General features: G+C 44.2%; 1 protein-coding gene across 3 annotated transcripts; it reads right to left on the bottom strand.

The window, feature by feature from the left end:
- Positions 1-18,856: 18,856 nt before the first annotated feature.
- zswim8 (zinc finger, SWIM-type containing 8) lies at positions 18,857-70,079 on the bottom strand. Of its 3 annotated transcripts, none has more exons than XM_029127199.3 (27): positions 69,162-70,079; positions 68,529-68,769; positions 57,946-58,099; positions 51,685-51,779; positions 50,050-50,222; positions 49,544-49,651; positions 49,341-49,422; positions 48,544-48,664; positions 48,101-48,302; positions 47,442-47,617; positions 46,034-47,342; positions 45,257-45,388; positions 38,591-38,770; positions 38,276-38,459; positions 37,398-37,496; positions 37,177-37,301; positions 36,729-37,050; positions 36,359-36,505; positions 35,965-36,187; positions 35,463-35,752; positions 35,150-35,373; positions 33,556-34,053; positions 33,291-33,468; positions 33,045-33,218; positions 32,840-32,959; positions 20,649-20,827; positions 18,857-19,322 (listed from the first exon to the last, which is right to left on the bottom strand). In XM_029127199.3, the coding sequence occupies exons 2-27, from the start codon at positions 68,704-68,706 to the stop codon at positions 19,119-19,121; spliced, it is 5,877 nt and encodes a 1,958-aa protein (XP_028983032.1). In that variant the 5' UTR covers positions 68,707-68,769; positions 69,162-70,079; the 3' UTR covers positions 18,857-19,118. The 3 variants fall into 3 exon arrangements, with proteins under 3 accessions (XP_028983032.1, XP_055358716.1, XP_055358717.1); XM_055502741.1 differs by having other exon boundaries at positions 36,341-36,505; positions 37,398-37,506; positions 38,277-38,459; XM_055502742.1 differs by having other exon boundaries at positions 37,398-37,506; positions 38,277-38,459.
- Between the last annotated feature and the right edge of the window lie 2,010 nt (positions 70,080-72,089).

The following is a 72,089-nucleotide window of genomic DNA, read 5'->3' as shown; positions in this document are numbered from 1 at the left end:
TGTTCGTTTGGTCGGCGGCCGCGAGGGAGCCTTTGAGCTGCGCAAGTCTCGGTTTACGTCCACGCCCATCCTCTTTCTCCCCAATCCTCAGAGGCAGTTCATAGTGGAGACGGATGCTTCCAGTCCCGGAGTGGGGGCAGTTCTGTCACAACACAGCGAACAAGATAATAAGGTGCATCCGTGTGCGTTCTTTTCCCGGAAATTGAACTGTGCAGATAGGAACTATGATGTGGGCAATCGGGAGCTGCTGGCAGTTAAGTTGGCGTTGGAGGAGTGAAGACATTGGTTGGAGGGGGCAGAACAACCTTTTATGGTTTGAACGGACCACAGGAACCTGGAATATATCAAGACGGCCAGGCGGCTGAATGCGAGACAGTCCAGGTGGGCCTTGTTCTTAGCTCGTTTCAATTTTACCCTGTCATATAGGCCCGGCTCCCAAAACGGGAAGCCAGATGAAGTTTGAGGAGGCCACAGAGGAGGAGCCAAGGGCAGAGGACGACCGTATCCTACCCTATCCCGCTGACAGTGGCCGCGATTACCGGGGACCTAGAGATGAGAGTGAGAGCATACAAACACTCGGTGCCTATTCCTGTTGGTTGTCCTTCTCGTTGCTTGTTTGTCCCGTCGCTTCTGCGCACCCAGGTTCTACGCTGGGGAAATGATTCGCGGCTGGCATGTCATCCGGGGGGGTCCCGGACGCTGGCGCTGATCCTGCAGCGCTACTGGTGGCCCTCAGTTAAACTGGACGTTCGACGTTATGTGGCAGCGTGCGGCGTGTGCGCAAGGAACACAACGCCACATCGCGCACCCGCGGGTGCACAGTACCGTGCCGAACATGGTTGCACATGTCCATTGACTTTGTGTCAGGTTTGCCGCCGTCGGAAGGTAAGACTGTCATACTTATCATTGTGGGTCGTTTCTCCAAGCTTATCTACTTGGTTCCTCTGACCAAGCTGCCCACGGCCAAGGAGACGGTGGAGCTACTGATTGTCGATGTGTTCCGCGTGCATGGCATTCCTGAGGACATTTTCTGATCGTGGTCTGCAGTTTGTCACGGCAGTTCGGAGGTATTTTTGTGCAGCGCTGGGTGTCTCTGCCAGCTTGTCTTTGTCAGGAACGGCAGAGAAAGGACCCAAATGCGAAGTGCGAGGTAGGTGGTAAAAATCCATGAATCGTGGTACAAGGCGGTCCAGGTCATTCACAGAAAATCTCAGTATTGCAGGTACAAGGGAGCAGGCGGGATCAGGTCCAGGAGCAGGCAATGGTTCATTAGCAGAATCAACAAGATTACGGTACCGGCAGGGAGTAGGCAGGAGTCGGTGGTCAGGAAAACAGAATCAATACACGATAATCCAGACGGAGACAATTGCTGGAAGGTGGCGACTGGTATTCACAACGATCTGGCGGTTTGCTTGGGTGAATACTGGTGCCTAAATACTGAGGACTGATTACTAAATGACGGGCAGGTGCATGTAATGACAACCGGAAGTAAAGTTAGCGCTAACAGAATGATGCAACAAAACCGGAACTACTGCGCTAAAACAGGAAACCAAAACATAAGTGAAACCAGAGTCCTTCAGAATAAAACAAGAAACAAAAACCCAGATCGTGACAGTCTTCCATCCTCAAACTAATGGACAGACAGAGCACAAGAATCAGATCGGAGTATCGAGTCGGGGACAAGGTCTGGCTTTCTCTTCTTATGTTGTGCTCCAAACACAACACTTGGTCCATAGTTCCTCTTCCCCTCCTAAAACCACTTTGACTCCTTTTTATCAGATTTTGTTTCTCTAAAAGGTATGTCAATCTCTCATTTACCATTCTTTCCATGGTTTTACAAATGTTATAGGCCTATAACTGCCCGGACTACTCAGATCCTCCCCTGGTTTCCTAATTGGAAGAATAATGGTTTTCTTCCATCCTTCTGGTACCTTTCTCATTTCCCATACTCTTTTATACACGGACAACAGCTTAATATTAATATAATAGATTATTTGGATTTTCAAGAAATTTATATTTCAATACCGCCAAAACCATGTGACCTACTGGTCCAAGACCTGCTCCAAAATCTGTGTCTACATCTCACCATCTCAGTCTGGACTCTCAGACTCTCGCTTATACATGCTGTCCCTCTGATGAGCTTGTTCCTGATTCTGTCCAATCTTGTCACTTCTAACCTCAGCATTTTCATCTCCGCTACCTCTATCTCTATCTCTGCCTCTTGTCTTTTTCTCACTGCTATTGTCTTCAACCCACAGAGCAGAGCTGGTCTCACCACTGTCTTGAAAACCTTTCTTTTGAGTCTTGCTGACACTCTTCTGTCACACAACACTCCTGACACTTTCCCCCATCTGCTCTAACCCGCCTGCACTCTCCTTTTCACCTCTTTTCAACACTCCCCATCACACTGAACTGTTGACCCCAAATACTTGAATTCCTGCACTTTCTTGACCTCATGGCATCAGTGGTGCTCTTATGGGGCATCAAACCATACTTAACACCAGAATGCTTCTCCTCCATTCTTCAGGCATCTTCTCATCTTCTCACTCTCAAACAAACTGGTGTGAAACTACACCGCTGTCTCTTCTGGACACTTTCACACCTCTAAAGGTACGTCGTCAACCAACCAACAGCGTTTTTACTCTTCATCCTTCTCAGAGCTTTTCTCACCTCGTCTGTTTCTGTTATTTCCTGCTCCACAACTTCCACATCTTCCACCCTTCTTTTCCTGTCATTCTCCTCATTCATCAGCTCCTCTGAATCCTCCTTTCATCTTCTCTGTACACTCTCCTGGGTTGTTAGCACCTTTCCATCACTGTCTTTAATCACCCTTATCTGTTGCACATCCTTCCCATCTCTATATCTCTGTTTGGCTAGCCTGTACAAGTCCTAGTGTCCAAGTGTCTAACCTGTCATACAGCTCATCGTAAGCTTTCTGTTTGGCCTTTGCCACCTTCCTCTTCACTCTGCACACTCTCTCTTCCTTGTACTCCTGTCTGCTTTCCTAGTTTTTTTTTCTACATCCCACTTCCTTTTAGCCAACCTCTTTCTCTGGATGCAGTCCTGTACTTCCTCATTCCACCACCAAGTCTTTATTTTCTTTCATCCATCCAGATTACACACCAGCACTTTCCTACCTGTTTACCTGATAACCTCTGCTGTAGTTTCCCAGTCAGCTGGAAGCGCTTCCTGACCAGCCAGAGCCTGCCTCAACTTCTGCCTCAATTCACAGGTTTTCCAGAAGTAAGTGTTGACTACAGTCATTTCCATCCTCTTAGCAAAGTCCACCACCATCTGTCCTTCTAGGTTCCTTTCCTTTACACCAAACCTGCCCATCTCCTCCTAATCATCTCTGTTCCCCTCACCAACATGTCCCTTAAAGTCTGCTCCAACCACTACCCTCTGTCCTCTGGGTATACTCTCTATGACCTTATCAAACTCACTCCAGAATCTCTCCTTTTCTTCCAACTCACAGCTACTTGTGGAGTGTACCAACTGACTAAATTCACCATCAACCCCTTCGACTTCTAGCTTTAGGCTCATGACCCTGTCTGAGACTCTTTTCAACTCTAGAACGCTGTTCACAAACTCCCCCTTCAGGATCACTCCTACTCCGTTTCTCTTCGTATCTACACCATGGTAGAACACACCACTTTCCCTGTCATTGCGCCAACGTTAAGAGTCCCTATTCTCAGATCTAGGCCCTGGCTTTCCTATTCTCTCTCTGTCCACAAACCCTTCTGCCTGTTCTCCTTCATTTTTTTCTTCTTCCCCCATGGTTGTGCCTTAACAAGGAGATATAGACACACATTTTGAAGCAGGTTTTGAACTAGTAGGGCGGTATTGAAGTATTACAGCAATATATATACTAAAATATTATAGAAAAATATGCAACATGAATATGTCCTCATATAATTGGTTGTGCCTTGCGAAGGAGATGTAGACACACGTTTTGGAGCAAGCTTTGAACCAGTAGGTCATATGGTGTGGATGGTATTGAAATATTACTGTAATATTTATACTAAAATAATATAGAAAAATATGCTATATGACTATTTTCTCATAACAATGGTTGTGCCCTAACAAGGAGATATAGACACAGATTTTGGAGCAGGTTTTGAACCAGTAGGTCATATGGTTTGGACGGTATTGAAATATTAGAGTATTATTTATACTAAAATATTATAGACAAATATGCAGCATGACTATTTCCTCATAACAATGGTTGTGCCTTGTGAAGGAGATGTAGACACACATTTTGGAGCAGATTTTGAACTAGTAGTTCACATAGTTTGGACGGTATTGAAATATTACTGTAATATTTATACTAAAATATTATAGAAAAATATGCATGTAGTGTTTTCAATTGTGTTGAAACACAGAGTTTACCCATCAAACGAAGAGCCTAAAGTATTTGTTTGCAGATTTAATTCATTTCATGATATGGTGAAAACTGTAAAACAAATATATACTCTTAATACATTAATGGTTGTCCAAAGGAAAATAAAGCATATCGAATTTCACAACAACAAAACACAAATCAATATTGAGACAAGTGCCTTAAGGGCAACACACTCCCCGTCTGGCCTCTGTGAGGTCACTACACTTAACTATGGCTCGAAATTTAACCTTCAGCCAGAAGAAGAATAACTTCTGTGACTGGTCGCATAAAGGTCTTTATATTGCCTTGGTCACTTGTTTTCACCTTGACCTTCCTCACCCCCTGGTTTTCCTGGAAATGTGGCAGTAACCTTGGGCGTAGGCCAACTGTTGCGATGGATTTGCTTGTCGTTGAGCAAAACCAGGTCACCAACCTGGAGGTTTTGGTGTGGTAATGTCCATTTTTGTGTCTTTTGCAGAGTTGGCAAATACACTCTCCTCCAATGTGTCCAAAACTGGTTTGCAAGGGCCTGGACCTGTCTCCATTTCCTGGTGCATAGATCTTTATCCAAAAAGTCGCCGGGTGGGGGCAAGAGGCCAGATTTCTGGGTAAGAAGCATTGAAAGGGAGAGAGTGAAAGGATTCTCCGGATCTGAAGAAACTGGAAGGAGTGGTCTGGCGTTTATGATTGCTATTACTTCGTCCATGAATGTGCATACCACCTCATGCGTTAGATGGATCTTGTTTTGCAGCAGCATGGAGTCCAGGATTCTAAGAGCGATGCTGATGATACGTTCCCACCAACCGCCCATGTGAGAAGCATGTGGCGGATTGAATACCCATGTACAGTCTTGATCACTGAGGTAACGATGCACTGCTTTGTCCATTCCTAACTCATTGGATGCTCCAACAAAGTTAGTGCCGCGATCCGATAACAGCTGTTTGGCGGGACCTCTTGAAGCAAAGAAGCGACGGAGGGCGTTTATACAGCCAGATGTATCTAAAGACTCTATTATCTCTATATGTGCAGCTCTTTAGCTCATGCAACTGAACATAATGGCCCACCGTTTGCTTTCTGCTTGGCCTCTGCGTGTACGCCTGGTTGTTACTGTCCACGGCCCAAAACCATCAAGGCCGACATAAGTGAAGGGTGGACAGTCCTTGAGGCATTCGTATGGAATTCTGCCATACGTTGTTCCTCTTGCTTTCCGCGCAGTTTACGACAGATAACACATTTATTAATTACTGAGTTTAATAGTCTTTTGTCGCCCAAAAGCCACGATCCTGCAGCTCTAATAGCGCCTTCTGTCAGGTGGCGTCCTTGGTGCTTCACCTGCTCGTGGTGATGGCGAGTGAGCAGGAGAGAAATGTGACTGTCCCTGGGTAGAACTATAGGGTTCTTTTCAGTCTCTTCCATTTCTGAGTGTTTGAGCCTGCCTCCAACACACAAAAGTCCGTTTTTCACTACTGGGCTGAGTTTTCGTAAGGGGCTCCGCTCCGGGACAGGTTTTTCACTTTTTAGGGCAGACAGTTCTTTTTCAAAGTTGGCCTCTTGTGTCTCTTTGAGAATGATATTTTTTGCCTGAGTCATTTCAGCTGGCGTCCGTGGTAAGTGACATTTGTGCCAGCTGTGATGGTGACAACGACCTTGATGCATGGTCTGCCGGGTTTTCCTCCGTCCGCACTGCACCGCAATGCACTGTACTCTGTTGTGGACATATGTGTAGAATCTTTTTGACTCATTGCAGATGTAGCCAAGTACCACCTTGCTGTCTGTGTGAAAACACACTGCGTCAAAATGTATATCTGCCTCGTCTTTGATAAGATCAGCTATTTCTACTGCCAAGACGGCTGCACACAGTTCCAGCCTTGGTATAGTGAGTTCTGATCGAGGAGCTAGCTTAGCTTTGCCCATAATGAATCCGACTTACCTATCGATTTGAACTGTTTTCAAGTAGGCTACAGCTTCTATCGCCTTAGTCGATGCATCTGAAAATACACACAGTTCCTTGCCCCTCTTACCTTTGAAGGTAAGAGGGGCAACCCAACTATTTTCTTTATCCCTGTACATGTCTTTGCCCATTATTTTGAGGAAGAGAGTGTCTTCAATTGAGGGAGCTGGTTTGTCGTCAGTGTCAGTCTGAGTGAATACTGTCTGTCCTATAGTTCGCTTAGTTGCTTTTGTGGGCCTATTGTGTGCTTCTTTGATATGCAGAAGGCCATCACAAGATTGAAATGTTGTTGGGTGTCCAGTTTCCAGAATAGTTGTCTTAAATGTGCCAACTACTTTTGGCCTATGTACATTACCCAGACACACCTCGCCGACTGTGACCCAACCGAGGTCTAAGCATTGGGCAAAAAGGGCGTTAGGAGGGGCGTTGATTTGCTGCCTAACCTTCTGTGCCTGTATAACATCCCGACCTAACAGCAAGAGTATTTCAGCTTCGAGGTCTAGTTCTGGAATGTGTTTGGCTATGTGTCTGAGGTGAGGCTGGTGTAGCACTGCACTGGGTGAAGGGATCTCACACCTATTGTTGGGAATATCCTGACACTCGACAAGTGGTGGTAAAGGGATTGCTACTGACCCGTTCAATTATTCGATTTAAAACCCTTCTGCTTTTTTACCCCACCTTTCTACAAGGCCAGAGCACGTCCTAGGTTGTAGGAAAAGGGTTAGTTTTCCATGCCAAAAAGTTGAAATAATTCCGGCCTGGCTAGGGAACGATTGCTCTGGTCATCTAGATTTACATATGCTTTCATTGCTTTGTCCTTAAAACCTTCGGGGTATATCCTAGTGAGACAGATTCTTGAACAGGAACGACTCCACTGGCCTGGATCGCACACATCTATACAGCTTGTTGTAATGTTGGCAGTGTCTAAAGAATTTTCTTCCTCCCCGAGGTTCTCCTGCGCAAGGGTAGGGGCCCGTGTTGGACGGCCAGGATGCATAATGCTGTTGCATTTCAGGCACTTTACTGTAGATTTGCAGTCCCTGGCAAGATGGGAATCTGAAGAGCAGCATCTAAAACATATTCCTTTCTCTCTTAGAAAGGCCTTTCTTTCATCCCGGGTTTTAATCCTGAATGTTCTGCATTTTTTGAGTGGATGCGGCTTGCTGTGCAATGGACAGTTCTTATTAAAGTCCTTATCGAGGGATGTGACGTTCGTTTTGTGTACTGAGATAGGTCTATTTGTGTTGAAGTTTTTTACATGAAATTTGTCTGGTTTTGGATTAATTTGGTTACCTTGTTGATTGAAACTTGGATCGTTGCGTTTCTTGGCATCTTTGCTTATGAATTTGCAAAGGTAAACAAAGGGTGGAAAGCAGCCAATGTTATCCACTTCTCCTGAAGTTCGTATGGGAGTTTGTCTGTGATCGGGCCTATTCCGTGTGAAGTGTCGAGGTATAGTAAGCCAGGGAGATATCCGTCTTCCTTAGCCCCTTGGATCTTTTGTAGCAGATCCCTGAGTTCACGCAGCTTAACGTGACCAACTCATTTTACTGTATAGTTTTGGAATAACCCATTACTAAAGTATCTTACAATACTGTAAGTTGACTTAATGGCAAGACCAAACTAGAGAAACTCATTTTATCAAAGGTCAAAGTTCAGCTATTAATGTCAAAGCTGTTTACTGTAGGATATTTTATTAATGGATTCCTCTAAAACTATACAGTAAAATGATTTGATATGATATTCACAGAAGAGTTTGTGGAGTTGGTGCCAATGAGAGCTACAATGACAGCAGCTGATATTTTCACCGCACTTGTCGGCTCATGGATGGGGACTGGTCCCGCGCTGTCACCCTGGCTACAGATGGTGCACCCTCAATGATCGGGAAAAAAGCAGGTGCAACAAAGTTGTCACACAGTATTATAACAGCATATGTTCTTTCACATTGAAGTTGTGATTGTGGCAACTCGCAGCGACCCAAAATGTGGCAGACATGAAGTGGTTAAAAAATCAGATAGGGTTAGGGTTTGAGCAACGCTTTCAGGTTTTTGGTGAACTAGAGAAAGACTTCAAAGTTTTTTGATTGGCATTTACAGTGAATCCCTCTGATCTACCCGTCAGCATCCAACTAGAAATAATAGACCTGCAGTTTGACTCTGATTTGAAGGGCACATTTACTGCAGCTGGCTTGAATGCATTTTATCCAAATCTCTTCCCCGGTTACCACAACTTGACAGCCCTCGATGCAAAACTGTTGTGTATGTTTGTAACCACATATCGCTGTAAGCAAGTTATTTCTGTAATGATCATAAATAAAACAAAGGGTAGAAAAAAGAGTGAGGGTGGAAAAAGCACAGCAACATCAACAAACCACAACAGAGCACAGGCAGGATGGTTGGACCCGCAGCTGCCTATCACAGACACATTGCTCTGAGTCTGATGATACCTGTAGGTGAGCACAGGGTGTGGGAGAATTGCAACTACTGGAGAGAAAGAGACAAGGTTAGTTAAACATGGGACAATGATGGGAGGTTATTGGACAGAAGAGGTAGAAGGAAACAGAGGAGCTCAGTGTATAAATTAAGTCCCCCAGCAGTCTATGTCTATTGCAGCTTAACTAAGAGATGGTTCCTGTGACTAACAATAATTGCCAGTGACCTGAACCATCTCTAACTATAAGCTTTATCAAAAAGGAAGGTTTTAAGCCTAATCTTAAAGGTGGAGAGTGTGTCAGCTTCTCCAACCTGAAGAGGGAGCTGGTTCCACAGGAGAGGAGCTTGGTAGCTAAAAGCTCTGCCTCCCGTTCTACATTTAAAGACTCTAGGAACCACAAGTAGCCTAATGAACTAGCATAAGGAACTATGAGGTCTTTATCATTAAGTGCTTTGTAGGTGAGTAAGATCATTTTAAATTCTATCCTACATTTTACAGGCAGCCAGTGCAGAGAAGCTAATGTAGGAGAAATGTGATCTCTCTTTCCCGTCCCATCGGAACTGTGGCTGCAGCATTTTGAATAAGCTGCGGTTCTGGAGATCTGTTTAATGTATGATGTAAAAGAGAGATCCTGGTCAAAGATGACAGCACGATTCCTCACAGTTATGCCATCCCGGGTGGCAGTCTGACTCAATGGTGTCTCTTTGTGATGTTGTTCCTTTAATTCCGATAAATGGAAAAAGTGTGCCTTTGTCCTATTTCTTATCCAACACAGTCGTCATGTGCTGGTTAGGTGCAATACTGAACATTCTTACACAAACAACTAATCTCCTGTGCCCTGTCGTACATCAAGTCTAAACAGCTGATGTTCCATTTGACTGACTAATAGTTTATGATATATGTTTGTTTTTTACACCCGGACTCTGGCTCCTTCCTATCTGACTCCCCACCAGACCCAAGGCTGTTAAAGCGAATGCATCTTGTCTTGGAAGCTCGGTGTTCCTTCCTTTTGGATAACAAGACCTGATGATGCAGAAGCGAGAATGGAAACATTCTCACTCACAGCGAGATAAGGTGGCACAAACAATTCTATTGCTGCAGAGAGACATTCCACCAGAGCCAGAGAAAGGGGTTAAAAGGCAGAAGCAACTTGATGTGACGTCCTCCTCGTCCACTCACCTGCCAGTCCTGTCTTACCACTTACAACAGAGAGGTGTGAGGTGTGTTGAGAGAGGAACAGCAGGTTAGTAAGGCGGTTAGGTTGGACCTGCATGGGATCCCTTTTATGTGCAGCGCTTATGAGCGATTGTGTTTTAGACCCGGCTCTTACCTGGACCATTGGTCATTGATCGAGGGAGGTGGGACTGACAGCAGTTGGTGTCGCGGTAGGTGTCGACGGTGTCAATGCGGCTTCTTGGTTTTAACAATTTCAACTGCTGCTCCCGCACGACTGTGTCGATACGGCTTTGCTGGTTTTAATAACCCTGACTCCTGTTTTTACACTTGAGCCGCTCCAATTTTATCGTGGTTTTAACAGGGCTATTGGTATTTTGGTTTATTTATTATTCTTTATTTCTTTGCAAAGCATTGTTTTCTGGTTTTGTACTTGTTTCTTTAATTTTAATTTGTTTTCCCATGCATGGTGTGGTTTGAATTCATTTGATTTAATTTTTTCATTGGTTATTTTTATCGCTGGCGAATGCGTTACATTGTATAATAAAATCTATTTATCACTTTTTTTAATCTTCTGACCCCTGGTGATCTTCTCTTCCTGACGGGCCTACACCGCCCTGTCACATTTTTGGCGTAGATGGCAGGATCACCAGTTTAAAGGGTCAGATTTTTGTTTTTAAAATGTGGTTTTTATATTTTAACTTTGCATATACCAAATTTTAGTGTTTGAATAGAGTGACGGTAGCAGCGGCGGCGTTGAAATTTTTTTTTACTAACTTGTTGATGCGAGTTCTTATTTCCTATCCAGTTCCCCTGGCTCTACATGGCGGAGGAGGTGCAGCAGTTAAAGGACTTGGTCCTACAGCTAAAAGCTGATAATGAACGTCTTCGGCAAGAGAATGCTGTAGGTACAAGCGCCAGCGGGGCTTCTCCCTTGTTCGTTACCTCTGGCAGTTCATCCACGGCTTCCGCTGTAACGGAGCGGCTGGTCATCATTCCTAGGGACCGTAAGTGCCCTACGTTCAATTGTAGGTCGGGTTTGGGGGTGGCCGAGTAGATCGACGAGTGCATGCGTGCTTGACACTTATCAGTTGCTGACCGGGCTCGCTTCATTTTCGATTACTCAGATGGAGAAGCCAGGGAGGAAATTAAGTTTCGCTCTAGTTCTGTACGGGGGGATCCAGTGCGGGTTCTTGCTATTTTAAAAGAACTGTATGGCTGTACTCAGTCCTATATTGCCTTGCAGCAGCGTTACTTCTCTCTGCAGCAGCAGGTGAGACCTTGCCGGAGTTTTCTCTTGCTCTCATGGCGTTGATGGTGCAAGTCAAACAACAGGCTCCCGACAGGGTGCCTAATTCTGAGGTGCTGCTTCGAGACCAATTTATTGAGCACGTTCTAGATGGTTGCTTTCGCCGTACACTTAGGCAAGAGGTTCGTCAAAACCCTAATATTTCTTTGCTGGAGCTTCGGGTAGAAGCTATGAGATGGGAAAGGGAGGCTTTGTCGACGCGGGCTCGCAGTGCATCTGTACCCTCGGCCTATGGTCTGCAGTGTAGCGTGCAAAGCAGTGTTCCTGCTGGGGTATTGGCTCGCTCACCAGAGCCGACCTTGGGGGAAGTACTGAATTTGATGAGGCTCCAACAGGAGCAGTTAAATCAGCTCACTCAGACTGTAGTGCTGCTGCAGGCCCCACGGCAACAACACAGCAAGCTTACCCTCCACCGCGTCCACCTGTAGCCACTAGATCTAGTTTAACTGACAGGAGCCAGGCCCAACCCGCACCTCAGGTGAAAAACTAGAACCCACTGAGTTGTTGAGCTGCAATTCAGGTGGGGGGCCTTCAGGCTCCTCTGCACTCTGGGTGTTCTGGAAATGAACATCATAAAACGTTGTTACCTGGAGCTTTTCGGTTCACTTGGTCTCTCTCTCTTTGAGTCATTGGCAGTGCTACAGGAGCCACAACCAGTCCTTGATGCTCTGCAACAGTGTCATAGTCTGTGTGATGACAACTCTCCCCCTGTGGTTAGCAGACTTGTTCGAGGTAAGCGGGTGGTGCGTGTGCCGAGTGGCACTCTGAAACAGGTGGCAACTACTTGCGCCGAGCAGTTTGCCCAAGGAACTGCGCTGCTGGAACCCCCCGAGAGTGGGTTACCAGCTGGCCTGCTGGTGTCCCCATGCGTAGTAAGATTGTTAGTGGTACAGCGAATGTGCCTGTGGTAAATGTAGGGACCACTGCAGTCCACTTGTATCCTCGGATTGGGCTTGGTAGTCTGAGCGAGGCTCAGGTTATTAGCCTTCCGATGGGGAAGGATGTTTTTCCACTCCCTCGGATTGAGGAGACGCGTTATCAGGGGCCTGCTGGTTTTCTAATTTAGACGTAGCCAGTGGCTACCATCAGGTGCCGGTGACGGAACAAGATCGTCCTAAAACGGCATTTTGTACCCCCTTTGGACTGTTTGAGTTCAACTGCATGCCTTTTGGCTTGTATAATGCCCCAAGTACATTCCAGCGATTAATGCAGAGGATGTTTGGGGATCAACAAGGTCAGTCTGTTCTGCTATACTTGGACGATATCATTGTTTTTTCGTCATCTGTTGACCAGCACCTACAGAGGCTGGAGATGGTGCTTCATCGTCTCCACACCGAAGGGCTGAAGGCAAAGCTGGAAAAATGTGTCTTCTTCCAGCCAGAAGTGGGGTACCTAGGCCATGTCATTTCAGGCCAGGGAGTTTCCACTGACCCCAAGAAGATTGAGGCTGTGGCTACTTGGAAGCGCCCACAGAATGTGTAAGAGCTGCGGACGTTTTTGGGCTTTGCAACTTACTATCGCCGGTTTGTGGAGGATTTCGCAAAATTGGCTGGCCCACTGCACCGGTTGGTAGCAAAGCTGGCCAGTAAGAAGGGAGGTAGAGGCCCAGGTCAGGTGTTGGCCTCAAACTGGACCCCACGATGTGTGCAGAGCTTTGAAATACTCAAAGCCAAACTTGTATCTGCACCTGTGTTGGCTTATGCCAATTTTGCACGCCCGTTCATTCTGGAGGTAGATTCCAGTTATGATGGGCTGGGGGCTGTTCTCTCTCAAGAGACCGATGATGGTGTGAAACCAGTGGCATACGTCAGTAGAGGCCTTCGACCCACTCAGCGTAACATTGATAATTACAGTTCCATGAAATTGGAATTTCTTGCACTTAAGTGGGCGATGACTGAGAAGTTCCGGGAATACCTGTTGGGTCACAAATGCACAGTGTACACGGACAATAAGCCTTTGAGTTACCTTCAGACAGCTAAGTTGGGGGCCACTGAACAGCGTTGGGCAGCCCAGTTAGCGGCCTTTGATTTTGACAAAAAGTACCGGTCAGGGCGTGCTAACAGGAATGCAGATGCCCTCTCAAGGCAATACACCACAAAGACAGAGATCCTTTCCACTGTTCTACCTGGCACATCGGTACTACTTGAGCTGCAAGGGAGTCTTCTTCCTGTTGCTGGTGCATCAGATGGCCGGGCTCTGGTATGTGCTCTCCCCTCTCACTCACCTTCCGATATCCGTTCTTTGCAGGAGAATGACCCTGTCCTGAAAGAAGTCCTCCCCTATTAGCACCGGGGGGTCAGACCCACTCACTTGGAGAGACAAGATCTGTCTAAGTTGGCGCTGGTTTTGTTGCGTCAGTGGGATCGCTTAGTGGAGAAGGACAGAGTTTTATTCCGCAGAGTCCATCGGCCTGATAGGGGGGGGGGAGTTCTCCAGTTGCTTTTGCCGGCTGCTCTTAAGCAGGAGACTTTGAGTCAGCTCCAACAGCAGCACGGACATCAGGGCAGAGAGCGCACTACAGAGTTGGTTCGGCAGCGATGCTATTGGCCAGGTATGTTCGCAGAGATTCGGGACTGGGTTCAGAGCTGTGAGCGGTGCCAGGTTGCTAAGGATGCTGGTGATGCCCCTAATAGTTACATGGGTCATCTGCCTGCCTCCCAGCCTAATGAAATTCTGGCCATTGATTGTACGCTGCTTGAACCTTCTCAGGGAGAGTTTGAGAATGTTTTGGTGATGACCGATGTATTTACAAAATTTACAGTGGCGGTTCCCACTCGCGACCAAAGAGCCTTGTCCATCGTCGGGACGACGATGCAAAACATGGGGGTAGATGTAACGGTCCTCCTTGTCCACTCACCTAAGTGACAGACGGAGGTGATAGGGGCGTGGTGAGAGCCTGGTCTAAGCGCCAGTCCTGTCTTGCCATTTACAACGCGCGCGTGTGTGTGTGTGTGTGTGTGTGTGTGTGTGTGTGTGTGTGTGTGTGTGTGTGTGTGTGTGTGTGTGTGTGTGTGTGTGTGTGTGTGTGTGTGTGTGTGTGTGTGTGTGTGTGTGTGTGTGCGTGCGTTACAGTCACTTGATCGCTGAAATCCACAGTGTTTAGATCCCGTGTTCAGCAACTGGAAAAGAAAACAACATAAAAATAAAACAATCACTGGTCCCCTAAGAATTCTACTCTGCTCAGACTTAAAGAATGCCTCTGCCTTACTGCTTAATCCTGGTGGGAAGATCCGGCGTTGCGTGCGTGCTTGCGCTGTTGCGGTCAGGTCCGGTCCAGGTGTGCGTCGCGGTGATCGCGTCGTGATCAGCTGATGCGGCTGCGAGTGAGGCGGTTAAGATGGCGGTTTCCTGCCGGATGGATGGAAGTAGATGGGTGATCAGGCCCGTTCTCTGTGACGACATTCCCATTAGTTCAGCTGCTGGCTGCGGTGGAGGCTCCAGGCGTGCAGAGGGAAGCTCCAGGTGGACGGATGCGACGGGGAGCAAAGGTTGCTCGATCCTGGTGAGAAGGTCCGTCGTTTCGTCGCGGAGAAAACAAAAGGGACGGGACAAGGGACAGAGAGAACAAGGGACGAGTCTTTGGTCACGGCAGTTTTTATAGCCGTGTTTTCGGTCACGCCCGTCCTATTGTTTGGTCCAATCAGGATGGCTGACGTCCAAGTTTCTCCGCCGCCCGTCGCTTGTACCAGCAGGGGTTTCGGCCGTCTCAGCAGGGTAGCCAGGTATGGTTCCCCAGCCTGGCACCTGGTTTTGGCGCTCAGATTTGACATCTCTTTGTTCTCACTCACTACTATCAGGATGAGGACTTTACATGCAGGCCGCAGTACCTCCTTTGTTTGAGCATGTGGGACCTTAATAATAATTCTGTTAATAACAGATTATACAGATGAATTCAGTTAAGAACTCTGAATATGGAGCAGGAGGACGGTAAACAATAGAAAACACAACTGGCTTCTGAGTTTTAGAGTCTGGGTGAGAAAGGCTCAGAGTTAGGCTCTCAAGTGAGTTAGAACTATGTTTGGGTTTAGGAGTAATTAATAAGACTGAGTTTTTTGAAATTGAAATTGAAACTCCTCCACCTCTACCTGTACTTCTATGAACATGATAGTTGATGTGACTCTTTGGAGTCGACTCATTTAAAGTAACATATTTATCCTGCTGCAGCCAGGTTTCAGTGAGACAGAACAGATCTATGTGATGGTCACTTATCAAGTCATTTATTAACAAGGATTTAGATGAGAGAGATCTGATATTTATTAAACCACACTTTATTAGCTTACTGTTACTTTGTTTTGTAAGAGGAACTGTTTTGATGCTTATTAAATTCTGGTGAGTCACTCCTCTTTGATTTGTTTGTGACTTGTATAGTTTAGGTGGTCGAGAAGCAGACACAGTCTCTATGCGATAACTAAGACTAAGAGTGGGTGGCAGCTGTAGAGAACGTGCAGAGAGGCGTGTAAGACTGCGACTCTGCGTCCTGGGCTCCACTCTGAGTTGTCATGAAGTTTTCATTTTATGATTAATAGTGATATTGGGCTTTTGGATACACTGTCTTCAGGCTCCAGCTTTATGTTTTATGTTGATCATATTAAAACAAAAAAAACCAATCTGAAGTTGTTGTTTTTAAGTTATATATACCATGATTTTACCGGCCCCGCCCACTTGGGAATAGATTTTCTTCAATGTGGCCCCTTAACTGAAATGAGTTTGACACCCCTGCTCTAAATGTATCACACTTGCTTTTATGATGTAACAATAATGATTTGGTGACAAAAAGTCCTCTTAGTGTCGTTGATGCACAGTGTGTGTGATAGTGAATTTTCTGTTTTCTGTTTTACTTTGTGCATCATCTTTTTGAAAAGTCATTTCCTTTTTCTACTATCAATACTCTCGGCTACTTCATTGATTTGTTAATGTGTCTCACCTTGTTTCCTGTTTCCCGCAGTTTACAATAAAGAAGGTGAGGAGGGGAGGTGGGAACGGGTAAGGTTTTGGAGCTTGACTGAAGGTTTGAGAGTAGGGACAGTGGAGTCCCAACAACCACCCTTTACAATATGGAAATGATTTAGTTATGAAATTATGAATTTTAGTGGGAAGAAAGTCAGTGACAAAGAGACCCATCGAAAGATGGACTGTTAAACTTGGAGATGGTCAGACAGGAAATCTCACATAGGCTTGTAGTCATCTTTTTAGTTACCATGTTTTTTTAAAGCTTTGAGCGGTCCAATTGCTCCATGTGGTGATTTTTAAAAAGCTAATCTTGTGGGTTAGGTCTTGAAATATTGAGTCTTGAGTTCCTCTTAGAGGAAGGGGACGGCGACAAGGGTTGAAACTTACCTCTGGCTAATCTGAACCACTAAGCCCCTTTTCTTTGTCACCTGTTTGTCATTGTTGTGCATGTGGTCGACTTTGTGTTTTTGGTCCAATAGTCCCTTACATTTCTTGTGCTAGCTTGACCCACCTGCCGTTTGTTGTTGCTCCTCACTTACCCTGAACCTGATTACCTTCTGTTTGTATTGGTTTTTTTATTGTTGACCCAGTCAGTTTTATTAGTCCTGTTATTGCACAGATGAAGATCAACCCTTACAGACAGAGGAGGAGTTGTACAGACTGATGGCACCGGTAGGAAGGATCTCCAGTGTTGTTCTGTGGAGCACTTACACTGATCATCCTCTGGCTGAAGATGCTCCTCTGTCCAGTCGAGTTTATTGTCCAAATACACTCCCAGGTATTTGTACTCAGTTATGACCTCCACCTCTTCTTTTTAATAGTGAGAAGGGTGACAGCACTCACAGATTTCCTAAAGTCTTTCACCAGCTCCTTAGTTTTACTGATGTTCAGTTGCAGGTGGTTCTGTCCACACCAGTCCAAAGCTGTCCACGTCTCCCTGGTACTCTGTGACATCACCACCCTGGATATGTCCTACAGTAGCAGAGTCATCAGAGAAGTTCTGGAGAACAGGACTCTGAGTTGTACCTGAAGTCTGAGGTGTAGAGGGTGAAGAGGAAGGAGACAGGACTGTCCCCTGTGGAGCTCCTGTGCTGCAGAGCATGGTGTCACACACAATTCTGCAGGTGGATGTACTGGAGGCAGTTGGTGAGGTGGTCCATGATCCATGAGATCAGGGGGGGGTCCAGCTGCATGTCCTTCAGTTTCTCTCCCAGCAGCACAGGCTGGATGGTGGTAAATGCACTGGAGAAACCAAAGAACATGATCCTCACTGAGGCACCAGGTTGCAGGTGGTTGTAGGTGCAATGGAGCAGATGTATGATGGCGTCATCCACTCCTAGATGGGGTTGATAACTGGAGAGGATGGACACAAGTTGGTGTTTTTCATTATCTTTATTAATAAACACTACACTTTTAGTATTGCTTTAACCTTTTTATTACTTTCACTCTGAATTACAACCTTCAGGACATATAGAACCTTTTCATCGAGCTGAACTTTTGGAGGAATACAAAAATATCACAGTACATTTTCTGCTAAGTTGTCTTCATCTGTGAGTTCCAGAGCGACAGCAGCTGCCAAGACAGGTGGAAATGTGTCTTAAATTAACAGCACCATGTTCTATAATCTAAATGTGGTGGACACTTAAGAGTCTAAACGGTGTTTGGAACCAAATGCTGTGGTCTCTAAAGGCGTTGGCATGAGCAAGCTGCGCCTTGTCCTCAGTGTGTTAGATAAGTCCACGAAATAACCACCTGTCCTTCCTGCAAAACCAAACCATTGTCCTGGGGTTTTTGCGTGTAGAGCAGTGTTAGTGGACATTCTGTCCCCCAACAACATCAAAGGCAAAGGTTAGCTGGACCAAAGATTTTTTTGACAAAATGGTTCATTCAGTCATTTAGATGCTAGGATCACAATTCAGTATAAAATCTCAATTTTTGATTTAAATATAGTCACCCTAAGTTCTTAGTATCTTAAACATTTTTAGCTGGGATTTCATATAGTTGTGTATAATACTGTATTAAAGACTGTTTCGCAATGGTGTCCTCACACGGAATTTATAAAAAAGCAAAGCTGGAAAGGGTTGAGATTACTCCTCGTGATCGGTGGAGCTTCTACCAGGACATGGGCACCACAATCTCTAAGCTAAGAAAATGTAAACTGGTACCCAGCACCACTGATGCCCAACCCAGGAGCAGGAGCAGGAGCATGGCTGGAGGGATATGTATGGCCTGGTTTGGCCAACACACTAGGTGGACTCTGGAGCTGAGTTCCTGCGACTCCCAGTCAGACTGAAGTTTGAATATGGACCTCCTACAACAAGACGATGACAGCGACAACAACAGCAATAGAAGTGGCAGCACATTTCAGCGCTCTCTCATTCTTCAATGCATACATGTCATTTTCTACTTAAAGTAATAAAAAGAAAGAAACCCCTGTACACCTGCACTGATAATACGATCGCTTGTATCACAGTGAATTTTCTTTGTTTCTGCTTAAAATGAAGAAATGGACGGCACCTACTGTACGACCCTGGTCAAGAAAGTTGTAGCATGAACTGATTCTTGCTCAGTGGTTTAAATTAAAACCAAACTAGGAAACAGTAAAAATGAAGTGAGGATGTCACATCTTTCTTTCAGGGGAAATGGAGGAGACAAGTAATATGCAGAAGTACAGTTTAATTCCACAGTTACAAAAACAGGAACCATGATAAAACAAGAATGAAAAGTCAGTCAAACACAGAAGAACAGGAGCAGACCTGGCATTTCCTCTGAACTCTGGCTGGACAAAAACATGAGAGGAAGTCTGATTGTACAGCCTGTGTCCACATCAGAGGAGCAGGGCCCCTGAGGGAGTCAGGCGGCACCAACTGGGCTGCTCAGTGCTGGAGGCAGAGTCACCAGCCCACGTTCCTGCTCGCAGCTTAGGGTGAGAAAGTCGCCATCTCCAGGGAAATGCGTTGCCACAGCTCCTTGGTCTGCTTGCCTCTTTTCAGGTTTTGCAGCACATCATTAAACTGCATCATACCTACAGGAGTCAGACAGAAAGCACTGCGAGCGCTGCGGATGATGTTGACAAAGTCATCGTAGTCCGCCGGCGTCAGGTGGATGAGCCGGTGGTGGATGTACTGGGGAGACAGAGGAAGAAGATGATCACAAAGAAGATTCATTGTCTACATACAGAGAAAATTAAACTCTGCAGATCAAATTGCTTTAGTGTCTCTTCATCTAACTCAGTGTTTTTCAAATAGTGACAAATAGAACATGCTTTTTCGACGCAGGTAGTTTTTAGCACTGAATAAGACACAGCACAGAGCAGGACATGTGAAGTGCAGATAAGAAACTGCGGAAAAGTATTTAAAGGGATAAAAAGAAAGGCGGAGACAGACAAAGATAATGACACAAACGTAGCTCTCTCGAAAGTTAAGACGAGAAAATATGACAAAGCGTATGTAGCGATTGGCTTCACTGCGAGGAAAGACCAGTATATTTACTATGTCTAAAGTGGTCGAATGAGCCATAGCTATATTCGATGTGCGCGATTCGTGCGATAGTTTTTTTATAGTATAGTATTTGCTGTGGTAGTAGTCCGTGGGGTACTAGGAACAACTGTAAAGGTGATGTACCAATTTGAGGAACAGGATTTATGGACGGTCAAAGTTCAGCTATTGATGTCAATTCAAAGTATTACTCCAGAACTATACAGTAAAATAGATTGGCATTTGCTGTGGTAGTATACCTTGAAGTACTAAGTTGAACTGTGAAGGAACGATGATGTACCAATTTGAGGAATTTATTTTATTTACATCCAAGTTCTAGAATAGCGGCCAATTGCCTCTTTATATTTTCCATCAGTAAGTATTTTCAAATATACACTGTAAATTCCATAATTTCTTAAATTTACTTTGTTTCTTTAAGGCATTAATCCTAATATCATCTCCATTGCTTATTAGAGTGAGTATCTCGGCTCTTCTCAGTGATCGCAACACTGTTACCGTAATTATTGCATGAATTGCGCACCTCAAATATAGCAGCAGTTCATTTGAACACGGAAAAGCAAACAGCGGCTTTGACCGCAGTTAAAAGTGTTGGCAGCGGACAGCATGAAGCCAAATAATTTAAGGCATCACTCAAAGACATTGCACCCTAATCGGGCTGATAAGTCGTTTATCCGCGAAAATGTGACTAATATCACCAACAATCGTCCCGCTATGTGAACGCTATTTCAACTGTTGAAACTTCATATGGGAGTGTATGAGCTTTCAGTGCACACTCACTGTTTGGTGCAATGATTAGGTGATGCTAAGGTTGTAGGATTGAATCTAACCTCTGACATGAAAAGCTGAAAGAATTTAGCTTTTTATCAAATTCTGAGTGCAGGCGCGAAATAATTAAGAAGCACTCATCTAACTGAACAGAGGCTGGTTTCCACTGCGGGCAGAGCCAAGCAATACCTGCAGGTAGGCCTGTTGGCAACGCTGAACAAGCTGGTGAAAGGCAGGCGTTCGCAGGTGGGCGTGAATGTGGGCGGGGTTCAGTCGCTGCAGCGCCTCCATGATGATCTCCTGCAACACGAATGGACTGAGGACACCTTTGGCTGCTCCAACACAGAACTGGTACACGTAGTTGACTCCTGTCCGGACCAAAACACAGAGACATGTGACTGGCTCTGAACATTACACTCTTTAGGCTCAACTACCTTTCTGGCATTTTGAAACCCATTTTAACAGAATAGATCACTATGGTAACCCAGGCAGCATGATTACACACTTACAGTAAGAGTGCTTTAACTTCGGCATGATTCACTGAGTTGTCACTCCTACGAATGTAATACACAAGAATGACTTCTAATGTATTATTTCATGAATATCGCATGTACTATTACTTATTACTACAAACTAGAAATTTGTTCTGTAGCTGAAAAGAAGCCAAGTGCTCAAAAGCTGCTAAAAAAAGGCTAATATTAGGTTGAAGAAAAAAGACGAAAAACGTAAGTTGATTAAGATCATCCGTGTTTGGCATTAAAACGAGAGAAAACCTTAAAACAACATTTTACAATATGCTTGTTAATTTTAGAAAAGTCAAATTTTTACCATTGTTAAATTTATTAGTGCATTTAATTGTATACAATGTATCTGAGTGAGTATCTACAAGGTGGAGGTAGGTATGAACTGATGATCAACAGAAACAGATTCATGAGATTGCAAAGCAAATGTCATACGTATATGGGTCTGATGAGCTAACAATATGTGTCTGTCTGTGTATAAGGGACATAAAGCAGACACAAATCACTTGATCACTTTGACCAGCAGAGGGAGAGCTGGATACAGGTTACATATGCAGTGGTGAATGTTTCATTATTGTGAGAGAGCTCTAAAGAAATCTATCATATTGCACATTCATGAGCCAACAACCTAATGTATGAGAGAGACACTTCACATATTTTTAATGGGGGTTGACCAAACTGATCTTGGGTAGTTTTTAAAAATGAAGGGACATCTCTCCATATGTTCTATGCAGAGAAATTATCCTTCATTCCTCCTCCAACACACCCTGGCGGATTGTTTGATATGGGCTCACAGACTACAACTAGTACTTGACGCCGCCCCTCCTTGTGCACAATAGTCCATTTGAGCAAGCCAATGAACAATTCTCGAAGGGCCAAAAGTGGTCGGTGACTATGGTAAATGAAGCAAGACCAATATAATGTCTGAACTCCATAGTCACCCAGAAAATAGCCCACAGTTCACGATCAAATGTGGACCATGTTATCTTCCTTATTCTATGCAGTTATTATATGATTTATGACTTAGAATAGAATAGAATAGAATGCCTTTATTAGTCCCACAGCGGGGAAATTCCCATCAGCAGCCAGCTTGACCGGTGCTAGTCCGACAGTGGAAGCAATTGCAGTACAAACAATAAAAAACACACGCACATACAGTGGCACACAGTAAAAGTGGAAACCTTGCTGGAATTTTTTTCTTGGGTTCATCAGGACAGATAGATAAGGTCGGAGAGCAGACAGTGAGACTGTAAGTGGGGGTGGGAGGGGATGTATCTGCATCAGTGTAGTTAAGTGTTGTTTATAGAAGTATGACCGAGGCCGACCAAGATGTTTACAGGTCAGTCCAACAGTTGTCCTTGAAGGGAGTCACAATAAGGGGAAGAGGATAGATAGAGGCACAGCTGGTGAGCTAGATTGGACCCGGGAAGGGAGGGGTGAGGGAGAAGGGACAGAGTACTACACAGCCAGTTCTAATAGCAGTTTAACAATCCATGACTAATTTGTCTAGATCAATACTCCAATCGGTCAGAACTCAGGGCTTCGTCGCCTCTTGTGGGACCATGGGTCACCCATGACATCTCCTCAAGCCTGTCAGACAAGGCTGTCACTATATTCACCAAGTGTTCCGGGATCCGGGCATCCGAACTGGCTGAGATGTTACTGATCAGTCCCTCAATCCGAGTCATTCCCTGATGCAAATCATTCGAACGAGCTGAGATGTTAATTGTCAGTCCTTCAATCCGGGCAATCCTCTGGTGTAATTCCCTCAGCCGAGTAACCATGGCCCCCGCCGGCGTTTGAGCTCCACGGCCGGTGGACACGCCAATAAGCCGGCCGCAGATTTTCCAAACTTTCCAATCTTCCGATAAAGCAGGGCACCACCAAAGCCAATCATGAGTAGCCCTGTTATCAAAGTCCAAAATATTAACAGATCCTTTGCATTCTCGATGGACAGAGGCTCCAGACACACGGGGCACCAGGAATCCCACGCGTCCCGCACGTAGCTGGAGGCAAAAGTCCCCAAGGGGCAGAGTGGTTCTCCCGGAGATTCTTTCCGTTGTGAAAACATTTTGTCCAACGCGCTGAGTGACCAGTTGATTAGCTCTATGTTCAAAATGTTATTCGAGAATAGCAGATCAGGGTGCTCAGAAAAATACAAGACAAGGACACTGCAAGCAAAAGCAGAGTGGAAGCAGAGAGAAAACACGTCTGCACTCCTCGAGAGGCGGAAGTAGAATGTTCTGCAATTAATATCTTATGTTTTTTCTTACTTCTGTAGACTCTGGACTCTAGCTCCCAAACCCAAGGCCGGGGAGTTGTGTTTATCTGTCTATTGAGACTTAGCGCTCCTTCCTCTCTGATCGTCAGACGCCAGTGATGCAGGTGTGAGAATGTAAACATCTCCACACATGGCAACAGGGATGAGATGGTGCATGCAGTCTGATTGGGCTACACTGACGTTCCACCGTATTCGGACAGAGTGGTTAAAAGGTAGAAGCAACTTGAGGATCGTGGGCTCTTTGCATCACACCTTCGTGGTGTGTGCACTGATCTCCCAGCTGGTTTTTGGTTTGTTGATGTGCACGATCAACATCCATGTTTCTGATTTGCTTTCCCCATTATTTTTATTTTCACAAGCAGTGGACCACTCAAAGGCCACATTTTTTACCAAATAGATGGTTCAGTGGAGCAGCAGTTTGAAAAGTCTGTACTGCCTGTAGTAAGAACACAGCCCCCAAAAGCTCTCACCTTCGATGGAGAACTGGGAACAGGCCAGTTCAAAACTTTGTCAGTATTTTTGGGGTCAGGTTGCAGACCCTGTCAAGAGACCACATGACAACGTGATCCTAGACAAGGTGACACTTGCAAGGATTTAGTCTCATCCCCGCAGCCTGGATCCTGGAGAAAACCTGTCTTCTCAGCAACTTCCAGCTGCCATTAACCGTTAGAAAAGTCCAATGTGCTGAATCAGGTAGCGCCAGACAAAGCATCCAAAGTGTCATCCACACGCGGGAGGGGGTCAGAGTCTTTAATAGTCACATTGTTTAAAAGCCTGTAATCCACACAGAAACACACTTCTTTCTCAACAATACCCAGGGACTGCAGCTCTCCTCGATCACACCATCAGCTAGCAACTGAGCCACTTGCCTCTCAATCTCTGCAAGGTTTTCAGGGGAGGCACTGTGTGCACGCAGTTTGACGGGGGCCTGACCACGTGTTCGAATGTGATGTCTCACTACATTAGATTTACCCAGGTTCTGCTTGAATGAGCTTAAGATGTCACAGAAGTCCGACAGCAAGGCTAGCAGTTTAGCCTTCTCCGATTCAGGAATAGATGATTCGTCCAGTGAGATGGGAGGTGCCGTTGTGGAAGAAGAAACTGCAGCCACTTGAGCTGGAGCATGAAACTGATGAACTTCAGACTCATTGACTAAGTATAACTCACCCAGGTGAAGCCCTCGGGTCAGTGAAATGTCATGTCTAGTAGGATTCAAAATCCGAGCATTAGTCAGTCCATTATGAACTCGCCAGTGTGCGAGCCACTATCAGGCTAGAAGATTCTGACACATTAGGTTCAAGGTATCCAACAAAGTCACTTGCAACCTGAGCTGCATTAGGCAAACACACTGTAACAGGCACTACAGCTTTACAGAGAGGTGGCAAATTCACAGTCGAGGCCAGCGACACATTGCAGCACGTGGGAACAAAATCTGGGACGAGGACCCACAGCTGAAGCTCAGCACGGTTGAGGTCAAGTAAGAGGTGATTTTTTGTGATTAACACATAAAAGTCCGCACTCATAAGTGACACACTGGAACCAGAGTCTAACAGCATGTGCACCTCCACACCTTCGATCACACCTTTCACATAAGATACCAACCGGTCCCAGTCAGCATCCACCAGCACGTCACTGTCAATGTTAGCCACATTGTAATCACTGACATTCTGACGATCCAGTTTTCTACAGTCCGCTATTGTGACTCGCCAAGTAAACAGCAGATCCAGAAGTGCCGACAGTCATGTGATTATACACCCCAGCGTTCTCACAACGGCCGGCAATCAACACTGCTTCCTCCAAGTCCGTTGTCCCATGCTCGTTGGGGATCCAAACTAGCAACAAATCCACAAATCTTTTCCTCCCTTATGGCATTGTGACAGTATTCAGGGAAAACCTCGCTCACCAGCTGGCTGATATCTGCCGCATAAAGTCGTAGCACTTAAAAGTGTCAGCCTTTACGGCAATCTGTTTGCATTTTCAGCACGGTATCACCGAGTTTTTAGCGCGTTGGAGCTGTGTTACCTCTATTTGGCCTATAGGTGGCGATCAGCCCCCACACTGGCCTTTATGATGCTGTCTTAACTTTTTGTTGTTTAACAGCCTTGATGTGTCAATTTTTTACCCCGGGTTCGAATCCCGGTGGAAGCAGAAGTTGTAATTACTAAACATTTTTATATTTTGGCATACAAGATCATAACAAATGATTAACAGGGCTGGCTGCCTGTATTATTTAGCAGAGCTACAGCCATGTTCCCAAGAGGTTCACCAGCCGCTTTCGGCAGTGAGTCATACGTTGTTCTGCCCGCTTTCATGTAGAGACGGAACTCTTCACAGTTTTTTCAAACGTAGATTTTGTTAATTTCGTTATTCATTTACAACAACATGCAAATGCTAAAAAATACTGAAAAGATCACTGTACACCCATCAAGTTTGGGTGAACAGAAAACGCTTGAAAGCGTTTCCGTTTTATATTCCGTTTCTTTCATTATTTTACCTTTCACCTGTACCACATAATAAGTCATTGCAGAGCTACAGCCATGTTCCCAAGAGGTTCACCAGCCGCTTTCGGCAGTGAGTCATAGACGGACGTTGTTCTGCCCGCTTTCATGTAGAGACGGAACTCTTCACAGTTTTTTTAAACGAAGATTTTGTTAATTTCGTTATTAATTTACAACAACACGCGAATGCTAAAAATTTTCTGAAAAGATGACTGTATACCCATCAAGTTTGGGTGAACAGAAAACGCTTGAAAGCGTTAACGTTTTATATTCCGTTTATTTCGTTATTACTCCTTTCACCTGTACCACATGAAGTCATTGCAGAGCTACAGCCGTGTTCCTACAAAGTTAACCAGCTGTTTATTTCGTATTGCATGTCCGTCTGGTGAATGAAAGTGGGCGGGGCCATCCACGTCCCAGAGCAGGGACACTGGGGGAAGGGGAAACACGCATCAACACGCAGGACAAAGATCTGCGTTTCTCTGCTGCTACAGCCTCGCTGCGTTGGGTTGTTAGTCTCCCTTTCACCTGTACCATATTAAATGTGTTCCTACAAAGTTGATCAGCTGCTTTCAGAATCAGAATCGTTTCTATTCCCCAGGTTTGAACAGGGCAAACATTATTTTTATTTACAAAAAAATAATCCCATACGGTTTGCACTATAACGTCACCAAAAATTACGAAAAAACGACAGTACAGTTTCAATAAATGTTCATTAAAAATTTAAACAGAAAACGCTTGAAAGCGTTTCCGTTTTGTATTCCGTTTCTTTCAGTATTTTACCTTTCACCTGTACCACATAATAAGTCATTGCAGAGCTACAGCCATGTTCCCAAGAGGTTCACCAGCCGCTTTCAGCGGTGACACACACATGGACGTTGTTCTGCCCGCTTTCATGTAGACACAAAACTTATCAAAGTAAAAGAGAGCTCGGTGCAGCATTTGCAATTACAACAGGCTGAAAGAGGAGGCTGTAGCAGAGGAACACAGGTCTTTGTCCTGTATGTTGATGCGCCCAGCCCCCACAGTCAACGCTTACCTTTGCTACGGGACTGATAGCCCCGCCCACTTTTATTTATCAGACAGATATGAAAGTGGGAATAACGAAATAAACGGGATGTAAAGTAAAACGCTTTGCAGAGTTTTGTCTACATCAAAGCGGGCAAATCACATGTGAACTTTTAAATTTTTTTTGTAAATAAAAATAATGTTTGCCCTGTTCAAACCTGGGGAATAAAAACGGATCTGATTGTGAAAGCAGCTGATCATCTTCGTAGGAACACATTTCATATGGTACAGGTGAAAGGGACACTAACAACCCAACGCAACGAGGCTGTAGCAGCAGAGAAACGCAGATCTTTGTCCTGCGTGGTGATGCGCGTTTCCCCTTCCCCCAGTGTCCCTGCTCTGGGACGTGGATGGCCACGCCCACTTTCATTCACCAGACGGACATGAAAGAAGGAATAACGAAATAAACAGCTGGTTAACTTTGTAGGAACACGGCTGTAGCTCTGCATTGTCCTTATGTGGTAAAGGTGAAAAAAGTAATAACGAAATAAACGGAATATAAAACGGAAACGCTTTCAAGTGTTTTCTGTTTATATTTTTTATTGCACACTTGTTAAAACTTGATGGGCGTCTCTCTTTTGAGTTTTGTCGTCGGCTACATAAGTGTAAAACAGGCCTTATTACTCATGCAGTATCAATATATGCAGAACAAACAACTTGCTGCATTAAGGAGTCGGAGATCTGCTGAGTCCTGGCGTTCTGGAATACCACAGAGAGAGTTTATTACAATTTATTTATTTTTATTATGTGATATTCGTTAGCAGTGGTAGTCTGCCAGACCTGTGTGAAATACCATAAGAAGAGCGTTTTAAAAAAGTCAAGTGAAAGGTTTTGGCGTCCCACAGTCTACGTAGGTGCAGCTGATCACGCGCCCGATCTCCCATGGAGCTTTTCTTTGTCTCGGAGCTAAAGTATTTTACACCTATTGACCGAGTGGAGACAATATGTTAATGTCTCTGTGCCAATACGTAGTAGGGGATGGGGTTTGAAGTTTGCTTTTGGAACTGAATCAACATCAGACGCCGTAACTCGCACGAAGCGAGCTTCAAATCCACTGTATTGCCTGTGTAATAAAACATTGTTTTTCTGCAGATACTGTGGTAAATGTCATTACGGTAAAGTATAAAAGTGCAGCTTCCGTTTTAAGGACACATTGGCTATGTCTAACTGTTTTAACGGTTTAACTTGACCAACTTAAAAGTGGTCAAAGTGGTTTATGCTGCAGAGCAGGAGTTATTTCGTTTTCATTCAGTGAAAAATGTTAACATTTATCGTGCATAATAAGAACATGTAAAACAAACAAGCTGCTGCATTAATGCGTAGTTGATCTGCTGAGTCCTGACGCGCCATAGAGAAAGATTTAATACAATGTATTTATTTATATCAAATAAAATCCTCTTACAGATTTTATGTGAACGTCCATAAGAACAGCGTTTAAAAGCAGTGAAGTGAAAGGTTTTTAATGTCAGGAGTATAAGAAAAAGACCATTGGTTTTAGAAGCCAGATGTTGTTTGATTAGTAGGGGATCAGATCAGGGGACTCCGTCGGTGTGCGCACACAGCTGATTCATTCCGCCTCCAGACAGGCTCTTGCAGCAACATGTTTGGGGTCATTGTCCTGGAAAAACCGATGCCGTGTTTCAATATACTTTCTTATATATGGCCCCACTGTGCGTTTGATTATGGACTCCTCGAAAAACTGTCTATCCATGATCCCCTCGAAAATAATCATCGGTCCTGGTCCCCACCTAGAAATCATTCCCCAAACGTGGAGTTTGAGGGGACGCTTAGGTCACGGTTTGGAAACCAAGTGTCCTTTCTTTGCAAAGCTCATTCTGGCAAAATGCCCCAATGCCACAGTCGATTCGTTTTTCCCCGAAACTAGAAAACGGGAAACGGCTTCAAATCCATGTGTCTGGTTTTGAAAACACCGTTTTCAGCTCGTTTATTCGTTTTTAACACGATGCTTTGAATAAATGCCGTTTGTCCTTTTTAAACGAGATGGTGGGGCATTCTCGTTACAATACGAAGTTACTGGACTTACTGGGAGCGTGTCCAGACACATTAACAGGTCCTCCGGGTTTAAAACGTTCTAAAACGACGTGTTTTCTCGTCTTCCCAGCTTTTATTCTGGAGGGGGAAATCAAACCGTTAAAATGTACACGGACCCGACACTTAAACACAAGGACATACTGTATAAAGACAGCAGCGACATCAGCAACTGACAACAAACACTAGCGCGTATTGACAACTTGATCCAAGTGATCTGCCTATGAATAAGTGGCTCCTCAGCACCATCGTTGGAACGTCACATCACTGTCTGCTTCAGACGGTGACGCCACTTCCCAGATTCTCTCGTTGCCTGCATTATCACATGCATACATTTCTGGTTAAGCTCTACCTGGACACATCATCTGTCATTCGGGCTCTTACGTTTCATTCAGAATCAGAGCAAACTATAGGTCATTGCGGTCTGAGTAAATTTTAAGAGTTTGGTTAAACTTAAAAGCTGCTATAACAAGAAAACTACTTAGTTTTTCGTTCTTTGTTTTTTTCTCAAAACGAAAAATCAGCTTTAAATCAAACTCCGTGTGTTGTGTCGAAAAAACAACAACACCTGAATTCCGTTATTTAATATTACGAGCTGAAACGAAAACCAAGTTTGTTTTGTATTTTTTCGTCATGATCAACAAACCAGAAGACGAGTACAGATATACATATAAAATAGATTTATAACACAGATTGATGAATAAATATAGATTCCTATTTTATGTTATTATACTTATATTATTCTATTGGATTGGCTGGAGGAGGGACTGTGTCTCTGGGCTGGCCTGGAAACTGTAAAAACATCAGCAGCTTCTGCAATTGACAACAAACACGAGCGCACTAGCGAGCAAAGACGCATAATAATCTATAATATTTAAAAGTGAACTACTCTACATTTAATGATACAATACCATGACATCGTTTTTTGTGCTTAATGTGCAGACACAGATAGAAATGAACAGTCGGCGCTCACATCTTTGCGCCACCTGGTGGTTAACACGAGACTAGCACCCTGATTTTTTTCAGCTGGCTGCAGGATTAACAATCCTTAGTCGGGCACGCGCCCGTGGCGCGCTGGCGACGCGCACGTACTGCGGTAAAAAAGGTGGTCGCTCTGAAGTGCTACGACTGTATACTTCCAAACAAACCAAAAGCGATCCATCAGAAGTTGCTCTCCAAATGCTTCATTAAGCCTCAGTTTCGTTGCAGCATAGTCCGCTTGAACTGGAATGCAGCATCGATCAGACGTGTCGGCAGAATTCGCGCCAGTTCATAGTCGCAGGACAAAGCACCGCCAGCCGCCGTGAGTGCCCTGACCGCAGTTTCGAACTGCCAGACCCAGAGAGCAAAGCCTTGCCTCCCACCACCAGAGAACTGTGCTGGCAACTCTGTTTCCATGTGCCGGTTAACTCTCCTCCTCGAATTTGCATGTTGGTCGCATACTAACCTGAGCTAACACCATACTTTGAAGACTAACTACCTAAATAAACAGTCGACAGACAGTCGACAGACAGTCGACAGACAGTCGACAGACAGTCGACGTTGAGACGAACAAACAAACAAACAAGAAAACCAAACAAACCGCTGCCACCAATGTAGCCGAATATCTTGCGGGGGCTAAACTATACACTCAGACAATAAGACGACACAGTTGCAGTTTCGGACTTCTCCACTTTATCTCAGACAAACCGCCAGAGCGATAGCGCACACTCACCAGGAGATGGTGTTCAGTACTATAAACAGCTCCGACCACAATTTTTTTTCATTGGGCTCATACAGTATGTCACAAAAGTGAGTACACCCCTCACACCTCTGCAAATATTTATTTATCTCTTTTCATAGAACAACACTGCATAAATGACTCTTTGGCACAGTGAAAAGTAGTCAGTGTAAAGTTTGTATAGCAGTGTAAATTTATTGTCCCCTAAAAATAATTTAAAATACAGTCAATAATAGTTGAAGCCCTGGCAACAAAAGTGAGTACACCCCTAAGTGAAAGTGTACAAATTGAACACAATTGTTCATTTTCCTTCCCCTTTGTCATGTGACTCATTAGTGTGAAACTGAAAATTGTTGCTTTACATAAAGACGGCCTAGGCTATAAGAAAATAGCCAACACTCTGAAACTGTGCTGTAGCACAGTGGCCAAGATCATCTAGCGCTTTAAGAGAACAGGTTCTTCTCAGAATTGGCCTTGCCATGGTTGGCCAAAGAAGCTTGGTGCACATTCTCAGCGTCAGATTCAAAGACTGGCTTTGGAAAACAGATGGATGAGTGCGCCCAGCATTGCTGCAGGGATTGAAGGGATGGGAGGTTAGCCTGTCAGTGCTCAGACTGTACGCCACACTCTGCATCAAATTGCTCTGCATGGTTGTCGTCCTAGAAGGAAGCCTCTTCTATAAATGATGCACAAGAAAGCACGCAACCATGGAACCATGTCCTGTGGTCTGATGAGACCAAGATAAACCTATTTGGTTCAGATGGTGTCAAGCATGTGTGGCGGCAACCAGGTGGGGAGTACAAAGACAAGTGTGTCTTGCCTACCGTCAAACATGGTGGTGGGAGTGTCATGATCTGGGGCTGCATGAGTGCTGCTGGCATTAGGGAGCTACAGTTCATTGAGGGAAACATGAATTCTAACATGTACTGTGACATACTGAAGCAGAGCATGATACCCTCCCTCCGGAAACTGGGCCGCAGAGCAGTGTTCCAGCATGATAATGACCCTAAACACACCGCCAAGATGACCACTGGCTTGCTAAAGAGGCTGAGGATAAAGGTGATGGACTGGCCAAGCATGTCTCCAGACCTAAACCCCATAGAACACCTCTGGGGCATCCTGAAAAGGAAGGTGGAGGAGCACAAGGTCTCAAATGTCCACCACCTTCGTGATGTTGTGATGGAGGAGTATAAGAGGATTCCAGTGGCAACCAGTGAAGCTCTGGTGAACTCCATGGCCAACAGAATTCAAGCCGTGCTGAAAAATAATGGTGGCCAAACAAAGAATTGACACTTCACATTTTCACTTAGGGGTGTACTTGCCACTTTTGTTGCCAGGGCATCAGCTATTATTGGCTGTATTTTTGGTTATTTTGAGGCGACAATAAATTTACACTGCTATACAAGCTTTACACTGGGCACTTTTCATTGCAAACATTTAGTTATATCTTTTTATAGGACAACACTGCATAAATGACACAGAGGTTTGAGGGGTGTACTCACTTTTGTGACATACTGTATATGCCAGAGGAGCCCGTGCATTTCGGTGCTTAAGGCGAGATTGCGATTTTGCGCCTTCTACCCCCCGGGTGCATATACGTGAATGTTTATTTCTGAAGGCTTGAAGCTGCGGCCCCCAGCAGAAGGCGCCCTGGGCGGCTGCCCTGTTTGACCATGCCTAAAACCGCCAGCCACTGTGACAATGGGGTACAATTTGGCTGCAGATAAATTTGGTGTTTTTGGCCTGACAGGTGGCTGTCGGACCTGGTTTGTCATTTGACAGTCAAATTTAGAGCAGTCAGTCTGTGGCACTAATCTATGATGAAAAGCCTCATCTGATGCCAAAACAGCCCTGGGAAAAGAGTGTTTTAATCCCATAATGTTTCTACTGCCTCCTACAGCTGATTTTAAGTTGCAGGAAAACCCCTTGCCGTCTACATTCTTAAAGTATCCCCAGCATTGCATGACATTTCTATTAGCAGAGTTTTGGTATATACATTGTGTCCCACACTAGCCTAAACTAGCATGCAGTGCACCTCACGCAGGCACGCATGCCCGCACGTCATCTGAAGAATTCAGTAAAAATGCAGAACAATGCCCTATTCTGACTGATTAATCTTTTAGAAGCTGTTGACCAAAACTGAAAAGCCTGCAATCCTGGTTTAGCATTGTTCATGTAATGTTGGGAGCACTGTGTGTTATAACCAAATCTCATATTGGCTATATGTTACTGTGAGAGCTGACCTAGCCTCGCAGCCAGCCCCAGCAGCCATTTGACATCCTCAGTGTAGGGCGGGCTCCTGGAGAAGTTGTTGGGATGGTCATTGTGAGCCCTCCTACCCAGCATCTCCAACGCCAACATTCCTGCACATAAAATGAACAATGAAGCAATGTGCTTGGAGACCAACTCGCTACAGGCACTGGACTAGAAGAAAACCATAATCCTCACCAACTCTGTAGGCAGAATGCAGGTAGTGCAGGCCTTGCTGGCTGATCGGCTGGCTGTGCTGCTCATCCTCTGCTGGAAAAGGTGTGCTGACCAATGAGCCAGTTTGGGAGGAGAGGGAGGGCAGAGGTGCTCCCTGTATGGCCTGAATAGTGGGGCCTGAGTGAACACTGCCAACTGTGAAGAATGAAAAGCATTGTTACACACACACACACGCACACACTGTCACACACACACACGCACACAAACCTGCTACAGTTGTGCTGAGGGGCAGACCGGTCTCTGTATGATAGGGATGGACGGCAATCTGAGTCATGGACGGCACAGGGACGCCAGGAAAAGTCACCGCTGTGGCAGCCAGAGGCGGCTGTGGCCCAGTGGCCACAGAGAAGGGATACTGGGCTCCGATGAAGGCTGGATGTATTCCCTGAGTAAGAACACACATACATGTGCACTAGGACATGATGCACTGCACAAAGACACTCTAAGTACAAGCTGGAAGAGCAGTTCTGACCTGTGGATATGCAGCCCCAGACACAGGGAACACAGTGGGTCGAGGGACATGCTGCAAAGGGTGTCCCAGATACTGGGGGGAGCAGACCGTGGGTAGGTGGGCCTGGATGGTGGTGTAGGGATGGAGGGCCTGGCTGTGTGGGTGAGCCATTGCCTGGCCAGTCATGGTGTGGGACTGGTAGATGGTGGAGCCAACTGAAATGACTGGTACAACGGCTGACGCTGTTACCGACGCCGTCACAGTTGCCACTCCTGGAGTCTCCATGTTGGCTCCGCTGTCGAGGACACTGCAGGTGGACTCTGCTGGTCTCCTGCCTGAACCCCCGTTGGCTCCACAGCGTCCAGAGGTTTCCCGCTGCTGAGCAGATCCCCCACCTACTGACTGCTCATACAGCCAATACCACTGGTGAGCCACCTCGAACAGAACCTCAGGGTAAACACCTCCACCCTTGGCTGCTTCCTCGACTGCCATGCAGGCTTTTTCTAGCATTACATTGTCCTGGAGGAAGAAGGGGACAACATTGCATTAGGAATTAATACTTCTTTTGTAGTGGCAGCAGTTTTCATTACATGTATCATGTCAACTAGTTCAGCTTCTTCTACAAAGTAACAATTTCCAAAAATTTCCAAAATCAGGGCCCTGTGAGGGCAAGCCTAAATAATAAAAAAAACCACTACACAAGTTAAAGTACTGTACAATAGGTCTAGTATATAGTACATATACAAAGTACACACAAACACAGGGACAGCATATATTTCATTAGACAGTTGACAGTTTGTTCATGTTAATGAGGAATTCTCCACATGCACAAGGATTAGCTATGGAGTACCACAGGGTTCTGTGCTTGGTCCAATTTTGTTTAGCCTATACATGTCTCCTCTAGGTGAGATTATTAGAAAGCATTCTATTAATTTTAATTTTTACGCAGATGATACTCAGCTATATATGTCCTTGGAACCAAATGAAACAGATCAACTAGTCAAAATTCAGGGTTGTTTAAAAGACATCAAATCCTGGATGTCCCAAAACTTCCTTCCTTTCTGCACAAACTGTCAAAAGCTGTTGGAGGGAAGCTCATCTGCTCATTTTCCTCATTGGGGTCTTGACGTGACTGCAGCATTGTGGGTCGAGTGGCCTCGTTGTGGGCTGTGTAAGTTATAGACAACAAACACAGGTGCATGGTATTGATGCACAGAGATACCATGACAAGCTTCTGAGGCCCATTGTTATGGCTTCATCCTTGACCATCACCTCATGTGGCAGCATGATGCTGCGTCTGTACCCAGTTCCTGGAAGCTGAGAAACTCTCAGTTCTTTCACAACCAGCACCCACTCAGCATGTTTGGATTGAAGGAATAGATTACTTATCTACATATAAATTCTGTAATTGAGCTCAGCTCATGAAAAATGGGAGGGGGGTGATGACAGGGTGGCTGTAGAGCAGGTACAGCAAAAACTGTACTCATTATTCAAGACTGCCTATTGCACTATTGGCCCTTTCTCTATAAGCACATACTACAGTGTTGCAATCCATACTGAGAAGACTCAGTAAGCAGCTGGATCAGTAACTCTAAACTAACACTGCCAATTTTACCTGTTCCTTGCACTGCACCAGAGCTCTCTGAATTTCATTGGGATTGAGGGCGTGAGCATGAGGCAGGCAGCTCAAGGCCAGCTCTGCTGCTGCCCGAACCATGTTGGGGTCCCTCGCCCTTGATGCTCGATCTGCCAGGGAAGCCACCTCTGGAGGTGTGAGATGACCATCCCAGCACTCCACCAAAATGTTGAGTGCTGCACTACCGATCTCCATCGCTTGGCCTGAAAGAGGCCCAAGGAGAAAGCATGTTAGAAAGTGAGAGTAACCTAAAACACATTCACATCAGTTACACAGACAGAAACACGCTTACCAGTGATCCAAGACACGTGAGAAGAGTAGGTTCTGGACAGCCAGTTGGGCGAGACAAAGTTGTGGAGGCCAAGAGCATACAGGCCAATCTCAAAGGCACAGAGGTGTAGGTTTCTGTGGGGCCCCTGGTGACCCCCGCTGGCTGAGGGCTGGGTGAAGATGGAAGTGGAGGAATTTCCTCCAGCTTTGATCAACACCGTCTTGGCCAGTTCAAAATAAAAGTGGGCTGCTGCCTCCGATGGTTGGTTGGGGACATGGGGGGCGTGGCACTCTGGGCGGCGCCCTTTGTATCTGAACATGAGAAATCTGCAGTTAATCAAACCTCACCTGAGCTCTAATTCATGTAAGTAATCATGGTGGGCACCTATGGCTGTACTTTAAGCTTTATGTGGTTTTAGTTAGAGGTGTTAGAGGTAGAGGCTTACATACATGCAATACATGAAATGCACAAGCTAGTAGGGGTGGTCATCCTACTGACCCTGCTGATGAGTTTGCAACTGTACCTGCTGGTGTCGGTGCTCTTAGCTCTAGCCCCGCCCCCTGCCCGTCGGGATCCACTAGAGGAGGAGGATCCCAGCGAATCAGATGAAGAACTGCTGATGCTATCGCTGTCTTGTCCACGGCCCCATGACGTTGCTGCCCAGCCACCTCGAAGTGGTCTGCGACTCAGGGTGGGAGAGCTATCTGAGGTGGTCTCTGGTGCACTGCTGTCAATACTCGCCATACCTTCACAAACACAAACATATCACCATTTACTGTATACAAGCCAGAGCAGAATCTGTGACACCCACCTCCTACCAAACATCGTCTAAACAAATAGACTTAGTATAATCTCAATTCCTTTAATGCTATAACTGGCATGTCAACAAACAACATTACCATTGCTAAAGTGTGCACCTGTGTGTTTCTTCTTCTGCCTTACAGGTGAGCCCCAGCAGCGCTGGCTGTATCCACAGCGGGCACCCAGTGCCAACCGACTAGGCACCGTGGCCTCCAGCTTAAACAGAGCCATATCATTTTGCTGGTCACTCGATGGAGCTCCATCTGACATCGAATAGAAGAAAATTTAGACATCTGTATCAATCAAAGTGTACTTTGCTACCACACAGCGACTCCAAAAGAACCTGTATGTTGACAAAGAAAAACTGAACATGGGAACATCTATTGAAATACTGTAGATTTGGGGAAATCTATTGAAAAAAATAAATTAGTAAAAAATGTGAAATGGGGAATGTGGATGAGAGGAGGTGCTGCAGGGCGTTCTCACCTTGCTCCTGGGTCTCAGCAGCATTTTCCTCTGCTGTACTATTTTGCACTGGGTTAATTTCCGTCTGCTGCGCTAGCCCTTCACCAGCCAGTGGCACAGCAGAAGAGGAGCTGGAGGAAGAGCCTGCCACCGTGGTTGAGGACGGTGATGGGGTGTGTTTGGAGACACCTCCAGCAGCAGCCCCGCTTAACCCGCTGTGCCCAGCAGCAGTGTGTTTAGAGGGACTGCGCTGGCTGCTGGCCGCTGGCTTACTGGAATAAAAGGAGCTAAGAGTCTGGGGCTTGTGAGTCTGACTCTCTCTGTCTAACAGCTTATCTAGGATCTGAAGATGAAAGGGGATGGGGCCAGCACGACAGGAAAAAACAGAGTGAGAGAGAAAAAAAGAAAGTAAGTGAAAGACTCATCAGTCATCATTCTTTTATAATAATATATCAACAGTTGTCAAAACCTTCTTGAGCTTGCTCTGGTCATCTTTATAGGTAATCATGAGAGCCAAGGCAAGGTCACCCTTCACCCTCCTAGTTCCTTCACACAGAAGAGGATGCTCTGCCTCACTGACTGTAGTCTTCATACCTAAAGGCACAAAGGGTAGATGAGTTCCTACATGACTTAATTAAAAGAGGCTGCACAGAAACTACTAAGGCAAAAAAGAAGAAGAAAAAAAATCACCAAGAGCAGCAACAGCAGCTTCAAAGCCCAGCTCCTCGTCACCGGGCATCTCGACGTTACGGTTACGGCTCGGGGGACGGGAGCCCGTTGGTGACACAACTGCACAGACAATAAGAAGAAAAGGAAAAGGTATGTTAAATTTTCAGCTGTGCAATGCCAACGAGCCTCTTGGGACAAACCTACACTTCATTATCACAACTCTTGGAAAACATACTGTAATTTCCAGACTATAAGCCGCTACTTTTTCCACGCGCTTTAAACCCTGCGTCATAAACAACGATGCGGCTAATTTGTGAATTTTTACCGGCTTATGTCCTGTCCGACAGCTCAACAAGCAGCATGTATTAAGATGGATGGGGTATGGATGGGTATGTCAGGAATTTATATTCTCCTTGTGATTAGTCGTTTATTCAGTTAATTGTTTTTTGTTTTATTAGTCTTTGTTAAATGTTCGGGATGTCATGGAGTTGGTGGACAGTATGAGTTTTTGCTTTGGGGTAGAGAGAGTGCAACCAGCTGCTGAAACCCAAACAAAACAATGAGGCAAAACAAGACAATATAAACATGCACAACATTGATACACATTAAGCTGGAACATTCTTATTCAAACTGAATTACTGCTGTACTGTTTCTCTGTACAGTGTTTTTACTGTACTGTAAAGTTAAAAATGTGTATCATGTTTCTGAGTAAATATCTCACCTTACAACATGGACACCACAGTGCAGGTGCGGTCTATATATGAAAATAACTTTTTTATTAAAGTCCAATGGGTGCGGCTTATATTGGGGTGCACTTTATAGCCTGGAAATTACAGTACATGGTGGCAAAACATGTAAATACATTCCATGCCATGCATACATAAAACTCTGGTGCTTACCTGGGGTACACAGCACATCAAAGATGAAGCTGGCCAGCATGAGAGGCAGCACAGGTCTGTAATCGCACAGGTTTCCGTCTCGGAGCTGCTCAGCTCTCTCTCTGATGGCTGACATCTCCACCATGCCCAGGGGGATTTTCTTCAACAGGGCCACCACCTCTGACTCCTGGTATGCCAACTTGACCTATGCAGCCCAGACACAGAAACATACACGTTCATCTCTCTCTATTCTATAACATCGATTTTAGATACAAAAAGAAAAACAAAACTAATTTAAGTCTTGTGTGCATTTTCCTGTGTAAGAGAGAGAGACACCTCTAGAGCCTTGGTGGATGCTGGGGGTCTCTGCAGTTCCAGAGAGAACATGCCAGTGTTGAAGGCCAGATTGTGGAGCTCCAGTCGCTCACTGAGCACAGTGAGGAGGAAGGCAGCTTTTGAAAGTGTGTTGGTAGCGACATGCGTCTGACGGCTTGTTGACACTTTGCTCTTCTTACCCTGAATCCAGCCAGAAATGAGAAATTTTTAACGTCACATATGATGATTGTTTACAAATTGGCACAATATCAAAGCCACATTAGCTGCAGTTTTTAATGATTTTATATTTAATGTGGTAATGAAAAAATACGTTTTTTTTTACATTTTCTTTCACTCAGATCAAAATATTGCATTTAAAAACACTGTCTTCAAGCTGAAAATGTTTTGGCCCACAGCCAGGGTCAGTTTATCACGCTGTTGAAGGGGAATGAAATCCAGACATGTTAAGCACTTATTTTGCTCATTTCCCCACATTAGCTGCAGAAAGAGGTGAATGTGCTGATCATCCTGAAAATTGTCTGGAGAATAAAGTCACAAGCCCACGAGCCTAGCACACGGGGGGGGTCAGAGCAGGTCCTACTGATCTGCGTCGGTTCCCCATCGGTGTTGGCTGTGGCCGTAGTTTGCACCTACCTCAAAAATTCAAATGAAAAAATTGCTTGTTTTATCAACTTTTGATTGAAAAAAAAATCTACTGAATGAAAGGTACATGGACCAAAATGTCTCAGGCTGCTGGAGACCTGTGGCTGCATCTACAGAGGCAGCCGTTAAAAGTGTCTACCCCCACCGTGTTTGGGACCCGAATCTGCCGTGTCAGCGCCCAGTTTGCACTGCGGGAAGAGTGTGTTACGTCCTTTTGGCCTGTAGGTGGCGATTGGGTGGCCTAGTGGTTAAGATGCATGGTTGTAAAACTTTTTGTCCAGGGTTCAAGTCTGAGTGGAAGCAGTCTTTTAATTTTAATTATTGGAAAAACAGCATCTCATTATCATCATGTGACTCACGAGATGACACCGTATTACTTAGTGCAAGGATCGCCAAGACCATGAACCGCTGGTCGCGTTATAGTATTTAGTATAGTTATGAACGTAAGTAAGTGAATAATGTTATAATAAAACTAATGTTAATTACAAATAAAATCACAGTAGCTGAAATGCCACGTTTCCCAAACATAAAATAAAAAAATAAAAAGAAATACTAACTAAAGGTTACACTACTACAATTTAAAAAAGTGAATAAGGATGATCTAGACCAGGGGTCAGGCACCAGTAACACCCACGTTTTCAATGAAAAAAACAAACACTGGGAGCTGCGGAGGGCGGCAATATTATATTATTTGAGAATATTCAACATTTGTTTTTTAATTTAAAGAAGACATAAAAGTCAGGGCTCAGAGGTTTAACATTTTATATTTTATTGACAGAAGAACCGCCACCTTATCGTGGTGGAGGAGTTTGTGTGCCCCCGGGAGCTATGTTTTCGGGGGCTAAATGCCCCTGGTAGGGTCTCCAAAGGCAAACAGGTCCTGGGCGACGGGCCAGACTAAGAGCGGTTCACAAACCCCCTATGAAGCCAGGCCCGGGGTTGGGGCTCGTATGCGAGCGCCTGGTGGCCAGGCCTATTCCCACGGGGCCCGGCCGGGCACAGCCCGAAAGAGCGACGTGGGACCGTCCTCAAGTGGACCCACCATCCGCAGGAGGCCGGTGCAAAGTGGATTGGGCAGCAGTCGAAAGCGGGAGCCTAGGTGACCCAATCCCTGGTTAACCAATCTGGCTATTGGGACATGAAATGTCACGTCACTGGGGGGGAAAGGAGCCTGAGCTTGTGCAGGTGGTTGAGCGGTACCGGCAAGAAATAGTCGCGCTCACCTCCACACATAGCCTGGCTCTGGAACCCAACTCCTTGAGAGGGGCTGGACCCTCTTCTACTCTGGAGTTGCCTGCGGTGAGAGGCGGTGGGCTGGTGTGGGCTTGCTCATAGCTCCCCAAATTAGTCGCCATGTGTTGGAGTTTTCACCGGTGGACGAGCGGGTCGCTTCCCTGCGCCTTCGGGTGGGGGATAGGTTACTCACTGTCATTTGTGCTTACGGGCCAAACGGTAGTGTGGAGTACCTGGCCTTCTTGGGGTCTCTGGAGGCAGTGTTGGAAAGCGCTCCAACTGGGGACCCCATCGTTCTTCTGGGAGATTTCAATGCCCACGTGGGTAACGACAGTGACACTTGGAGGGGCGTGATTGGGAGGAACGGCCTCCCTGATCTGAACCTGAATGGTGTTATGCTATTGGACTTCTGTCCTAGGCACAGTTTGGCCATAACAAACACCATGTTCGAACATAAGTGTGTCCATCGGTGCACATGGCACCAGTCGTCAACGCGGCAGTACGGAGCTGTCCGGAGCTGTGGGCGCAGGGTCTCCGGTGCCTGTCGTGGTGGTAATCCCTGAACTCAGTGATGGACGCCGGAGGTAAGGGCCATCAAGCTGAAAAAGGAGTCCTACCAGGTATGGTTGACCTGTGGGACTCTTGAGGCAGCTGATGGGTAACGGCAGGCCAAGCGTGCTGCAGCCCGTTCCGTTGCGGAGGCAAAAACTCGGGCCTGGGAGGAGTTCGGGGAGGCCATGGAGGAGGACTATCGCTCGGCCTCAAAGAGATTCTGGCAAACTGTTCAGCGCCTCAGGAGGGGAAGGTGGGGAGCCTCAACTGGGGGATGTTATTGGACGGTGGAAGGAGTACTTTGAGTATCTCCTCAACCCCTTCGACATGCCTTCTGCTGAGGAAGCAGAGGCAGGGGACTCAGAGGCGGACTTGCCCATCACCCAGGCTGAAGTCACCGAGGTAGTTGGTAAGCTCCTAGGTGGCAGAGCAGTGGGGGTGGATGAGATCTGTCCCGAGTACCTCTAGTCTCGGGATGTTGTGGAGCTGTCTTGGGTGACACGCCTCTGAAACATCGCGTGGACGAGGGGGACAGTTCCTCTGGACTGGACAACCGGGGTGGTTGTCCCTCTTCATAAAAAGGGGGACAGGAGAGTGTGTTCCAACTATAGGGGGATCACACTTCTCAGCCTCCCTGGGAAAGTCTATGCCAGGGTACTGGAAAAGGGGGAATTCGGCCGATAGTCGAACCTAGGATACAGAAGGAACAATGTGGTTTTCAGCCTGGTCGTGGAACGCTGGACCAGCTTTATACCCTCAGCAGGGTGCTTGAGGGTTTGTGGGAGTTTGCCCAACCTGTCTACATGTGTTTTGTGCATCTGGAGAAGGCATTCGACCGCGTCCCTCGTGACATCCTGTGGGGGGTGCTCCGGAAGTCCAGGGCTCTTTGCTAAGGGCTGTTTGCTCTCTGTACAACCAGAGCAGGAGCCTGGTTCGCATTGCCAGCAATAAGTCAGACCTGTTCCTGGTGCATGTTGGACTTCGGCAGGGCTGCCCTTTGTCACCGATTTTGTTTATTATTTTTATGCACAGAATTTCTAGGCGCAGCCAGGGGCCGGAGAGGGTCTGGTTTAGAGACCGCAGGATAGCATCTCTGCTTTTTGCAGATGATGTTGTCCTGTTGGCTTCATCGGGCCAGGACCTCCAGCGTGCGCTGGTGCGGTTTGCAGCTGAGTGTGAAGCAACTCGGATGAGAATCAGTTCCTCCAAATCTGAGGCCATGGTTCTCGACCGGAAAAAGGTGGTTTGCTCTCTCCAGGTTGGAGGAGAGTTCCTGCCCCAAGTGGAGGAGTTTAAGTATCTTGGGGTCTTGTTCACCTGGGAGGGAAGGGAGCGTGAGATCAATCTACGTTCCTACCCTCACCTATGGTCATGAGCTTTGGGTCATGAACGAAAGAGATAAGGTGAGGAGCTCTGTCACCCGGGAGGAGCTCGGTGTAGAGTCACTGCTCCTCCACAATGAGAGGAGGCAGTTGAGGTGGCTCGGGCATCTGGTTCGGATGCCTCCTTGACGCCTCCCCGGGGAGGTGTTCCGGGCATGTCCCACCGGTAGGAGGCCCAGAGGAAGACCCAGGACACGCTGGAGAGACTACGTCTCTCGGCTGGCCTGGGAACGTCTTGGGGTCCCACCGGAAGAGCTGGAGGAAGTGTCCAGGGAGAAGGAAGTCTGGAACTCTCTGCTCAGACTGCTGCCCACGCGACCCAGCCCCGGATAAGCGGATAAAAATGGATGGATGGATTAATCGTAGCAATTAACAGCATACCTATTCAGTCCTCGTTCTCTTTTATATGGAATACGAGCAACGATCAAACGTAAGCGTCATCTTACGCCTTGTAAAACTATAACAACTGTTCAGATCGTTTACAGATGAACATTGTCAAGGCATCGACAAGGACAGCTAATCGCTTTTCCCTGCTTCAAACAGCTGCTGTCACTGAGAGCAACCCGTGCGGCATCACCGGTTAATTTGGAAACGCATTCATTGCTTCGGACACTTTAGGTGTGTGAACTGGGGAGGAGACGGCAGCAGCGACTGAAGAGCAACTGAATAGAGTTGATGTCTTCCCCACTGACAGGCGCATTCATTTGATAATGCACGTACCTTGGCTGACAGTTCAGTTGAAAAACACACTGAATCTTTATCAAACCGTCCCTGAATAACATCTATGAACTGCAGGTTCTTCCTTGATTATCCATGATTATTATGGAAGAAGCGCAAATCATCGCCAATCCAAATTGTGCAATTAATACTGTGTTTACAATAAAAGTAATAATAATAAGTAAATAATAATAATATTTTCATTTTAAAATGCACTGCATATTTTAGACGAATGTTGAAGTTCTACAAAAAAATTAGACCAGAAAGCTACGGTAAACATATAGAACAAACTACTTGCTGCATTAATGAGTCTTAGACCTGCAGCTGATCACGCCGCCCGATGCTGCCCAGTCTCCCACGGAGCTTTGTGCCGGAGCTGAAGTATTTCTCACCTGCTGATCGAGTAGTAGCAACACATTAGCATGTCTATGCGCCTCTACGAAGTAGGGAGAGGGATGTGAAGTTTGCCTTTGCGACTGTGAGCAAACATGAGACAAACAAAAGCTTGGTCGAACTCAGTTTCAAGTCATCTGAGTACGAAACACATCACATATCATTCGATCTCGTGTTTCATTCGAGCGGCAGTCGGGAGCTCTCTGCTAAGACTGCTGCCCCGCGACCCATCCACGGATGAGCTTCGATTAAAAATTAAAAGCAGAGGTTTTTTGTTTTTTGTGTTTCTCTAAACGAAAAAACTTTTAAATTCAATTCCGTGTTTTTAGTTAAAAATGTTTTTGCTCGATTTATTGGTTTGTAAGGCGGTGCTTTTATTCAAATTTGTTTGCCACCCATACCAAGAGAAAGGAGAAGCCGGTGAAGGTGCATGGATGGGTGAATGGGAAATCAAAGTTTTGAAACGTACACGGGCCGAATAAGTCACATCAGCCACTCATTCAGTTACAGTGACCTGCACAGTCAAAACAAATTCTCGCTACATCAAGTGCACCACTCCCCCGTTTATCTCATAGTCTGCATTTGCGCATCCATACATTTGTGTATTGGTCACTCTCTGTTTGAGTTTGATGTCTCCACCAAATTATAAGCAGAGGTAACGAGAAAACAATTTTTTGTGTTTTCAGTTCGTCTGTAAACAATAAAAACATATTAACTCCAATTCCGTGTCTTTTTGTAAAAAACTAATATTTTTGCCTGGTTTATTGGTTTATAAGGTGCTTTGATTAAAATCCCGTTTGGAAGAGAAACGAAAACGCTGGTGAAACTGGCTGGATGGACGGATGGGAAATGAAAATGTTAAAACGTACACGGGTGGAATCAGTGCTCTCAGCCACTCAGTTACAATGACACGCACAGTCAAAACAAGTCAAACTGCAGTTCTGCAGACACAGAGTAAACGCGTAGGAACAAACATGTTGCTGTAATGAGTCGCTGTACATCTGCTGTTTTCTGGCGTCCTGTCAAAATTACGATCGACAGCTGCTGTAAAACAAATTCCTATGATTATTACGGTTATTTACGTAAAATCTACGACAATTGGAAAACATTCATTAACAAGTTGTGGAAGTTTAAAACCTAAATAAGCGGCTGTAGTCGCAGATGGACTGCGCTCTACGTCTTTACTTGGACATGCGCATTCAAATTATATTAATTAAACCGCAACCCATAATCATGGAATTATGTGAAGCCAAAATGTTGTATCAGATGTTAGAGCGGTGGGTGTGTACATATTTTTACTGCTATTTAAAGACACGAAAAAGCTGAGGACAATGAAAACAAGAATGTGTTGCTGCTGTGGCGCTGCCTGTTTTAAACCACACAGAACAATTATAACTTTGCAGTGAACAGAAAATAGCTAAGCCATCAACAAGTTGTTGCCCTTCATACTCCCCACGTTTGAGCACACAACAGATACTTAATAGTAAAAACTAAATAGTAAAATAGGTCTGGTGTAATATGTGTGTGTGTTACAGGTAGAAATAAACAGTCCGACCTCAGTTACGCTGTAGTGCATTGGAGGCTTATCAACGCTGCACCACCTGGTGGTTAAAACAAGACTAGCGTGCTGATTTTTTTCAGCCTGCTGCAAGATTAAAAATCTTCTCAGCGATGCAATCGCTGCACCGTGGCGACGCGACAGTACTGCAGTGAAAACGCTAGTCACTTTGAACCGCTACCACTGTACCTTAGTCTGCGGCTGCTCCACTTTCAGGTCTGGAGGGTTGGCTAGCAGGTCTCTGGCCAGCTCAACAGCCAGTCGGCACGCTTCATGGCTGTAGCCATGAGCATGGAGAGCCTCAGCACATGCAAACAGCACCTGTACACAGCAATCAAAAAGAAATATACAAACTTTACTGATCCCCATGGGTAAATTTACCTTTGCAACTGTCTCTACTGTGAAGTGTCAAGCGTAAGGACACATTTGGTGGGATTGAACCAGGGACCTTCTTCCCAGGCCGATGCTCTACCCATTGAGCTACCAGGCTACATAAAAAGGGTACTGGGGTTGTCTCAGCCAACTAACGCACTTATTTGACTTGTGCACAATACTCAAGACATTTTCATGCAGTGTCAGCAGGTTAACAATCATATTTTTCAGTAGGATGTCCAAATTTCTACATTCATGGTAGACGGTGTCAATTCAGCCAGGGTGGGGTTGGGGGTTTGTAAAGACATTTCAAAAGGTAGCAACTTGTGCCACTTCCACAGACATTACTGAGGGGTCTGTAGACCCTGTCCCGACTCTTAAGTCTCACTCATCCATATAGAAACTATAGCCTCTGTGGTAATGTTAAAGTAAAGCTAATACGAAGGCTAATGCTGTTAAAAAGTACTTTTGGTTCCACCTTCCCTTAATCAAGGTAGTTCAGGATGAGATCACACTGGATTTTTACCATTGACAACTATAATTCCTAAGTTATGAAAGATGTTTCCTGCACAATACATAATGTTTTTTCCTTACTTCCATGCGTCCCTCCTGCTCCAGAGGTTTGATCCCTGCAAAGATGTCTGGCTCCTCTTCCTGGTGATTATCAGTCAGCTGTCTGTCTGCTCCCTCCTCTGAGGCAGCACTTAGGTAGTATGCCTGGTAGTCATCCTCTCCTACAGCATCGCCTCTGTCTCCTTCTGCAGCTCCAGCTGCTGCCTCCGCTCCTTGGTTCGATGGTCCACCTGCAGCAGCTTCCGCAGATGATGCCTCTTTCTGGTGCTGTGGCTTGCCAGACGTTTGAGCGGTGCCTGATTTTGAATTAAGAGCAGATGTGGAAGGTAGTTTACTGCCATTTGAGTCTACGTCTTCGTCTCTGTTCTGACCAGGAGCCACCTGAAGCGCCACTTCCTTTTCTGCAGTAATTGGCACATCCATGACAACCAGCACTGTTTCTTTAGAAAGGAACGAAGGTGGAGCAGGCTCTGCAGTGGGAAGTGTAGAAAAGGAATGGTTGGCCCGCTTTGTTTCAAACATCTTGCTCCCTCCACTGTTGTTGTACTTTCGCGAGTCTCGCAGCAGTGGGCTCGGCGAAGGCAGCATTTCTGGTGGCGGAGGAAGAAACTCAAACGTGTTGCTGGCCTCAGCACCCAGCGCTAGATTGCACCCATCGTCCAAGCTCAGCTCAGCCAAGTCTGGCTCCAGGGAGCTGTCCTCACTACTGGTTCTCCGCTTGGCACTGGCATGCTTACCACCTCCTAAACCTCCACTTCCTCCAGAACCTGCAACAGACACCCCCTTTCCACCTCCCTGTGTCAGTTTCAGTTTGCCTCCTGAGGAGGAGCCTGGACTTTTGTACATGTGCTTCCCTCCTCCTTCTTCCAGGGACAGAGAGACAGCCCCACCTAGACGAACCAGCACCCCACCCCCCCCACTCACTGAAAGACCCTTCCGCTTTGTAAGAATGGTCTCCTTGGGTCGTACTGCCACCTCCTGTTGGGAGGAGTGACCACTTGTTCTTCCTTTATAATCCCCTACAGTTCCATTTTCAGCTCTGCCTCCTCCCCCTGGTTCAGGAGGCTCGCCACCTCCTCCTGCGGGGGCTTTGACTCCTCTTTGGTGCTGCACTGCTCTGGACCAGCAAAATGTGGCACTCTTCTTATCAGCACTGCAGTAGGTGATACCTTCAAGTGGGTAGGCCACCTCCCAGTTAAAGTAGCATGACTCCACAGCAGGTTTGAAACCCTGAAACAGCTTATCAAGGGACTTGCGATGTTGTCCCCGCTTTACTATCTCTATAACTTTCAGGTGCCACTGCTTCAGCTGTCCTGCCAGTTCCAGGCGCCTGAAAGAAAATTTTTAAATCACTATCTGATGCAATAACACACAAAAGTCCCATGGGATTTATTCATTTCTAGTTCAGTTAGTGTGTCATTGGTCAGACCTGCAGGGGCTTATTGTTGGGTCAAGCACTGCCAACCTCCAGAGCACCACCATCTCATCACACATGCTTGCACAAGCATGAGCCGCCACCTCTGACTGGCCGTTGCTGCGACCCGTGTGACCACTGGCACTGCTGTGGGACGCTGACGTCCGGACGCTGTACCACCAGCTGATGATCTGAAGACACACAGAAAGAGGACTCTTTAATATTCCTTACAGTGCCGGCCCTAGCCATTTCTGTGCCCTATGTGAAAATTATGGTTTATGATTTTGAGCATAAGCAACCACCTAGTTTGCCCAGAGCTGGCTCTGATTCCCTGATTCCTTGCCATCTGTTTTCATTCTTTAGGCTAAAAATGAAACTTTGAGTCTAGAGTAGTGCTAACAGTCTACCAGCTGCTGCTTCTGAGAACTGTGAGCACTGAATTGTGTTGTTAGACATTAACTGCACTTGAAGACCATTTTAGGGACGTTCAACCGTCACATGTAACCAGAAACACAACCAGGATCAACTCACTACTGAACAGAGTGCCAAACAGTTTGGTCTTTCTTTAAATGTCTTCATATTTATGATAATTGCAGAAAATATGAAATGGCAGTTTTCAATCAAACCTTATATACATCACTAATAGATCCACCAACCACCACCATGTGCCGTACCTGTTCATAGGTGAGGCACTGCTCAGTGAGAATCTCGAGCAGTGGAGCAGCATTGCTGTCACGTCTTTTGAACATCTCCCTGACAATAGAAAGGAGGTTCCAGATGCCTTCTGGCTCTCTGCCCCTCAGAGGTCGCAGCAGACATGCCCACTCAGCAGCGGCTGGAGGCTCCGTGGACGATAGATACATGGAGTTTACATCACTGCAGAATGACAATTACCAGACACGAAAAAGAGGATGGGTTAAATGAAGTGAGAAAAAAATTGCCCCATTTAGCTGAGCTAAGATGTCTATTTCACCCAATGCCAGGAAAAGGCTTTTTTACACTATCTAGATAGTACAAAAAGTCCAAGGAACAGAATACTTGTAGCAGGATGATTAGATTTCGCTCAACGAAAGGCATATAAAGTGTGAATGCGGGAGCGTGTAGGCTGTAGCTGCACCTGAACACAACTGGAGAGGGCCCACAGAACTTGTGTAAAGTCTTTTTGATGTTGTCACTGAGCGTTGACTCATCCAAATACCAGGTGCTCTGGTCAGATGCTGAAGGTCCAGCTGTGGGATCTGCACATTTATAGAAAACATAACCTGCATCATCTGCAAATTGCTAATTTACCATATTTTACTAAGGGGCCCTGACCTAAAGTAGGTGTACACACTGTAAAGCAGATGAAGTGAAGTGTTTAAAGATGGGGTTATGTGCTTTTGATTCTAAACACGCTAAAGTCTTTATTACTTGCTGCTCTGTTCTATAGATGCATTAGCTGTGCTGATTTGTCATTTGAAGATGATGAGGTATTGTCTGGTATCACAGTTTCTGCTCAGTCTGTCTGATTTATACATCAATGCTGCTTAAGCACAATTTCGAAGAATTTTAATTGTTTGTAATCCAGTGGCAGAAAAGCATGTGATCCTTTGTTAAATGTTTTTTCAATAAATTTGCCATAAAGTATTGTCTGGTCTTCTTCCAGGTCAACATTAATGACAAATAAACAAATCTGATCGGTCATGTCATACTTCATATCAGACTTCATGTTTTCATGCCATGTGTATTATCAAAATCATGCAGATATTGGTATATATATATTGATATATAACAAACAGTGCACAAGCCCAGTAAATGTCTGGTTCCTGCATATATGGCTCACATTCTTTTTTCACATTCTCTTGTATACCAGAAGGATTAAACTGAGCTGATTTTGTTATCGTCAGATGAAAAAAGGAACAACTGGTAGTGTACCTGGAGCTCCACACACTGTGTTGATGGCAGTAGACTGAGAGGACAGCAGCTCATCCAGCAGCCTCTGGGCTGTGGGGAGGATCTAGACACAACAAAACTTCATGAATCCCATTTGAAACACACAGATCTGCGAATACATATTCACTTGTATTATTCTTGGTTTGGTTTAGAAAGGAAGGAGCTGGTTAAATGAACATTATCACCTGCTGAGGAAGCTCACTGATGAGGTACTGGGCAAACTTTTGGAGTTGGTCCCTTTGCAGCCTGGACAAGGATTCAGAGACTGGAGCCCTCAAACACACCGCTGACGCCTACACACAGGTTTTGTTGCATCATCAGACTTTTACTTCCACTATTCATATTTTCAATTCATTGCAAAGTTACACAGTTGTTTTTTACAAATGTCTAGGAAAGACAACCTAGACAAACATTTCTGCAGCTCTTGATAATTATAAAAATATAGCTCCTTGGTACATCAGTGCCTAAACGCGTATGCATCCAAGCAGGGCTACGTGTGCTGAGCCATGAGTGTGAGCTGATGGCTACCTCGAGATCATTATGACATAACACATCCTGTGTGTCTACAAAGACATGAGCAAATGTGGCAAGAATGGCCACAAGGCATGGTAGAGTATGTCACACAGACTCGAATAGGAGCACGTACATGCTGTGCTCATCCATAGTAGACTTTGTGCAGAGCCAAACTTACATTGTGGATCCTAAAGAGGCAAAGAGCCACGACATGGGCACACCATTTGGCCCCAGCTCCACACGTGCAGCTGCAGGAAGTGATGCGGCAGCGATCAAACATGACAGCCACATTGTAGGCTCCTTTAGACTGACCGGCCTGACTGGACACCACTGTAGCACTGAGATGGAAGCCTGGCAACAGGATAACAGAGGAAAAGAGAATAAAACCAACCAAAACAACGTCATAAGTTCAAACGTCCAGTATGTCTTAATAAATGACTGAATCCATCAGGTTGGTCCAGACAAGTGCGGGGTGGGAAATTCTCTATCTGGTAGAAACCTCTGGGATCAGTGGATGTTGTTTATGTTGTGTCTATAGCCTGTTGGCAATCTAAAGGTTGAGGACTTGTTACCACCTGGGGTTTTACTAGTCTTATGATTCAAAGGGAAGGAACTTATGCAGCAGTGACTCACGAGCTAGAGCAGTTGCCCCCACATGATATGCAAAAGTGCCCTTGGCAACTATACATATACAGCATTTATCCATTTAACAATGTCAGCATTTGTGTCAGGATCTAATGCAGTGGTTCTTAACCTTTTTGGAGTTACTGAACCCGCCAGTTTCATATGCACATTCACCGAACCCTTTACTTATTGAAAAATAAAATGATTTTCATTAAACTCAAGAAATAGACACGTTTTACTGGTTATGAAATGAATCGTGCATTAACATCGCTGTGTTCAAAGCACGAAACCAATGCAATACAGAGCAATGAACTTTTGTAATACTAATACACTGAAATGGTTTTATTTTTTACCTTATTTATTCCAATAATGAACTCATCACCTAACTTTCAATAGGCTACACTGCAACATTAATATGTGAGTGGGTGCTTGTTTTCTTTTATATGTTTTTAACACTGTAATGTCTGACACTACCATTTGAATGAGGTAGAATCTCATGTAATGAAGCATCCAACTCACGGAGAAGGCCAATAAAGCTGCTTGGTATGCTCACCAGTCTCTGCACCACTCTTTTCTTTTATTAGTTTGCTTCGGTTTTGAACTTACGTTTGCTTATGCAACTGTGCAAACAAACACGAGTAGTTCATCAAACCTATCAGCAGCACGGCTGATGTGATTGACAGAGGGGAGGAGCCAACCAGGTATAAATGTATCTGGTGATGCGTGTGTCAATCAAAACGAAATCAAAACATGAACAGCAGTGTTAAAACCTCACATATTGGCTTTATAATATCATAGATCATACGGACCCCAAAACTATCGTATAAAGTAATGTAGTGGGATCATCTGCAGCCAATGATTGCCAAGTGTGGCGTGTCATCACGAATCATATGAGGCAGGTGCGTGTCTTGTGTCCTGACCTCCGCTGAACACCTGAGACTTACCCACCGAACCCCTAGGGTTCGATCGAACCCAGGTTAAGAAACACTGATCTAATGGCCGACTGATGTGTGACTGGACAGGTTACAAGCCTTGTGTTAATGCTGCCCAATGGTTTTCTCTCCATTTTTTACGTACTAAACAGATATGCTGCTTCAAGTTTTATCTTTTAATTCTTTTGAGAATGTTGATTTCATGGGCAAACTGAAAACAGCCACCATCTACATGAGGGGATACTGGGGCAAATTACCAATCTGCAGAGGGTCTTTGACAGCTCTGATTCTGTACAGCTGCTCCCCACGCTGGAATTCATCTGGACTCCCATTAGCAAGGCAGGAATATAACCTGCAGTGAGAGAAGAGTGATAAACACAGTCTATAGATTACAGACACAGCATGACGTATGATGATACCAGAATATAGAGATAGTCTGTTTTTTTACCATGATGCATGCCTAAATTAGAAATGGCCTAAATTATTGGCCATTTGTGTGTCATTCTTGCCATCTTCAATTTCTGACTTTGAAACAGTTATTGCTGTAAAAGCATTTTAAGGCTACAACAGCTAAGGGAAATGTCTATGACTGACTACAGACTACACACATTTAGTGTGAACTGAATGTACGGTTTGATACCTCCTTCCACTTTGCTTCTTATCCAATACAATTAATTAAAAGTTTCAGGAGGCCCCATTATTTTTTTTTTTTTTTAAATAAAATGTCAGATAACAAATCCAGACATCCAGGATCATCCTGGTGCATCTTGGTAGCAACTGAACCACTACCTGCAAAACACATACTAACAATCATTGTTCATACAGTATAATCCAATCTGTATGAAGCGCTTACTATAGACTCATGTTATGATGACGCTGCTGGTCGTTTTAATAAGCATGTCTTAGCTTTGGTCACTGTGTGCAAATTTTTCCTGATGCTGAAAACTGAAAATCTTTTCCCATCAAGCAATGTTTTAGTCACATATATCAAGACATGAATGAAGATAACATTGGTGGCAGCACAATTTTACCATTGAGCACTATTTACGCTGGGACCTTAAGAATTAGAAAGCCTTTAATAGTCCCACAGTGGGGAAATTCCGTCTCACAACAGCATAGGCTCAGTAAAGAAAAGTACAGCAACAAATGAAACATACAGCCACAAATCAAATCAAATTAGGGTCAGTTGGCACAATACAACACTGTACAGGTGGGCAGAGTGGAGTAACGAATAGGGTTGTTATATATATAAGGTCTAGGCACATGCCTTTTTTCACGCAAAATAATGCTAAAGAATTTAACCTTGATGTTTCAATAAGGTGTCTGTAAACTTTCATGCCAAAAAGTGCTGCAGTTCGCCCATGCGGCCCATCTGACAGCATGCATTTTAATCTCTCAACCACACTGCTCCGTTTTAAGGGTGTGTCGCAAGCGAAGTTGATTGCCACACCCCTTTGAGGAAGGAAGGGATCAAAAGTCACTGTCAGTGAATCCATTGTTACAGCGAAACTGGCTACCTTGTCCTCGTAGTGGAGTTCAACCATATGTTTGATCCAAAATCTGACTCTGAAGTTGAATGGGAGGCTGTTGAAGTGGTTACACTTCGACTGGCACAGGGTACAACTAATTAGAAATTTCATATTTAATTTAATGGTTTATATAATACGCAACTTAAATAGCGGCTGCCAACGCTAATAGTAACAGTTGCCAATATGCCAATATGCCTAAATTAATACGATAGAATATCCCTAACACGACTACAGCTTGTTTGGGAGCATAGCTTGATAAACTAATATAAACAAATTTTTACAAGTTCTTTCTTTCTCGTGCTGCTGCTGTGTCAAAATAATTTCTCCATAATGGGGTTTTTAGTTGCAGCTTATATTTGAAATGTATTTATCTGTAATTAAGTGCCAATGTGGGAACAGTGAATGCCTAACGATGCATGGTCTGACAGCAACTGTTGCTGTCAAGATATTGCATGTGTTTAATAATTTTATTAATGTGATATGGTATTTGATATTGAACTGAACAAGTTGCTAAACGTACTGTCATGTATGGTTATTGATTCAGGACTGGAGCCAGTATATTTAAATGCGTATTCATTACAGAACACATTTAATATACAGTATATCAGACAAACTAAGGACAATTACACATGCATGGAATAAATCATTATCTCAGAATTTTATAAATAATTTTAGAACATTTTACTATTTACAGATTAATCACAGCATAACCCTTTTGTGAACTCTGGTTGGTTCTAAATACATATTGACGAAAGATATTTTAAATTGCTTTTAGTAAGGTGTAAAATATATTTTAAGTGCTAATATATAACTAATAGAAGTGTAGTTATAGTTTTTGTCTTTATAAATTTGGCAGTATTTTGTCTGTGTGTATCTCAAGTCGTTGCAGGTGTCTAGCCTAAAGAAGTTTTGTAAGCTGGTGCTGGGGACTAGGGTGAAGAGTCTAAGTTGTCATTCCATCATCCCTGATCTTGTGGATCAGGGCAGTGTTTCCTGAGGGACAAGGCACCTATGTTGGACTTAGACCATCTGTGAAATAACTAAATTACTGCTTTCGTTGCAATACCTGAATAAAAGTTGAAATATTAGAAAACATTTGTCAAAAAGAAGAGTTCAGTGAAACAGCAATAGTCAGAGCCAACTTTATTGTCAACCAATGCACCAGCACTATAATGCTGGATAAGTTACCTTCACAGTTCAATGTGCAGACCACAAAATGAATGGGTAGGATTCATAGTTATGTTGAAAGCATAGTGGAGCTGAACAGGTACAGTCATGGGCAGTTGGCTGGGGAGATGTGAGGATTTTTGTTGTGCTCATCACATTTTGGAAGACATTTTGATCGGAAGCAGTGCAGCTGCTGTACAGATGGAAGATGCAGCTGTTTTCCTTGACACCACTCTAGAAGGTATAGAGAATAGAATAGTAAATTAATGAAATGTCCAGTATTTTCTATGTATCTCACAACCTTTACAAATGTAAACAATATGTAGAGGTAGTTAGATCAGTTGTAATGGTGTTTGGAGCAAACACGTTTTCAACTTGCTCAAATTCAACAGACGGCCGGTGGGACAGGGATGTTTACAAGGTCCTCCATATAACGACCTGAGTCCAGTAGGACTTTATTGAAGATGGTCTTCATCAATTCGAGAATTAAAAATTACATATCCACTATAAAAAGAGTATAATATCAAATAAAATTGACCAACTGCACACAGAGTAAATGTATAGACAATAATACAGGTCAGATTATGAATACTAAAACTACTCAAATGTGAAATCCAAAATCTTTGTCAAATAAAACTGCATATTGGCCAACAAATGATCATACTGCTGTTAAATGTACATACCTTTGCTCCTGAGGTGAGCAACAACTGTTCTACGAGGTAGCTGTGTGTCCACAGCCTGCAGTGGTGTCTCAGTTTGAGAAACAACCTCCTTGCGTTTCGGTAGCTGGGATGCGCCACATGTCACATTTACAGCTAGCTGGCTAGATAAGCAACACTTACATGTTAGACTTTGATAGAACTTGCCATAACCCAAATTCACAGGTCTACGACAAACACGACAGGCTCAGTAGTAATTAGAAACACAACTGACTCTCACAACTTACTATTTCAGGCAAGCCAGCCCTAAGTTGTATTGAATGTCATATGGAGAGCTAGCGCTAGCAACATGCTAGTGGCTAACATGGCACTAGCAGCTAAAATGTAAGCTGAGTGAATGACCTCAGTACCATATATCACACGATTCAAACCGGACAAATGCTGCAGAGGCTTGGACTCATCCAAATTGTGTGGCAGCACCTTCCAATACCGCCTCTCTCTGTCGCTGTAGCTGTTAGCATCAACTGTTCTAGCCATTAACAAACCTTACACAGGAGGGAAGCTACATTATAAACAGAGAAACTTCTGGAATACATACAACAAATAAGTATCAAGCATGTACTTACGTTTGGGGAAGCAGCACGTGGATCACATCTTGTAGGAACAGAGCGCCTCTTCAACTTCAAGCCCAGTAATAAATATACCCACGTTTTAAAGCAGTCGGAGGTGAAATAGTGTCCACACACGAACAAGCACTTAGGCAGCGGTGCTGGCACTAGTCCATTTACAATAAAATAATAATATAATGTTGCAGGTAAATTTATGGGTCCATTTTTGTCTGGGTGGGGGCCACAGGTGGCTCGGTGAGTGGTTAAAAGACTGTTGATGTAGACTGTCCACCAAATTTGAACCCGATGGCTCTTGGACTGGATTGGATATAGTCCCTAAATCTGAAATAAGTAGGGAGTGTACTTCTAACACACCAGGAGTGTTTTAACATGAACCAGAGAGTCATATAAATGTATCAGAATGTCCAAAAAGTGAATTTTGCATGTGCAGGGACCTTTAATAAATATAATATAAATATTGTACAGTTTTGCACAAATATTGCAGAATAAATTTCAACATAAACCATCCCATCCATCCATGGATGGATGATTATACAGTGTGATGGCAGCAGGTAGGATAGACCTGCGATATCTCTTACTGAATCTGCTCTCCAGAGCAGACAGTGAGTCCTCCAGTCCTCCCTACTCAAACCCACCTCCTGCACCGTGTCCAGAGTGTAGCCCAGGACAGAGCTGGACTTTTGATGATTCTGTCCAGTCTCTTCCTGTTCTTCATCGTGATGCTGCTGCTCCAGCAGACCACACGTACAGGATGGCTGATGCCACCACAGAGTCATAGAAGGTCTTCAGGAGTGGCCCCCTCACTCCAAAAGACCACAGTCTCCTCAGCAGGTAGAGTCTGCTCTGACCCTTCCTGTACAGTGCATCCATGTTATGAGTCCAGTTCAATTTATTGTTCAGATGCACCCCAGGTTCTTGTAAGAGTCCACTCTCTCAATGTCCATTCCCTGGATCTGCATCGGTGGGATGACAGACCACTGCCATCAGCGAAAATCCACCACAATTTCCTTTGTTTTCCCTGCGTTGATCAGGAGGTGGTTCTGCTGGCACCAGTTCACAAAGTTCTGAGTAAGCCCTCTGACTGTGCAATTGTCGGACTCATCACCGATTATGACGATGCAGAGTACAGAGAACTTCTGCAGAACACAGCTATCTGTGTTGTGTCTGAAGTCTGACGTATAGAGGGTGAAAAAGAAAGTGGCCAGTGGATGTTTGGTCAAAACTTATTGAAATGTGAGTTCAGGTCACTGACACAGCTCAGGTCTCTCTTAGACTGTGGGTTTGGAGCTTTCCAGAGATGATTTTCAGGCTTCTCCACACCTCACTGACATTGTTCTGCTGTAGTTGCACCTCCATCTTCCTCGGGTAGCTGGCCTTACCCTCACATTTTCTTCCTCAGCTCCTTCTGCACCTTCCTCAGCTCCTTCTTTGTTCCCTTATCTAAACACTCTCTTCTTCTCCTTTAGGAAAGCTTTGATATCAAGTGTGGCCCATGGCTTGTTGTTGGCGAAACACTGTGCCAGCCTGGAGGGTATGGTGTTCTCACAGCAAAAGCTGATGTAATCCGTTACACAGTCTGTGATGGCGTTTATGTCCTCCATATGCGGGTCACAGAGCTCCGTCCACACAGTGGTGTTAAAACAGGAGATACAGGATGTTATATCAGCTCTGCCCAGGAGTGGGAGGGAAGATGCCCTGTAGGCCTCTTTGTTGTTGGCATAGAATAGGTTCAGTGTTTTATTGTCTTTGGTGGGGCAGGTTACATACTGGGTGAATGTAGGAAGAGCAGCTGAAGGAGGTGCGTGAAGTCAGGAAGAGGGCCTGTCAGTGCTGTGTCTACAGCCTGCTGGTGACTGAAAGCAGGGTCTCAGAAGCTGCATCAGTGTTAGCGGAGGGTGGGACACACAGCAATTATTATAACGTGTGTAAACTCCCATGGCAGGTAGAATGTCCTCATGCCCACCGACAGCTCAATGTTGCACAGCTTCTTTAATAGTGCAACATCCTGGATTACACCACCTCATGTTCACAAACACAGCCAGGTCCCCTCTCTTCCTCTTCCTGCTGTCCTCCATTCTGTCTGCACACGGTAGATAAAAAATTGTCTAGTGACACTGTTGAATCCGGGATGAGAGGAGTCAGCCAGGTCTGTGAAAAGTAAGATGCTACTCGCCCTGTAAACGCGGCAAGCTCGTCCAACTTGTTCAGAAGAGAACTCACATTTTCCATTCCCGAAAGTAAGGAGCAAATATGTTAAAAACTACATAATAATTAACTAGTTTAAGAAAAACCTGGATCTGTTCTTTGATCTACTGACAACAGAAGTTCAATATTCTGCTGTTTAGTAGGCTTCATGCTAGGTATGATACAGTTGCCTTAGTTTAATAATTTTTGAAAGTGATAATACAATAATCTGTTTAACTATTTTAGTAAATTGAGATGGTCAGAAGTGACACTGTGCTGATCCCAGGTCAACACCAGATAACCTTAGTCAGGGTGAAGAGACTCTAAATGTAGTGGATCCCTGCTCTTACCTGATATCCTCCTCATTCTCAGGGAAACTCCAGTAGGCAATACGGAGCTGAAGCTGTTCTGGGACTGGAGGGTAGACCTTTTCCACAACTTCAAATGGAATATGGAAAGCTACCTGCTTCGCTGATAACTCAACCAGAGGAATCACGTGACTGTCTGAGGAAGAGCACAGAAAACAGGAATACTGGTTGTGCGACCATTGGATGAAACTAAATTTACATGTCCACATAGATAAGATAGCCACTGTGGAGCTATTAAAGGTATTTCACCTTTAATAGCTCCACAGTGGGGAAATTGCTTCACACAGCAGCAAAGTACGGAGCAGAGAATGCAGCGATAGAATAACAGTGTAAATATATGTTATAATAATAATTCACAGAGTTTGCACTAATATTGTAGAGGACATTAGTACGTGACCACAGATGTACTGTAGTGAGTTACGTCACACCTCCTCCTCCATGCTTCACGGTGGGAACCAGGCATGTAAAGTCCACCCGTTCACCTTTTCTGCATCGCACAACACGGTGGTTGGAATCAAAGATCCCAAATTTGGACTCATCAGACTATAGGACAGACTTCCACTGTTCTAATGTCCATTACTTGTGTTATTCAAGTCTCTTCTGCTTGTTGCCTGTCCTTAGCAGTAGTTTCCTAGGAAATATTCTACCATGAAGGCCTGCTTCACACAGTCTCCTCTTAGCAGTTGTTCTAAGATGTGTCTGCTGCTAGAACTCTGTTGGATTGACCTGGTCTCTAATCTGAGCTGCTGTTAACCTGCAATTTTTGAGGCTGTTGACTCAGATGAACTTGTCCTCCGTAGCAGAGGATAAAGGTCTTTCTTTCTTGGTCTTCCTTTCTTGGGGTGGTCCTCATGTGAACCAGTTTCTTTGTAGCGCTTGATGGTTTTTGTGAGTGCACTTTCAAAGTTTTCCCAATTTTTCAGACTGACTGACCTGCATTTCTTAAAGTAATGATGGTCACTCGTTTCCCTTTACTTAGCTGCTTTTTTCTTGCCATAATACAAATTCTAGTGTAGTACCACTACTACTGCCACATAAAAAATAGGAATAATTGGTGTATATATCGTCTTCAGTGACAACTGTTCATTATAAGAGAAGGGTGGGGATGCTCTTCAGTTTGTTTAGCAATAAAACACTGCTTTATTGTCTTATATTGTCATAAATATGGTTAATGCAAATATTCCTAAAATATGATATAATTCTATGGCTATATAGTTCAGTTGGTCTGGGGCGGTGCTTTGGGCCTGAGAATAGACCCTAGTCTACATTGACATGGTAATGAATTGTGTGAGAAACGATCAAACTAAACATAGAAGAGCCATATAAATATTCAGAAAGTCCTAAAAAGGAAAGGTTGACTTTTTGAGGAGATTATTATCAATCAAGTTACCCCAAGAAATCATTTTAGTCCTAACCACCACCTTCATTGAGCAGTATCCCATTATTTACTTGTACACAGCAGACCGTACTGACAAGTAGAGCTTGATGAAAAACTCATTCTGAGTCAGATTCATTTTAAGGAGCGAACATTCTCATGTGGACCCACCAGCCGCAGGAGGAGCCTGAGGGACGGTGCTAAGCAGACTGGGCAGTCAAAGGCAGAAGCCTCTACGATTCAATCTCTGGACAACAAATCTGGCTATTTGGACACATACGGTCAAATCACTAGGGGGGAAGGAGCCTGAGCTTGTGCAGGAGGTTGAGTGGTACCAGGTAGAAGAAGGTACCGCTCACCTCCACGCACAGCCTGGGCTCTGGACCCCAACTCCTTGAGAAAGGCTGGGTTGAGGATAGGTCACTCACTGTTGTTTGTGCCTATGGGCTGAACAGCAGTGTGGTGTAGCTGGCCTTTTTGTGGTCCCTGGAGGTAGCGTTGAAAAGCACTCCAGCTGAGGACTCATTCGTTTTGCTGGACCATCAAGCTGATGAAGGAGTCCTATCAGGCCCGAATGACCTGTGGGACTTGTGAGGCAGTTGATGGGTACCGATGGGCCAAGCATGCTGCAGCCTGGGCTGTTGTGGAGGCAAAAACTCTGGCCTGGGAGGAGTTCCGGGAGGCCAAGGAGGAGGACTATTGTTCGGCCTCAGATTCTGGCAAACTGACGCCTCAGGAGGGAGAAACAGTTCTTCATGAACACTGTTTTTAGTGGAGGTGGGCAGTTTTTTATCTTGACTGAGGATGGATATAATTTAAGGATCTCCACAATCCCTCCAACATGCCTTCTGCTGAGAAGTAAGAGGCAGGGGATTAGGGTGGAATTGCCCATCACCCAGGCAGAAGTCATGGAGTGGCAGGGCATCAGGGGTGGACAAGATCTGTCCTTAGTAACTCAAGTCTCATGATGTTGTAGAGGCGTGTGACCCACGACAGCCCCACAACATCCAGAGGATAATCGCGACAGTTCCTCTGGAGTGGACAACCAGGGGGGTTGTCCCTCTTCATAAAAGAGGGGACAGAAATGAAAAGGATGTTGAATTTATGTCAGATATTGGCATGCAGAAGCAGGTATGTAAGAAATACAAAACCCACTGTAACTGTTGGTACATCTGCTGCTCAGCTCAGTAGTGAAGGTATGTACATTTAACAACAGTAAGATCACTTCATAGGCCATACAAGATTTTAAATTTAATTGGTATAGACTGTTTAGATTTTATGTTTGCAGTATCTTTTTTGATGAGGTAATGGTGAGAACAGCCGCAGCCTTCATCTGGTAGAACTATACCCATCCTGCTGCAGAAACAAACCAAGTGTACCCCCTACCCAGGACATGGTCTGTTTATCCTACTTCCATCAGGAATTTCTACTGCAAGACCCTGCAAAAGCTTCTGTCCTCAAACCCCCAGTCTTCTTAATTCACTCAGTAACCTATAAATTGCACATTGGAGTGTGAAGATAACAGTTTGTTCTAGCTTTGGAATAGTGGTGCATTTTCTGGTTGACAATAAAGTTGGCTTTAACTACTACATATTACACTAAACTCTATTTTTATGAGGAGAAAACACTTTTATTCAGGAAATCATAGTATTGAAAATACATGTTTTTCTCTTTCTTATATGGTAAGCTATAGAGGTGAACCAACAGTCAGAAAAAAATGGTAAATGAGTTATTCCACAGGTGGTCTAAATCCAACATACAGCGAGTGTTTTATCCATCAGGAAACTCTGCCTTGATCTACAACCTTCGCATCAAGAATTGACAACTCAGATTCTTCACCTCAGGAGTCCCCAGCACCAACTCACTAGCCTCTGTAGACTAGACACCTTTAACAACTTAAGATACAGAGACAGATTACTTTCAGGTTTATCAAGAATGATCAAAAAACATTTCTAAACGCAGTAAAAATACGTCAGTTCAATACATAATTTGAAGCAATGCTTTGTTTGTTCTCAGGTAGGTCATGCAGTAATTGTTCTGAATATTAATACACAATTCTTTAATAAAATTATAACAGAGCAGCAGCACAGGCAGGACAAAAACAGTGTGAAATGTATTCATACTATTTCAGCTGTGCTCTAAAACAGTTATTTGTTTGTATAATGTAAGCTAAAGCAGTGTTTTCTATTAACCAGGGTAAGTTGTGTTATGAATATTCAAGTGGCATAGGCCATTTAGGATAAGTATTAGCAATTACTAGTCACTTAACACATAAAAATCAAATAATTTGAAGTAAATGCAATATTACCATTGGCACACATTTTGCACCAGTCGAAGTGTAATGACTTCAGCAGCTTTCTCTCCAGCTTCAGGGTCAGGTTCTGGGGCCCGTTTGCCCTTACAGTCCGAACTGCCCTTGGAGAGAGCAAATTATTTTTTCCACTCCAGGTTTTACTTTTCTCGCTTAAGCCCAAACAGCTGCTGTCTCTATGAGTCACTCCACTCCGGTATTTCTCTCACTCCCAAAGACGAGCAGTCAGTCAGACAGTTATGGAACTCCATGGAGTTTGAGCTTTTTTTGGTAACAAAAGTAATGAAATATTTAAGTCTTTAAAAGTTCCCTTGTCTACTCAAAGTGTTTTGGGTAGTGTGTGCATTCATGTGTGTTGTATAGCAAGTAGTAACATTAACTAGATAAAGCATTTCCCTAAGAAAATGCACAGTGGATGCTGCCATGCTGAAGGTATTTCTGGAGAATTGCTGAAAGTAGCTGAAGCATCTAAAGCACAGATTATGTATTTGAAGAGAATTAAGTGTTTAAACAGAGCTGAATGTTTGCAGAAGAAGCTGAAGCAGTTCAATTTTAAATTGAGGAAAGTTGAAAAACATTTGCTGAAATTGAAAGAACTGCTGAAAATAAACACTTATTTAAACACTTGAAAGCAGAAATACTGCTAAGGATTTGGATGGGTGCTTTTATTTTGAAAGTATATGGTGGAGGACGGTGTGGGTAATTGCTAAATTGCATAATAGACTCATTAACTACTCAATAAACCAATAGAAAGCAGAAATGTTGGTATATTTGGCTAAAGATTTAAATTGGTGGTCTTCTTTTAAAAAGATATGGATGAAATGTGCAGGCAATTACTAAACTATAAAGTAGTCTAATCAAGTAGTTATATTTAAAATGCAGCAGGAAAAACAGAAAATCAGTTTCACTCTGCTCTGTAAAGCTGAAAAGATTTTTTCCATTCATTTCAATAGGGACATTTTTATGAAAAAAGCTTAATAACTTGAAAAATATGAAAGATATTAAAAAGTTAAAATGGAAGCCACCTTGTCCTTAAAACTGAACATTTTAATATTTGAATGGTTTCTGTATCTGAAAGTATGCAGCACTAGTTAGATGCAGAAAAACGTACCGAAGAACAATAATAATAATAATAATAATAATAATAATAATAATAATAATAATAATAATAATAATAATAATAAGAATAAGAATAAGAAGAAGAAGAAGAAGAAGAAGAAGAAGAAAAAGTAATTTCTCGAGAAATTACGTGGGAGAGCTGATCTGCTGCCGCAACGATGACAAACGCTGATTAAGCTGCTGACGTCAAAAAGTTGACTACGGCAAAACGATGAAAGCGATGAAAACGAGAAAACGTTGACAAAGATTAAAACGATGACAAAAGATGATGATTAAAAAGATGACCAAGGTCATACTATGACAAAATTAAAGAGATGACAATGAAGATGAAAAAGTTGACCAAGGTGCATTGTTGACAATCATAAATAAGCTGACTATCTTTTTGATTTGAAGAAAGTATTTGTAAATAATTACCTAACTGTGTAATAGTTTAATAACTAGTAGAAATTTACCAGTCAGAAACAAAAATCTTGCCATTTAAGGTAATAAATTACATTGGTGCTTTTATTTTGAAAGGATTTAGAGGTTGTGTGTGGGCGATTACTAAACTATAAAATAGTCATTAGATAGTCATAATTTATCATTATCTTCTACTTCCGCCTCTCGAGGAGTGCAGACGTGTTTTCTCTCTGCTCCCACTCTGCTTTTGCTTGCAGTGTCCTTGTCTTGTCTTTTTCTGAGCACCCTGATCTGCTATTCTGGAATAACATTATGGAGCTAATCAACTGGTCACTCAGCGCATTGGACAAAATGTTTTCACAAAGGAAAGAATCTCCGGGAGAACCACTCTGCCCCTTGGGGACTTTTGCCTCCGGCTACGTGCGGGACGCGTGGGATTCCTGGTGCCCCCTGTGTCTGGAGCCTCTGTCCATCGAGGATGCAGAGGATCTATTCATATTTTGGACTTTGATAACTGGGCTACTCATGATTGGCTTTGGTGGTGCCCTGCTTTATCGGAAGATTGGAAAGATTGGAAAATCTGTGGCCGGCTCATTGGCGTGTCCACCGGCTGTGGAGCTGCAAACACCGACGGGGGCCATGGTTACTCGGCTGACCACCAGAGGATTGCCCGGATTGAAGGACTGATCTGTAACATCTCAGCCCGTTCGGATGCCCGGATCACAGGACTGACTAATAAGATCTCAGCCCGTACGGAGGAAGACAAGAGACAGAGGGATAACATCTGCAGACAGACTGAACACTTGGTGAATATGGTGACAGCCTTGTCTGACAGGCTTGAGGAGATGTCACGGGTGACCCATGGTCCCACAAGAGGCGAAGAAGCCCTGAGTTCTGACCCATTGGAGTATTGATCTAGACAAATTAGTCATGGATTGTTAAAATGTATTAATTTTGGCTGTGTATTACTCTGTCCCTTCTCCCTCACCCCTCCCTTCCCGGGTCCAATCTAGCTCACCAGCTGTGCCTCTATCTATCCTCTTCCCCTAACTGTTGGACTGACCTGTAAACATCTTGGTCGGCCTCGGTCAAACTTCTATAAACAACACTTCACTACACTGATTCAGATACACCCCCCCCCTCCCCTCCTTACAGTCTCACTGTCTGCTCTCCGACCTTATCTATCTGTCCTGATGAATCCAAGAAAAAATTCCAGCAAGGTTTCCACTTGTACTGTGTGATACTGTATGTGTGTGCGTTTTATTTTTACTGTTTGTACTGCAATTTGCTTCCACTGTCGGACTAGCGCCGGGTAACCTGGCTGCTGATGGGAATTTCCCCGCTGTGGGACTAATAAAGGCATTCTTAATTCTTAATTCTTAATAGCAAGAATAGCCCTATTAAAGCAAACGATTTAGATTTAGCCCTTTCAGAATAAAAGCACCCTAATAAGTTTGAGTGGCTATTTACTGAACTCTAAAGTAGTCCCATTAACGATTGGTAAGTATTCAGAACCACAAATTTTTTAATCAATCTTGCCATTAAAGGTAATAAATTGTAATTGGTGCTTTTCTTTTGAAAGGATTTAGAGGAAATGTGTGGGGGTAATAGCGTAACTGTCAATTAGTCTTTAAATAATCATAATTACCCATTCAAAGGCAAAAACAGTGCAGTTAAAGCTAATAATTGGCATTGGTGCTTTTATTTTGAAAGGATGTAGAGGAAGCACGTGTGGGTAATTACTAAACTGTTAATCTTTAAATAGTCATAATTACACATCTAAAAGCAGAAATATTGCTATTAAAGCTAATTATTTGGCTTGGTGCTTTTATTCTGAAAGGATTAAGAGGAAGTGTGTGCTTAATTACTTAATTACTACACAATCCAATATTGAACTGGAACTGCTCTGTACACAGAGCATCAGCAGTTTTGACCTGTCAGTCAAATCTGCAGCTGCGCCGTCGCCATGGAGACAAAAGGCGGAAAAATCAGGCTCACTCTGCTCTGTGAAAGCAGAGTTTTATCCTGTATAAACAGGCTTGTTTCAGCTAAACCATGATAGTTATCACAAAAATTATTTCATTTTACGAGTCCCAAGGCTTCAATGAGCAAATGGTGTGAATTTTATGTTTGAGGACAAAAGCTTGTAGCCACAGTGGCAATTTCCAAATACGTCTCCTCTGTTTTTCTCCCCAGACGTCTGCCATAAATTATCATTAGAGTCTATGGGAGAATTTCAGGATCTCTCTGCGCTTTGAGGTCGATAGCGACTAAAGTATAGGTCTGAGGGTAAAGCCAGACACATCATTAGAAAGAAGACAAGTATGACTACGATTTAGTGAAATAATTACGTTGATAGAGTAAAAATTGTGGCTGTAGTGACGAGTTAAAGACAGAAGTTCTGTCTTAAAAAAGCGCACCTTCTCACTGTAGCTGTGACATCACGCACTCTATCAGACGCAATACACACTAATGGAAAAGCTGAAAATTTAACAAAAACCACACAATATTTAAACGCTCACAAGTCGAAAAGTATAGAAGATACGAAGACGCTGATTTACGCTGATAAAGTTGAAAGATGATAGACGCTTTTCAAGTTGAAATGACGTTTCTACGCCAAAGTATGACGATGATAGACGCTGATGAAAAGAGGAAAGTTGACAAAAAGTTGAACGATGATTCCCATAGACGACCATTATAAAAAAAACGACGGAAAAAGTTCAATAACGTTAAAAGTTGAAAAGCTGAAACTGTGAAAAGTAATAGCCCCCATCTCCTAAAGACGACACACGTTTAGAAAGTTGAACGGCGATTCTACGACGAAGCGTTGAGACGACGAAAGCGACCGAAAAACGGGAGCTGTTCAGCTCTCCCACTAATAAAGAGCGAAGATCTCAATAGTGTGAGAGCTGTTCAGCTCTCCCACTAATAATAAAGATTTAAATATCAATACAGTAAATGCTTTGCAAATAAATTGCAGTAATTGCCCTCATTTAGTCAGGCAGAGAGCGAGTTAGGGAGTAAAGGGATCACCCAGAGCAGGGAGTTACAGGAAAAATAATTATTTGACCAAAGCCAAAGTGTGACTGTGTGACTGACTGTGTGATTGACTGGGTGACTGGATGGTATGTGTGCATGCATTCAGACCATTATAAGACAGGATACATATATGCATGCATAATGGAAAGGAAACATCCAGCCAGACAGGCTCATCATCATCATGTCATCATCACACAGTGTCTACTGTGAACTCATTCAGGTTCCTAGGGTCCACAATCTCCAAGGACCTTAAGTGGGCCCCCCACAGACTGAGACAGCTCAGGAAGTTCAACCTGCCCCAGGAGCTGCTGACTATCTTCTACATCTTCTCACTGCTGAGCCCACACACCCTGCACACAAACTGTTTAAGCTCTTCCCCTTCTGGCAGGTGCTACAGAGCTATAGCCACCAGAACCACGAGACACAAAGTCAACTTTTTCCCCCAGGCTGTGTCTGAGTTGAACTCTCCAAACACATAGAGCGCCCAGTAAGCAAGGACTCAGTGACTGGGTGTTGCAATTTTTATGCAAATAATTCATGTAAATAATTGTAATTAATGTGTAAATAATTAATGTTCCATTCCATCAAAGAGTACTAGTCAAACCATATCCAATTCCTTATTTGTTCTGTGCAAACTTGGCCAATAAAACTGATTCTGATGTGCTTGCATCCTGTCTTATAATGGCCTGCATGTGTTTTACTGCTCTAACCTCCCTCTGTTTTATTAGCAAGTCAGAATAGAGCTTGTGTGGGGGTAATGTGAATGCAGTTATTTCAGTTTTCTATAGCCCAAATTGAATGGTATGATGTGGTATGACTGACTCCTCCCCTGATTTAAAACTGGCAGCAGACAGATAAGTGTTTAAACGAGACTCTCCCTTTTAGCCGATCAGCCATTTTTTGAATTCAGGTTCAGTTTTGGAGTTTGAACTTCTTATTTGTTGTAACTACATACTGAGCACCATCTGAAAGGCCTGAGGACCGTACTACAGAAGACTGTAGTGGGGCAGTGGAGGGAGGATGGATTGTTGCATGGTAACTGAAACCCCATAGACAGTCAGGCTCAGCCAAGAGTAAGAACATCCAGCTTTACCTGGAGTTAGCGGGTTTTTACACCTAGTTAAACCTCAGATGCTTTGCCTGATAACACTTAAAATATATAATTTGAACACAAATCCTTTGGTATTTAGTATTTAACTTTCAGTTAAACAGTCAAATGCAAAATTAGGTTACCTATAAATACATTCAACAAGAGCCTAACAAGACTTATGGTCTGAAAAAGTAAAACATGTGTATATGTACATATTATTTACAAATAATGGTTAAGTTGTTTGTTGACAGAACATGGTGTTGTCTTTATAGGTTTACCCCAGAGACAAGCTAGCTGCTTTGAGAATGCATGTCTATACAGCAGCGCACAGTGCTGAGGGCTGGTCCAAATGTCTTCACTTTAGTAGGAAGAACTCACTCAAACGCTATAATTGAACCTGTAGTGAGTTCCATGTTCCCACAATGAGGTCACAGCATTATATAGTGGGATGATGTTTTCATGGTGGTTCAAGGTTGTCACAATACGATTCTGCCTCTTTTTCAGCAACTCCGAATTCATACAGTGGTTCTCGACAAACCTCTAATGTGCTACCTGAAGCACAGTATGGTCACAAATGTAAGACCATGGTAGGAAGGGAAACTTAATTCCTAAGTGGATGTAGGTATCATGATAATGTCAGGACTCATGAGCCAAATGGCTTCAAAGACTCATATCCACAAAGTGAGTACTGATGCTGAGGAGCATTTGAGCAGAGAAGCTCTACTACGTCTGAGATTAAGCATTGCACTACATAAGGTTCCTCCTGGATAATGTGCAGGCGAGGCAATACCTACTTCAGATTGTGGTGGATTATTGTGATTGTTCAACCAAAAACTTAATTACTGGGATGCCTGTCTCCAACATCCCTCTCTATGTTTAAATGTTCCAAAAAAATACATACAGCTAAAAACATTACATTTGCTAATAATTGTGACTCTGGAGAAGATCATATCAAATTTCATGTTTTTCCTAACAAAACAAAGCTCTATTAATTCACCTGGTTTTAAACAACAGTAACCACAGCAAACAGACAAAGCTAAGTGGAGAAGATGCACTGTATGATTAATTGGAGAAAGATAAGTTTTAAGTAAGTATTAAGTATTAAGATAAGTTCCCCAGCAACAGGTAACAAGCTTGTGTCTGGTATAAAGCTGCTTTATTAAACTTTTTAACAAGCCATGAAAATGGGTGGGTTCCAACCATTTAAACTTAATGTGTGTGTGTCCTCCAACCTTTAATCTTGACAGTTGGGGAGTTGGGTCCGGCAGACTGCTTCCTCCATCCCCTCCAATTCTGGCATAGGCTTTCGGCCTCCGAGATGAAGGAGCACAGGGAGTCTTCCTCAAACCGGTCCGAGTCTTCAAAGGAAAACCTCTCTCCATCCTCCCACTCCGCGAACATCAGTTCCATTACATTCACTTTTAACAGTTTTGGACTCCAGACAACTCGAGGCCACGGCCTTCCGGTCAGTGACTGAAAACCAATTTGAAAACAAGTGAACATTCAATAAGAAAAGAGAGTCGGAAGACTGGGGGAGGGGAAACCACTAGCAACCAAAACACAGCTGAGAGGCTTACCGCTGGGCCCGCACACTAACGCTGCTAAACAAATAGTCTGGACGAGCGAAATACCCTCAATACCCGTGTGTGTGTGTGTGTGTGTGTGCGTGCGTGTGTGTGTGTGTGTGTGTGTGTGTGTGTTCGCTCGGTTACTTAAATACACGTAACAAAGTGCTGAGTGTTGGCTCTGTTTTTATCAAACTGTAACAAACAGCTGCAAAGTCTTTCCAAATGACCGACAAGCACAAAACATAAACATGAAAATGTCCGTCACGTCGCATCAAAGTACGCGGAGGAACGACATACCTTTACAGCGAGGCCGGCGCGGGGAAAGCGAAGCGACTCAATCTTCAAGAGGACCTCAACTTGTTTTTCTTCATCCCCACGTCTTGCTTTGTTCGGCCAATCAGCTGGGAGACACCGGGGAACGTTAGCTGGACCGTTTAACGTTACTGTAGCATAAACCAGCCTAAAAGGGCTCAAAGTGCCGCACGGCTAAATGGTGTCTTAAACACGAGCAGTGTCAGCATCCACAGACGTCTTCTTTATCTATATTTACTTTGCCGTGTGCGGTGTTAAGAGGCTCAACAGCCAACGCTACTGCACATAACATTTAGCCGATGTTAGCTGAAAGGCTAAATGTGCTAATAATACACACTACACAAATACTAATAGAACGGAGACGACCCAAACCACTTGTCATCCTCTGCCAATAGGGTTAAATGTAGCTTTAAAGCCGATAACAGGCGTCTTACGACGTGCTTATCTAACCCCTTTCGTTGGTGTCTTACGTTAGCTATATGCAATAGCACAAAAAGGCTAAGTTACCCCCAACTGGCTAACTTCAGCTAGCACGAATAGGTGTTTGTTTACGTTTACTGTCGATTACACATATCTTTCGCAGGAGGACTACATGCTTATTTTGTCGTCGACTTTCTGCGCCTACAAACGGTTCATATTTTTATATTAATCCCCGCTGCTATCTCGGTGTTTTTCTGGTCTTGGTATTCTTATTTAAGCCTTGTCTCTGACGTTTAAAGCTGCTATATTTCTCCGTTAGCTCGGTTGTATAAATTTTGATGGGTCCCGTTGAAAATCTCCTTCCAGCTGACACAAGCTTTGGCAGCGACCTATAATAATCTGTGCATCCAAATGACATCAGAATTCCCAGATGGATTCCCGTGTCCCCCTCATCCAGGCTTTATCAAAGTGTAATAATCTGCCGGGGAAAGATGTCTCACCTCTCAGTCAGCTCCTCCTCCATCAGCTGATCACAGCTTCCGGCTGCCAGATCCGCTCGCGCTGCGCGTCAGTCTATGCCCCTTTAGATGGAAACCTATCGCAAGCCAGGCCATCAAATCTACGTCACGTCCCTGCGCGTCATACCAGAAAGAACGCCGTAAAGAACGGTGTCCTAGCAACCTCGACGGCGAGTTTTATGTCGTCGGAAACTGACAGGACGCCAAGTGTCGTAAAGAACAGGGTTTTGAGCCAATCACGACGCCGCTTTTTACGACGCTTTCGGTCACGTGGGCGACGTAAAAAGCGTCTTCCTCTTGGTATGGTAATATTCCCGCCCCTGTTTTTTCCCCACCAATGTATTCAAAGTGACTTCAGCTAATCACTGAGGACCTAGAACAGCGCAAAGTAGTAGAAAACTGATGTCTGCAGATAAAGTTGACCCACATTGAAAGTTAAACCACATTAAAAAGTTGACCAACACTGAAAAGCTGATCGACATTGAAAAGTTGACCTGCATTAAAAAGTTGACCAACATTGAAAGGTTGGCGCACATTGAAAAGGTGACCCAAATTGAAAAGTAAAAAGTTGACCAAGTAACATTGTTTAAAAATCACAAAAAGTCAAAATAAGCTGATAAAAAGACTAACCTGATAAAGGAAATCAAAGGAAAAGTACATAGAAAACACACTAGCTTGACCTGTCAATCAGACCGACAGTTTGGCAGTTTAACTGTAACTGTAATTGTCAATTAGTCTTAATAGTCATAAGTAACAATTCAAAGGCAAAAATGGTGCTATTAAAGCTAATAAAATTAAGTGGTGCTTTTATTTTGAAAGGATTTAAAGAAGGCATGTGTGGGTAATTACTAAACTGCCAATCAATCTTTAAATAGCCATAATTACCCAGGCAAAACCTGAGATGTTGCTAATAAAGCTAATTATTTGACTTGGTGCTTTTATTTTGAAAGGATTTACAGGAAGTGTGTCCTCAATTTCTACACATTCCAATAGTGCAGTTGAATTAATCAGTAATAAGCATAGAACTGTGGTTGTGCACAGTGAGCATCAAAGTCTGACCTGTCAGTCAGGTCTGCAGCTGAACCGTTGCCATGGAGACGAAAGGCGAGAAAATCAGGCTCACTGCTCTGTGAAAGAGTTTCACCCCTTATACAGGCTTGTTGCCGCAAAAACATAATAGTAATTACAAAAATATTTTCAATGTATGAATCCCAAGGCTTCACTGAACAGCTGGTGTTAATTTTATGTTTGAGGACTAAAGATTGTAGCCACAGTCGCAATTTAAAACTATGTCTCCATCTGCGTTTCTCCGCAACGTCTGCAAAAAATTATCATTAGAGTCTATGGGGAAAATTCAGGATCGCTCTGCACTTTGAGGTCAACAGCGACTAAAGTATAGGTCTGAGGGTATAACCAGACATCATTAGAAAGAAGACAAGTATGATTATGATTTAGTGAAAAATCATGAAAAAATTAAATTGTGACACAACTGGGAGTTGTTTACACTTGTTTTCATAAGACAGAAGTTCTGCCTTATGAAAATGAGCCCTCACACTCTAGCTGTGACATCACGCACTCTAGCTCACGCAATACACACTAATGGAAAAGCATTTCCATAGGAAAATGCACAGTGAATGCTTCCATGCTGAATGGATTGCTGAACTTGATGAAATATATTTGAATGTATGAAAATAGGTAAATATAGTCCAAGAGCTGAAAGAATAGTTGAAAGCTGTGGAAACATTTAAAATAGCTGACAGTAGCTGCAGAGGAAGTAGCTGAATTTTAAATTTGGAGCTTAAGTTGGAGCATTTGATGACACATGTGCAGGGAATTGCTAAACAGTAATATATTCTGATTAACCAATAATTAACCAGTCAAAAGCAGAAATTGTGCTATTTTGTCTAAAGATTTGGATTAGTGGGGAATTGGAAGTGTATGCCTAATTAGTAAACTGTAAAATAGTCATAATAAA

The sequence above is a fragment of the Betta splendens genome, chromosome 15 (assembly GCF_900634795.4).
Source record: "Betta splendens chromosome 15, fBetSpl5.4, whole genome shotgun sequence".
Taxonomy (NCBI): domain Eukaryota; kingdom Metazoa; phylum Chordata; class Actinopteri; order Anabantiformes; family Osphronemidae; genus Betta; species Betta splendens.
This window is presented reverse-complemented; position numbering and strand designations above follow the sequence as displayed.

Excerpts from the sequence above, each read along its gene's own strand:
- zswim8 (XM_055502741.1), bottom strand. The coding sequence starts at position 68,706 with ATGGAACTGATGTTCGCGGAGTGGGAGGATGGAGAGAGGTTTTCCTTT. Across the intron at positions 49,423-49,543 it reads TCAGTGAGCTTCCTCAGCAG|ATCCTCCCCACAGCCCAGAG; the intron begins GTGATAATGTTC and ends TGTTGTGTCTAG. Across the intron at positions 35,753-35,964 it reads AAGAGCACCGACACCAGCAG|ATACAAAGGGCGCCGCCCAG; the intron begins GTACAGTTGCAA and ends TCTCATGTTCAG.